This window comes from Colossoma macropomum, unplaced genomic scaffold, assembly GCF_904425465.1.
Source record: "Colossoma macropomum unplaced genomic scaffold, Colossoma_macropomum, whole genome shotgun sequence".
NCBI classification, from domain to species: Eukaryota; Metazoa; Chordata; class Actinopteri; order Characiformes; family Serrasalmidae; genus Colossoma; species Colossoma macropomum.
Genome location: NW_023496051.1, coordinates 3,414,440 through 3,486,528, shown reverse-complemented (window position 1 = coordinate 3,486,528; position 72,089 = coordinate 3,414,440). Strand labels below are relative to the sequence as shown.

The 72,089-nt window shown below is 40.2% G+C and overlaps 3 protein-coding genes across 4 annotated transcripts; 2 read left to right on the top strand and 1 right to left on the bottom strand.

Annotated features, from left to right (window-relative positions):
* The first annotated feature begins 18,804 nt into the window (after positions 1–18,804).
* LOC118804645 (GTPase IMAP family member 8-like) lies at positions 18,805–21,727 on the top strand. 2 transcript variants are annotated; one of them, XM_036565210.1, is made up of 4 exons: positions 18,805–18,931; positions 20,032–20,077; positions 20,177–20,486; positions 20,570–21,727. In XM_036565210.1, the coding sequence occupies exons 1-4, from the start codon at positions 18,896–18,898 to the stop codon at positions 20,685–20,687; spliced, it is 510 nt and encodes a 169-aa protein (XP_036421103.1). In that variant the 5' UTR covers positions 18,805–18,895; the 3' UTR covers positions 20,688–21,727. The 2 variants fall into 2 exon arrangements, with proteins under 2 accessions (XP_036421103.1, XP_036421102.1); XM_036565209.1 differs by having other exon boundaries at positions 20,177–21,725.
* Positions 21,728–23,920: 2,193 nt separating this feature from the next.
* On the top strand, positions 23,921–30,026 carry LOC118804574 (GTPase IMAP family member 4-like). The gene is made up of 4 exons (XM_036565074.1): positions 23,921–24,093; positions 26,880–26,925; positions 28,908–29,177; positions 29,269–30,026. The coding sequence occupies exons 1-4, from the start codon at positions 24,061–24,063 to the stop codon at positions 30,024–30,026; spliced, it is 1,107 nt and encodes a 368-aa protein (XP_036420967.1). The 5' UTR covers positions 23,921–24,060.
* A 1,656-nt stretch (positions 30,027–31,682) lies between these two features.
* dnaja3b (DnaJ heat shock protein family (Hsp40) member A3b) lies at positions 31,683–50,444 on the bottom strand. The gene is made up of 12 exons (XM_036565222.1): positions 50,224–50,444; positions 48,542–48,675; positions 46,256–46,339; positions 44,666–44,866; positions 44,309–44,461; positions 41,490–41,637; positions 40,064–40,128; positions 39,423–39,551; positions 38,268–38,383; positions 36,421–36,518; positions 36,189–36,313; positions 31,683–33,602 (listed from the first exon to the last, which is right to left on the bottom strand). The coding sequence occupies exons 1-11, from the start codon at positions 50,423–50,425 to the stop codon at positions 36,201–36,203; spliced, it is 1,443 nt and encodes a 480-aa protein (XP_036421115.1). The 5' UTR covers positions 50,426–50,444; the 3' UTR covers positions 31,683–33,602; positions 36,189–36,200.
* Between the last annotated feature and the right edge of the window lie 21,645 nt (positions 50,445–72,089).

The window sequence follows — 72,089 nt, the reverse complement described above, 5'->3', positions numbered from 1 at the left end:
GAGACAGAGAGCGAGACGGCTAGAGAGAGAGAGAGAGAGAGAGAGAGAGAGAGAGAGAGAGAGAGAGAGAGAGAGAGAGAGAGAGAGAGAGAGAGAGAGATGCCAGTTGTTCAGATGTTACCCAACACTTATTTGAAGAGCCCATTGACACCTGCAACTGCTAACCTGGCTAACTCCTTTAGCAAGAGTGTTAATTCATTCACTGTTCGCGATTGTCCCAGGTTCAGTGAAAGATCAAATTTAAATGTTTGATGTCTGACGTTTGTAGAGGAGAGTGAATGAAGAGGTGATGTATCGTGTATATATATCACTGTTGTTGGATGAAAACCTCATATCTCCAAAATGGTAACTTTACAGGAGAAGGAAAAAATATACTTTTAATGTAAGTCAATGGAACCAGAATTTTTTCTAAGTCATTTTGGGCCGTTTCTTTTGGTCCATTCGTCATGAAATTTACATACAATGTAAAGGACAACGGGCAATTTTAAATTATGTCAAAAAGCGTCATAGCAGACGGGCAGTTGAACGAGTCTCTTGCAAAAATGGTTTGCTTATCTGAGCAAACCATTTTTGCAAGAGACTCGTTCAACTGCCCGTCTGCTATGATGCTTGACCGGGATAAAGCATGCTAACGGTACAGTCTGGCATGGCTTGGCTTTTGCCGCAATGCTTAGAATCCTCCTGAGTTGCATCATGTATTGCATCAAGACACCATTACAGAACACAACAATGAGCAAAACCGTGTTTGTGTGGCTTGAAGCGCCTTCATTCGTGTCCTTGCATAAAGTATGTTTCTGGCCTAAATGATCACATTAGCCCTTTCTTTGATAGATCGCGAATTTGATCAGCAGTGATGCCACAGCCATCCATGTCCGGGTGTCTGAGAGCACATGATTGGCCTTGTTCTCTTTGAACAGGTAGGATGGCCCACCCGCTCCCCCATCACTATGATGCTGGACAATGCAGATGTTGTAACAGAATTGGCAGTTAGCGTTCTCCGCCAAGCACGTTCAGCTTTCCAATGATGGAAATTGAAAAGATGCAGTAGTGCTTCACTTGCCTCAGAGAAAGCACGTATTAGCCTTCACCCTCCCAGCTTGGTAGCAGTATGTGACAGAGGACAGCTAGCAAACAGGTGGAACTGACCATGACCAAATTGGGAAGAAAACTGGGTAAAAAAATGAACAAAAGCAAAAAACAGAAGCATAAACTTTGACTGTCTGTACCTTTGTCCATGTTTATAGGTAACAGTGTGTCATACAGTGTCAGAAACCACATAAGCAAGGCTATTATGGATGCTTTCCTATATTGAGGCAGGTCTGTGATGATTGAGGCATGCAGCTTGCTAATATACACCGATCAGGCATAACATTATGACCACCTCCTTGTTTCTACACTCATTGTCCATTTTATCAGCTCCACTTACTATATAGGTGCACTTTGTAGTTCTACAGTTACAGACTGTAGTCCATCTGTTTCTCTGATACTTTGTTAGCCCCCTTTTACCCTGTTCTTCAGTGGTCAGGACCCCCATGGACCCTCACAGAGCAGATACTATTTGGGTGGTGGATCATTCTCAGCACTGCACTGATGTGGTGGTGGTGTGTTAGTGTGTGTTGCGCTGGTCTGAGTGGATCAGACACAGCAGTGCTGCTGGACTTTTTAAACACCTCAGGGTCACTGCTGGACTGAGAATAGTCCACCAACCAAAAATATCCAGCCAACAGCGTCCTGTGGGCAGCGTATCTGTGACCACTGGTGAAGGACTAGAGGATGACCAACACAAACTGTGCAGCAGCAGATGAGCTATCGTCTCTGACTTTACATCTACAAGGTGGACTGACAAGGTAGGAGTGTCTAATAGAGTGGACAGTGAGTGGACAGAGTGTTTAAAAACTCCACAACATGCACTAACACACCCCCACCACGTCAGTGTTACTGCAGTGCTGAGTAAAAGGGGGCTAACAAAGTATCAGAGAAACAGATGGACTACAGTCTGTAACTGTAGAACTACAAAGTGCACCTATATAGTAAGTGGAGCTGATAAAATGGACAATTTTGAGCAAACTGAAGAAAAGCTTTAACATGCTTTCAGAGCATCTCCCAACTGCACCAAAGTGGTATTTTTGAACAGGCACCAATAAAAACTGCTACTCTTCAGTTCCGTTTCCACAGATCCCACTTTGGCTGAGGTCACTGGGCTCACCTCCTGAAATCCACAGTTCCGAAACATCCTCCTTTGGCACTTTCTATAGGCAGACCAAATATTGCTGTGGTGAAATTACCATCGTTGTTAAGCATGGGGGAAAGTTCTTTGACAAAGAAAGGCTCAGGAAAAGCTAACACGCCTGCCTTCTGACTTAAACTTAATACGCCAGAATCTGCAGGCACACAAGTATCCTTAATGCAGACATGATGTCCTCAGATTTGAGATGACTTGCACATCAAAAGGGAGGAATGCGTGCGGAGGTATAGGGGAGTGACTGAGGATGAAAAAAGAGACAGATGGGAGATAGGGGCGAATTTATTCGCAGAGATAGATGACTTTAACAGGTGTGCAGGGGCAGGGGAAGAGCAACAGGCTTAAGGGGAAGAGAAGACTGCAGGTGTGTGTAGCTGAGATATGGCCTGATGTATGTGGGGTAGTGGAGAGGGGTGTGTGTTGGCTTAAGAGATGTGTGGGAAGGATGCAGTACCGCAGTCCAGTGCAGTTGTGACATGTGTCTGTAAGATTAGTAAGCAAGTAAATAAGTAAACTTTTTTATATTTATATAGCACTTTTCAATAGACTATACAAGATGATACAAATGTATGGATAATCCTCTCTGGGTCCTGAAAGGACAAAACATTTTAGCGGGATTTCTTAAGTGAAAAAAACAGGACTGGAGAAGTTTGTTGATATGCATCGAAAAAATGTTCCAAGAACCAAATATAATGCCCAGATTTCTAGGAAAATAGAGATACCTGCAAGATACACTTGCAAATCCCTAGGGATACTGTCAGGGCAACAACCAGAGCCTCCACTTTTTTTCTTTATTTAACTTTAACTTAACAACTTGATGTCACAAGACGGCCATTCCTCAACAGCAAAAGTGCTCTGTCACTGAGAGAGATATAGCTGAGAGTCATCTGCAAACTAGTGGAAAGAAATATTAAAACATTGAATTCAAAACCCAGAAGCATGTAAAGTAAATAAAACAGGGCCAAGAATGGACCCCTGGGGCACCCCACAGGTAAAATGAGCAATTGAGTAAAGCAAGGGGCGGCGGATTGGGCAATAAAATGGAGGTGAAAAAGAATGGATGAAAAGGGGTGGATGGGCAAGAGCACCTTGGGGCAATAGATCAGATAAATGAAGGGACAGAGGAGGAGCAATAGTGTGCAGAGTAGATTTGTGGACTTGAGGGCGGGTATGTAGTTTTGGCGTAGTTGCATAGAAGAGTGCACAGATGTGTGTTAAGTGGTAATAGAAGAAAGGGCACCGGGTACTTCAGAATAAGGGAACGTTTTTAAGGTGGGTTTCTATAAGGCTGGATAGCAGATGAGGTCTGAGTGTACTGGACTTTAGAGAGAGAAGAATACAATGAAGCAGAAGAGCATGTTTCGGTTCAGCCTGGCAACTTATCTTTGACCAGATGTGTGCCTGCGAGCAAAAACTGTCCCATCAACATCTCCACTATTCCTCCTCCCACTGCCCTTCATCTCATTTTCCTTTTCCTCAAAGTCTTTCAAATCTATCTTACTTAAAAATTATTATATGAGCATAATTATAATGTTACAGGTAAACGTAATATAAACACTTTTGGCTGTTTTGTTTGTTTTTAAGTCGTTTTTAAAATTCATTTTCCCAGCAGTTTTCTCTCCATGTCATTTATAACTGCTTCCTTTTGTGGTTATGAAAAAGTTGTGATTTCATTTGAGGCATCAGAATGAACTCTAGGACAAAAATGCAAACATGAATACAAAACACTTAGTCTTGGACAGAGACATTGGGCTACAGTTTTATTAAGTTTATTATTATGGACCCGTTTTAATCCCACAACAGGGAAATTTCACCTCTGCATTTAACCCATCCGTACAGTGAAACACCACATACACACTAGTGAATGCATACACACTATGGGGCACACTTGCCCGGAGCGGTGGGCAGCCCTATCCACGGTGCCCGGGGAGCAGTTGCTCAATGGCACTTCAGTCACTGTCAGCCCAGCGGATCAACCTTCCGGTCACAAGGCTGTCACAATCAATGTTGTTGGATTACAGTCTGCCTGGCACAGAATTTTTCAGGTTATAGTTGGGTTCAGACTGAATTTTGTTGAGCTGTAGTAAAGTTTAGATGGTATTTTGGTTTTGTCATTTAGTTTATACCATCTCATACCACAATTCTGTCTGAACCTCACTGTAATAAAAAAAATTATATCTAAAATCTGACTGTAGCTTGACAAAATGCTGCCTAAACTTGACTGTAATCCAACAAAATTCTGTCTAAAACCTGGCTGACAAAATTGTCTTAAACCTGACTGTAGCCTGACAAAATTCTGTCTAAAACCTGGCTGACAAAATTGTCCTAAACCTGACTGTAGTCTGATTAAATTCTGTCTAAAATCTGACTGTAACCTGACAAAATTCTGTCTAAAACCTGGCTGACAAAATTGTCTTAAACCTGACTGTAACCTGACAAAATTCTGTCTAAAATCTAACTGTAGCCCAATGAAATGTCTCTAAACCCAACTGTAGCCTGACAAATTTCCATCCCATGCCAATCATAACCCAAGAAAATATTTGACAAAATTCTGTTTTTACAATGCATTGTTTAATGTTGATCAGCACAAGTAACTTCAGTGTGCCAGATTAAAAATTCTTTAAGATAATAAAAATATTAAACAAAAATAGGTAGGAGAAAATACTAAAGCAGGGATAAATGCAGGCCAAACTCTACCAAAGATGGGGAAACCTTATTGTGACATTTGAGCCTGACCAGAGCAACAAATATTTGAGAAATGATGACTGAACATGAATAGTCAGACCCCAGTGGGTGTAGACAAACATTTCAGTGCTTCAAATATTTTACGTAGCACAAGATCAGAACTGTTAGGGTGAGTGTCCATTATGATTGACATCGAAGCATCTGGCCAGTGTGACCAAATACATAATTCATGTTTGTGTTTATACTTCACAATTACCACATTTCAGAGTGGTCTGCACTGGTTTTTAGATGCCAAATGTGCAGATTCCTAGATGTCATGAATGGGTTAAGGGGTCAATAATGAAGTCAAGATTTTCACGAAAGCAGCAAAAGTCTCAAAGTCTTATGAGCCTTGCTGAGGTCAGTGTACAGGTTCACACCCTGTTGATGTTCTTTATTTACATAACTTGTTTATTTCTGAGGTCTAGTGGATTGCTTGGACTTAATTATAAGGGAAAAAATCCCATCTAAATGCGCAGAAGACAGTATCTAGAGCAGGAACATTCCTCCGTGACCAGACCTTCAACCATATAAACCCATGAATCTGTGAAAGCTCTTAGTCTTGTGTGTGTGTATGTTGGTGGGTGGTCTGGCAAGGCCTCTCTCCTAGGTTTCTTCTGGCCTCAGTTGCCCCCTCCCTCTCCACTAGTTTAAGCAGTCATCAGGGAACCGCGGCCGCTCTAACATCCAGTTCGGATTTTATCATGCGATGTGAAAGCGTCCCCGGTGTAAAAGCTTGGCAAACCACAAAGGCCTGGCTTCTGACGATGTCTGAAAACACAGATCCTGTCTGAACGCTTTGAAGCGTCCATTCTCACAGCTCTGAAAGAGAGATGAAGGCAGGGTGAAGATGATGAGGAGATGAAAGGATGGAAAGGGTGGTTTTGTACGAGGGGGATCACATGCAAAGTTCATGTTTCGTAGTCAGTTGACAAAACCTCTGCCTGCATTCCTCTGCCTCGGCTCTGAAGAAGCCCCAGCGCTCAGAGATGTAGTGGAGGGTAAACAAACATAAACACCATTCATATACTTTACCCACATGGAACAAAAATATATGTACATATATTTTTTACATCCAAAAATATGTGCAATGTGTGCCAATATGTGTGATGTCTCAGCACCAAAATTCCAAATGTAGAAAAATGTATATGCAGATATGAAGCTTCACATCCAAAATATATGTGCAATATATTCCAACGTATGTGATGCCTTAGCTCCAAAATTATACATGTAGAAAAATATATGTACATATATCTCTACACATCCAAAATATATATGCTGCATGTACCAATGCATAAGTTGTCTTAGCACCATATTTAGAAAAATATATGTAGATATATTTCTTCACATCCAAAATAATTCTAAATGTAGAAAAACATATGTAAATGTATTTTTTCTCATTGAAAATATATGTGCAATAATTCACAATATATATATATATATATAAACACAACTGCTTTTAAATGAGCAGGTAAACCATTACTAACAGGGAGTCTACTAACAGATAGATAGACCAAATAACGTAATGGTTTGGCAGAAAATCTAATTCACGCAATTTTCCTCTTTCGCCAATATCAGCTGGGACATGCATGGTGTTTGATGTTTGCTCCTTTGGTTTTGCACTGGAGCTACAAGGCTAATGTGATGGAAGTTATACCATACCAGTTACACAAGTTAGCATTCTCAAAACTGCATTACTAAAATAATCACACATTTGCTTAGCTGTTGTAATCTTGAATCGGCTTTATAGAGTGCGAATTCAGGAGTTCAGACCATGCCTTCAAAATAAAGTCCCTGCTGGAACACAATCTTGTATCTCCTTTTTTGTTGTTTTTTTTTTAACATAATTTAATAATGTCAGTCTTTTATATTGTATAAAACGATCCTGAGGAATGGACCAATAGAAAGTGTTCAAAATGGTCCAGATTGCTTGGAATAAGATCTCTTTACATTAATTTACACTATTTGGCCAAAAGTATGTGAACACCTGGCCGTCACACCTATATGACCTTTTTGGACATTCCATTCAAAAACCATGGACATTAGCATTAGAATTGGCAGCTGTAAAAGCCACCACTCTTCTGGGAAGCTTTCCACAAGATTTTGGAGAGTGTCTGTGGGAATTTGTTGTTCATATAGTCATTAGAGTATTTGTGAGATCAGACATTGATCTTGGCTGAGAAGACCTGGCTTACAATCAACATTCCAATTTATCCCAAAGGTGTTCAGTGGGGTTGAGGTCAGGGGTCTGTACAGGCCTATGGAGTCCCTCCACACTAAACTCTAAATTCCACACTAAACCATGTCTTTATGGAGCTCTCTTTGTGCACTGGCGCTCAGTCATGCTGGAACAGGAAAGGGTGTTCCCCAAACTGCTGCCACAAAGATGGAAGCTTAGAATTGTCTAAAATGTCTTTGTATGCTGTAGCATTAACATCACCCTTCACTGGAACTAAGGGGCCCAAACCCTGAAAAACAGCCACAGCCCATTATCCCTCCTCCACCAAACTCTAGTGTTGACACTGTCTGTTCCCCTACATAGGGTTTTCCTGGTATCTGCCAAAACCAGATTCATCTATTGGACTACCAGCATGATTCATCACTCCAGAGAACATGTTTCCAGTGCTCCACATTCCAGTGGCGGCGCTTTACACCACTCTATGACGCTTGGCATTTTGCCTAGTGATCTTAGGCTGGCGTGCAGGTGCTTGACCATGAAACCCATTTCATGAGGCTTTAAGGAACAGTTTCTTGTGCTGATGTTGCTTCCAACAAGCAGTTTGGCACTCTGTAATGAGTAATGACAGGTGATTATTACACGCTATGTGCTTCAGCCCCTCCCTAGAGCTGTTGTTGCTCCTAGATGCTTCCATTTCATTATAACAGCACTTACAGTTGGCAGGGGACAGACTTAGCCGATCTAGATATTTCACAAACTGACTTGTAGCAATGTTGGCATTCTACAGGGAGATTCACTCGAAAGAGGCCCCAAATATTCTGCTGTAACTGTCGTTAGGATGAAGCAATCTGACCCAAAAAATACACTACATACCTTGATGTATGTGTAATTGATTGCATTACATGTGATGCTGGAAGTGATCTTCGTTTTCTGCCAGACACATGAAGGGGTACAGGGGTCTGCACCCGGAAGTTGCAAACAGAGGTTAAACGTCATGGCGGCTGTCCGGCGCCTACCTCATCGCTCCAAACACTGAGGAGCACGTTGCACGTTGTTTTGTTCAGATTGCTTCATCCTAGAGAGAATTATTACAGAATATCCGGGGCCTCTTTCGAGTGAATCTCCCTGTATAACAGTGCCATATCACTGAGCTCTTCAGTACGCCCCATTCTACTGCCAGTGTTTTTCTATGGAGACTACAATGGTTGATGGTTGGAATGCTTGATTTTACACACAATGAGTGTGGCTGAAACAGTTGAAAAACAATAATATGGAGGTGTGTCCACATACTTTTGGCCATACAGTGTACAATAAAAGTGTCCAAAAGTGGTTGTAGTATGATTCTGTGACTATAGTAGAGGAGAGAACTATGAGATCTTGGGCTGAATTATGTTCCTGTACAGAACGCAGGACCCCTCCTCGGTAAACAGAGATAGGACTGAGAGATAGAGGGGGTGTGAAAACTTTGTCACAGAAACCTGAAGGTAAAACTGGAGATTTATAGGAAGTTAGATAGGAAGTAGGAGGACCTTTAGGCATGGTCCTCCTCCCAAGCCTTAGTTACTTCATAACTCTATTTGGATCTTCCACTGAACCATCGCTTCAACCATCATTAGATTCATCCATCCGTCCGGCCATCAATCCGTCAGACTGTACTCTGGTTCTGCAGATTCTCTCAGCGTCTGTGAGTATATTTTACAGTAGAGCTGGTCAGAAGGCTTGTGTTAGTTTATTCTGAGTCATTGCAGTGAATGGCGGGCGGGATTGCTCCGGGGCTGGGCTGGTACGTGCATCTCCAGCATATACAGCCCTGTCTTAAAGGCTTATGTTTTTACGGCCAGCCGTTAAACCGGGGGTTACCCGGGGGTCACCCGCCCGTCGAATACCTGGCCTCTGCTGCTAATCTCGCTCACCTGCACTGCTGGGACTCTGGGGTTCGAAGAATTTGGCTAGTTGCTGAGGTGTACACCTGTAACTCAGAGCAAGGGCAAGAGGTGAGGATCTCTATTCAAGTGCACACAATACTGTTAAAGCCTGAGTGGTTATTCACACACAGTGCTGTGGAAGGCAGGGCCTTTTTTCAGATACCTGAGCCCAAACTCTGAGGGATCAGTACAAGCTAGAGAACCGAAATGTGATCCAAACTACCCTTTGAGGCCTTGATACACCTCTCAATAGATTTAATTTATATTTAACATATATTTATATTATTTCACTTGTAGTTCATTCGAACAAAGAGAAGTTCTGTTGTTATTAGAAGTGTAAACATGCAATCCGTACCACATCTGTGTTTAGAAGTACACGAAGAGATATTTTATGATTTGGAGCGCTGATTTTGTCACATTTTGACATCAATTTTTCGACATCAGAATTTTAGACTTCAAAGAAAATAATTTTGTAACTATATAACTACATATCTACAGGAAAATGATAGTAATAACTCTGGACTTCATTGATTTCAGAAGTCTAATTCAAATGATGCTCCAAATCTACCAGTATTATACATAGTAAGCTTTGCTGGAACGGTTAGAGTTATTATTTGTTTGTTAAAAGATGCTACTATATCGCACTGCATATGATAATAATAACAATAATAATAATGATAAGTTTAATAATAATAATAATAACTTTCTCAAACTCACGATTTACAATAGTACCAAAATACACAATAAATCATAATCAAAGCAACCCACAGCACACAGTTCCACAGCTGGCATGGGAGGCCTCGCAGCTACGATGTAGCATGGATCCAGTGGCCAGCCCAGGTAGCCTCACAGCTACGGTGTAGCATAGCTACAATGGCCAGCCCAGGTAGCCTCACAGCTACGGTGTAGCATAGCTCCAGTGCCTAAGCGACCAATGCAGGAAGGCTTGTAGCCTCAGCCAATCAATGCAACAGAAAAAGTCACAACTTCAGACTTGAACCTGTCAAAAAAGACTGTAAATTGAGTATAAATTAAATAATAATGTAACTATGTGATGGTAATAAGTCTAGACTAGCAGTTTGATCCATATGATGATGCTACTATACTATATACCATTGATGAAATATTCCGTGCTGGAACTGTTACAGCTGTAATTTGCTTGTTACAAGACGTTACTGTACCTGTGGCCCTGCTTTGTATTTACCACAGTCATTACTACTGGCAGTGCATGCTGGACAATTGCACTCGGCCCCGTTGTGGCCCATAACATCTTAGAATTCATTGAATATTTAAATATATGCCATTATATGCACATGTATGTCAATATATTTAAATACATGCATATAGATGATATATATAGGGTAATTTTTTGTATGGAAGTATATTACAGATCTCAAATCTAAAAACGTTGCGACAGGAGCAATTTAAGACTAGGAACATTGTAAAATGTTTGAAAACATCTTAAACAAGTTATGCAATCATGCTTGGGTATAAAAGGAGCTCCAAGAAAAGGCCTAATCCTTTATGAGCAAAGATGGGTGAAGGCTCGTCACTTTGTAATGGACGTATGGGCGAAAGAGGTAAAAGCCCATCCAGACTGTTACCAGCATAAAGTGCAAAATCATGGCATGGAGGTGTATAAGTGGGTAACTTGCACATCTGTGAATGCACCATTTACACTGAACACATTTTGGAGCAACATATCACTGCTTGTCATTTTTCAGTTTTTGACATAATTTGAAAGTACCCGTTGTCCTTTACATTGTTTGTACATTTCATGATGAATTGACCAAAAGAGACGGCCCAAAATTACTTGGAAAAAGTCTGGCTCCAATTGACTTACATTAAGAGTATGTTTTTTCCTTCTCCTGTAAAGTTGTCATTTTGAAGATACAATGTTTTGCTCCGACAACAGTGCTATGCTGCCTTCTAGATGACGTCTTTTTCAACGCCATGAAACATGCATGTGTAACAATAGCATGGCTGTATAATCAGAGAGTATGCGTGCTAGACTAGCCTGTCTGTAGAGCCAGTCCTGTCTCCCAATGAAAACATGTGCTACAACAAAGGACCTGTACCGCTGAGCAGTTGAAGATTTGTATAATAGAAGAATGGCAAAACATTCTGCTTTCGAAATTCGATTTGTGTCTTCAGTCCCTGAACGATGTGTTGTTAAAAGAAAAGGTGATGCAACGCAGCAGTAAACCTTTTTGTTCCAGGCATCATATTTGGCATGAGTGCATATTTACAAACAACAATAATACTCATAAAGTATAATGTAAAATATTCTGTTTTTGAACCATTTTCGTTAGCTACAGGTCAAACAGAATTCAATAATCACTGCTTTCTGTTTTTATTAGCATTTCACATACTGTCCCAACTTTCTGGGAGCTGGGTTTGGGAGCATATTTTGAAAATGTTATGAATTTAGTAACCATGGTTACCATTAGTTTACATTTAGTTTGCATTAGTTAAAAAAAGTGAAGAATTTTTTTTTCCATGATAAAGCTTTTCAAAACCAAGAAAAAACAAATCGATCACCACGAATCCAGATCATTCATACATTTCATGATGAATGAACTGATGAAACGATGCGCAATTGTGAGTCTTTCGGTTTGTCTCATGCTTTCGCGCTCCACCCTTGACTAACACCACCACCACCACACTTGGGCCTGTTTCTAAGAAGACGCTAATTTGCAGCACTCTTGTGAAAAGCTCCTCCTGACCTTCTTGCTAAAAGACCCTCAAACAAGAGGAACCTGAAGGCCGAGAATGAACTTAATCATTTACTTCAAATTGACTGTTTTTTTTTTTATGAAATAAATACTCAGTCGCTCTTTTCTACTGTGAAAAAACATCTTTTATGAGCTTTTCCTTTATGCTTGGACCTCTTAAGCCATGGTGTTTGGAACAAGCTCAAATTTGAGTTGGCAAACCTTTTTATGTCTTGCTCTCTCTCTCTCACACACACACACACACGTCTGGTTGGTGGGAACGACGGTGGGGCGGTAATTTGTTGCCTTGATCAGAGTCCTGTGGTTCCTGTGGAAAACCTGTCATTAGGCAGGGGAGAGATATATATCAGACTCTGTGAGTGCCGTGCTGCCTTGGGCGACAGCCAAGGAGGAACCACTGCATTACCCACCCTAACACACCCAAAAAGCCAAACGCCTCAGCTACACACACACACCCACCACTCATTTCCACTGTAATGAACCATCAGCGGTGATTCTGTAGATTATCTGACGTAATAAAGCCGCACAAAGGAGTCTTTCTCTCCCAAAAGTCCACGAGGCACGTACGCTGCGTCTGAAAATTATTAAAGCCCGCCTAATGACATCAATATAAACCATGAGGTTATGACGCAAAGGCCAAACGCAGGACATGTAGGGGAAAAAAAACATATAGAAATCCTTAAGACAGTATATAAGCGCTGTTCTGCCGTTTGTGGTAGACGTTGAGGTTGCTCCTCTGAAAGCGATTGTCTAAATCATCCATTTTTCTCTATGTTGCTTGTTGTCAGAGAACAGGGATTTGCAGGCTGACTCGAGTTCACCAATCCGCCGGTTGGTGTCAGTAACTTTAGTTGAATCTTGAATCCTGGTAATTTTGACATTGAGGGTTTCATTAGTACATAATTCAGTGACCTGAGCAAAGAAATCTCTTCACGAATGGTCATCGTCAGGACCTCTCTCAATAATGCAGACATTAGCTCACCGCTAGCCACTGCTGGTTTGGAACATGCTATGCTACACACTTCAAAATGATAGTTCTTCAAGGGTTCTTTAGTAAAGAAAATGGTTCTATAAAGAACCATGAACACTCAAAGAACCATTTGCATGATTAAAGAGTTCTTTGCATCATGAAAGTGTTCTTCAGATTGATGGGGAATGAGGTGAACGTATAGTTCTGTATAGACCCTGTTAGCAAGAGGAAAGTGGACCGTTGTCGGCCCACTGATGGCAGAGCTGGCGGTCCACTGCCGTTTTGCTCACCGTTTTCTGGGCGGCCCACCAGCTGTTAAGCATTTTCCACTCTCAGTCCAGTTTACTGATTTTTCCTTCCCTGCTTTCTTTAGTTTTACTTTGTAAATTAGTTTAGTAAATCATTTTAATCCAGCACAGCTTTAGCAACAACATCGTCTATAAAATCATTTTATATCAGGCCTAGTCATTATTTTTTTTCCTCATATTTGTCTATAAGTTTATTTTCTAAAATAAAAGTCTCTTTGCATTTAAAATCTGTTTGAGGAGATTAAACCTTAGTTGAAGTGTGTATGGAGGACAGTAATCTGGGTGGTCCGAGGGTGGACCAGCAGTGGCAAACAGTCAGCGGGGTACCGACCTTTTCAAACCAGCGGACCGATATATGCTCGCTATCTGGGGAACCTTTTTGAAAATGGTTCTATATGCATCATGTCAAGCAAAATGTTCTTTGAGTGAACATTCTTTGAGTGTTTATGGTTCTCTATAAAACCATTTTCTTTATCAAAGAACATTTGAAGAACCATCATTTTTAAGTGCGTAGCTTTGCCCTTGTTAGCCTCATCGAATTCAGGCAGTCCGGCCAGGTTGCACTTAACTGTTGGGATGGCAGATGTTGTAGTAGCGTATGGAATCTTAAAGAAGAAAAACTATATTGATTTGTGGCGAAAGACCAGAGCAAAACAGAAAAAGTGATGGGGCGACTCTGGAGAATGTCTTACTCCTCTTGAGTAATACTGGAAGTCTGATATTCCATTGTTTTCAATGGAGCAACACTGACCAGCTGCAATGGCAGCATACCACAGCGGTCAGCATAGGGTCAGCATAGCATTCTGTCAAGAATTGATTTTTCACCAATGGCATTGAAATAAACTGGACGTTCATTTTTTTGGAAGATGTTTTGTACCCGGATTAAAAAGAATACCTAGCTGGTTAGCTTAGTAGCCAAGCAGATACATGTTAGTGCATATAACATAATAGCGTTAGCTGGGACACCCATTTTAGCCTCAAGCCATTTTCTGATGTCCTTTTCTTTACATTTTGACTACTTTGCCACACATTTGATGTTTCCGGTGTAGACACCCTGAAGGCTTGGTGATGGGACGATACTACATTTGAACGCTCGCTCAGTGTTAGGACATGGTGTGAGGCATGGAACGTTTTTTTCAGTTCCAACAGGTAAACATAGCATAATAGCCACCAAACACAGTAGATATTAGTTGCGTTTTAAAGCGATAGCACATCAAAGAAAATCAGCTTACCCCAAATGCAGTCCGTTATCCATGTGTTACTCATGTTGGTGCTAAGCGGTCAGATATTTCATCGTTTTCAACAGAGCAGCATTGAAAAATCGGCAATGGCTGATCCCATCAAGAGTTCCATTTTCCCAGCTTTTGCCATTTACGGACACCAAATGTCTCATCGTTGAAGGTGCACCCAGAATACAACAACCAATAGCAATGTTTACATGGCTGCACCAGTCGCATACACAGTGAAGCACGGACCCACATGTGGTCAGTGCTAACATGTAAATGTAGCATAGTATTCACTCAACACAGTGGATATAAGTTGCATTTATATAGCGAAAAAAATCCAATTTATTGAATTTTCCTCTTAACCCAAAGAGCTTGAACAGCCCAGACATATTTGGTGTTGAGCTGTCTAGTTTTGCGCTGGGGCTACAAGGCTAATGTTGCTAACAAGTAATAGAAATGAACACTTACATGATGCTAATTGCCGCAATGGTAAGCTTTCATTCGGGGTGGCACCACACCTCAAAAGGTGTAACATTCAAAATGTACTGGTTCTTAAAACAACAACTCTTGGCTAAAGCATGCTAGTGGAACAGCACATGACTGACTTTGCTAGTTTACGTCTCTGAAGAACATCAATTGCTAGCAGGGTAGCACTATGACATTTGCTGCCTTCAAGTCGTGTCGAAAATATCATATTTACGAGATGGAGGAACATGAACGGCACCACAATGTTACAAAAATTTAATAATGGGAAACTTGGATTTTTCAATGAGCCCCAACTTTCCGAGTTGTAGGGCATGTCAACAAAAAACCAATGATAGCCGCTGATAAACTGAGCGTACCACAGCGGTCAGCATAACATTCTGTCAAGAATTGTTTTTTCACCAATGGCAGTGAAATAAACTGGACGTTCATTTTTTTGGATGATGTTTTGTGTCCTGGATTAAAAAGAATACCTAGCTGGTTAGCTTAGTAGCTAAGCAGAAACAAGTTAGCTGCATATAACATAATAGCGTTAGCTGGGACACCCATTTTAGCCTAAAGCCATTTTCTAATGTCCTTTTCTTTACATTTGAATGTTACCACTTCTGAAGTGAACTTTCCGAGTTGGGGGCGTGTCAACAAAAAACCAATGATAGCCGCTGGTAACATTCCAACATTAACACTGCAGGCTGAAACCGTCCACACAGGGAAAAACAGATATACTGTATATACACAGACTCTCTTTAATAACACAAAAATAAAAGTAAACCAAAACCACTTGAGGACAAACCAAGTCGTACTTATGACCTCCGAAGTCGTAAGTAGGAACTTCGAGGACGACTTGAAGGCAGCAATATTCCAGCTGATAATAATTATCCATTATTTACCCTCTCGGTCTCAGACACCACTCCATCCTGTAGGTTCAGACTATTAATAGATGCGTGCATTGGAGTGACCTACATTCTACAGGTTTATACATTATCCTAGCACTCTGTAGAGTGGCCTGTTTAGCCAGCAGTTTAAAAGCGTACTGCTTTACTTAAGGCCATGTTGGTGTGTTCATGTGTATATAGCTACTGTGCCTTGCTAACTTCAGATTTTATATAATCTGAAGGCTACGTTATCGTGAGATTCAGTGGGGAGAGTTTACATTATGAGGCTCTGAAGCTAAAGCTAATGCCTCATTCACGGAGAAACTCACCATTCATTCACACATTCTTTCTCTCTCTGGCCTGCTCTGCCTCTTAGCTGAGCTGCTGTATGTCTGGACCTCAGCCAGTTACAGTTAGACAGCTTTAGATTCAAGGCAGATGCCTCCAGACCTGCCGCTGCTGCTGAGTTGCTGCTTCTGTTTTGGAGACGAGCTCAGAACTCCTCAAAGTCTCGCAGCTCGCAGTCTCATGCACCAACGCATTGATTTATCACGGGGCTATGAGAGTTTACCTGAATCACATGACCATTGATGTGAAGTGGTCCATTGCTGAGACCCTGAGTTCTTTTCAGTGGTGGTGATGGGAACCAGGGGTCGCCATGTCTGGAATTGGCTTAATGGTTAAAAGAGTTTTTAATTACTTTGTCTACTCACTGTCCAGTCTATTAGACCTTGTCAGTCCACCTTGTAGATGTAAAGTCAGAGACGACAGCTCAGCTGCGCTGGTCAACTTCTAGGCCTTTATCAGTGGTCACAGGACGCTGTTGGCTGGATATTTTTTGAACTCAGTCCAGCAGAGACACTGAGGTGTTTCAAAACTCTGTGAGCACTGCTGTCTGATCCACTTGCACCAGCGCAACACACCCTAACACATCACCACCATGTTAGTGTCACTGCAGGGCTGAGAATGATCCAGCACCCACATAATACTTGCTCTGTGGTGGTCCTGTAGGGGTCCTGACCATTGAAGAACAGGGTAAAAGGGTCTACAGACTACAGTCTGTAACTGTAGATCTACAAAGTGCACCTATTTGGTCAGTGGAGGTGATAAAATGGACAATGAGTGCAGAAACAAGTAGGTGGTCATAATGTTATAGCTGATCAGTGTATAATGGATTGAATCGTTTCCTGAAGTATTGTGATTGTGAGATGGGGTCAGAGATTTACAAGCCTGCTGATTTAACTGTGGCTAAATCACAGAATGACCTGCTCGGTCGTTTGTTTGTTCTCCTGAGTTCTCCATTTCTTTTTTCAATCACTTTCATGCTCTTTAATCTCACTCGTTTCTTGGCCTTGACTTTATAGCCTTGACTTTACTTTAAGACCCTTCAGTTTCTTTCTCAATGTGAGCATGCTAGTCTTTATCACAAACGCAAGGGCTCCACCTAGTGGAGAGGAGAAACAATGACAAAGTAAGAGGCTGATCTAGGATCATATTCCTCTCTTATTTACAATGACCTGACAGATATGAGTATCTTTAGTAAAAGTAAAAGTACCTTATCCAAAAATCTACAGAAATGTCCATTTTTGTGTCCCTAGTGTTTACAGATATATTACACTTGGAAAAACATGTTAGAGTTACAATTTATTCATATTTTAAAATAAAACAATAAGTTATTTTAACAATTACACCTTATTGAGCCGTCAGTTTAGCAATATTGGTTTATAAATCAATCATATAGAATTCCAAGCACCACAGAAGAGCTCGTCCTCACAGTCATTTGTAAAGGCTGAGGCCATATTTTGAAGAAAAAAAATCTTTTTCTGCAATTTTAATTACAATAATCTATACATGACTATGGAATATATGAATTAAATGACATAAAGAAAACAAATGCCAAATAAATATTCTAAAATATATAATGAAAGTTGTTGTCCCCAGGAGTCGTGTCACTGGTGTTACTGCGTAACAAAAAATCTCTTTTTTTGAAATAAAAATCACACTGATGACATCATTTGACTTCCTTTTACCTGTTTTCTGAGGATCTATGAAGAAAAGCACATGGTGAGTCCACTGTGTCTTTCAATTATCAGAGATTCTCTCATTTAGCTCATGATTTCATATGAAGCTTTTAGCTGAAGTCACTGGTTTGACCGACTTTATTCTGAGGTAATTGTGAAAAAACAGAATACAAATGGACTAAATTACATATTTTAGTGAATGTTTCATGATTGACAACATGTGGTTTGATGCTCTGTAGCAGTTATTTTGTAAAATGTATTTTTCATTAAAAATGTCTCTGGTGTTACCTTTCTTATGTGTAACACCAAAGAGGGCTGGTAACATGCCCTTCTATATGGAGAGATAGAAAAGTGGACGTTTCTGTAGAATGACCCAAATCGTATGCTTCGATATGCATGTGTGACATGCATGCATGCGAAGGGGTGTCGGATTCTGAAGGGGAGACAGATTTCAGAACAACACCTATCTTTGATGGCTGCAGGCAGAGTTCAGCTACAAGGTCAAGTTCTGTTCATTTTTATTGTTTACAGTAAGTCATCCTGTGCACTGAACCATATGAACAAATAAAAAAACGATCGTAAACGATTGTAAAAATGTGTGATTGTAATGAAGAGCTGGATGTGGTTCGAAGTTTGGGTGACTACTGACTTCTATTGCTTCTTAGCTACATTCGCCTCATAGCTCCAGTGCAAAACTGGAGAAGCAAAGTTCGGATACCAAACAAGCCATTCATTTAAAGCATGGAGGGATGGGGGGTGGGGTCTTGCAAGGCTGTCTGGGGGTCCCTGAGGACCAGCTTGAGATCCACTGTCCTAAACCCTTGATACAATGCTTCTACTCATGCTAATCAACCATGCTGACTCATAACCCTGCTCTATTACATTTGAAATTACTTTTAATATTACAAAAAACTTCCTGCTATGTGGATCTTCTAAGTAAGTTCTATGCAGATTCTAATTAACACCTTATTTCACAGGACACAACAACAAGCTTGCACCACAGTGGGGCAAGAACAGTCTACATTCTGAATTACAAACAGACTGTACTGAACTGAATCTGGGGCAACTAGCTGATACTGATACTAATACTGAGGTTTTATGACTGACTGGCAAAGTATGTCAAGGAACAAAGAGCAGTATTTCCAAGAAAAGGAAGTGGCTTCTGTCTGGAAGTGCTTGAAAACGGCCCGGCACTAAATATCCTTCAAACATGGGACAAGCAGAGGCAAAACCCGAACCCGGTCTGGTAAGAATCTTTTCTATTAATGCACCTTTACACACTTTATTACACTTGTTTCTGGAATTGTATTCATGTTGGTCCTTTACATGCATTGATCGTTGTATCTGGGTCACATTTTTGGTCATAGTTTCATAGGTCGGCTCAGAAGTGGTTGTATTAGGTCTCCTTTTTTCTCCTATTGTTTGTACCTCTGTTGTTATTTCCTTTAGACTATGCCCTTTTTTGATTCTAATGCTAGTTAAGCTACACTATTCATGTTTTGGGGTCTCTGGAAATGTGTAATTGCACACATTGAATATAAGTTTAACCTAAATTTAAAGTTTATCTATTTAAACTGTTTGCAGGTCACATACATCAAATAAAAAACTGAGCAAATAAAAGCTTACTAACTAGATAAATAGCTTTTGAATCTAATATTCTCAGGTGCCTAAAACTTTTGCACAGTACTGTATTTATATTTTGTTCAAGAATTTTAGAGAAATCAACAAGATTGTTTTGTTTTTCCTCAGTTTTACTTATAATACTCTTTCATAAATAGAAGCAGTTGAGTTATTAATTTTAATAACTGACAAAATTAACCCAAAGTCTTGTCAGTGGATCCAGCATATTGGAATTTCATATGAATTTGACCTGAAGCCAGTGAAAAATGTACCCAGAAAAAATCTATATGAATCTGTAATGTTAAAGAAATGAAGGTTAATCAGTGGATACTTAGACAATATGGAAAGGTGATATGAAAACATCCTTACTGCATCTCAAAGATAGATCATAGTTCATAATGCAAGTCTGGAAGACCATTTTGTAACGTAGGTTGTGCTTTGGACCCCTTTAGGGTGTTATATGTTATGTTTTCATCATATCATCATCAGGATAATGTTGATTTTGCATTTGAGGCCAAACCATCGAGCTAGTCCTTCGTTTTGAGCCTGTGCATATGACGTTAATATGTTAATATGCATGGTCTGAAAACTTCGCTGAAATCTGATCCAACACATCTAACTCCAGGTCACAACAAACCATCTACAAGCAATGCTTAGGAGTCATAGGCCAACATTTATTAGGATTAAAAAAAATGAAATCCCAAACATGGTCTGTATGTTTTACAGCTGTCAAGAGGACGGCTCCGGAAAAGGATAAAAGAGCACCTTCGAGGTCTGTAGAATTGTATTTATTTTCTAAATATTACATCTTTAAACCGTTTAACCACTATCAACGAGTGACAGCACTGTGATCAACAACATGTGTGTGCAGGTAAGAGTGCTGGACGGAGTGGAGCACTGCAGCTTGTTCTAGTCGGTCCAAAAGGCTCTGGGAAGAGTTCGGCAGGAAACAGCATCCTGGGTAAAAAGGCATTTAAAACGGGAACAGCAATACTTACCTGCCAGACCGAGAAATGTGAGATAGGGGGCCGTGCTGTGACACTAGTGGACACACCTGGCCTGACCGGCAAAGAAACCTCCGACCTGGAGGTGATGGGGATCATCAGGAAAGCATGTCAAGATCTTCTAGAATTGCCGGTCGTATTCCTGTTGGTGCTGCCTTTAGAGTGGAACATGAAAAGGTCAGAGGACGGTCAACACATGCTCAGACATGCACTTGGCAAAGTTTCAGTGGACCATTTGATGGTCCTTGTCACCCACACAGATCAGGTCGAGCAGGACGGGTCAGAGGAGGAAAGCGTCCTACGGAAGGGAGGATCTTTGCAGTTGACCGTGAGGCAATGCGGCGGATGGTTCCACCTGTTCAGCATTGCCAAGAGTGATGGTACCCAAGTCTTAGAGCTGGTGGACAAACTTGACAGGATGATGCGGGAGGGCAGAAAGACCCAAAAGCTTTATGCCAGTTCAGAAGAACAAACTGCAGAATCCTCAAAAGCATCAGACCAATTCAAGGTTACACACCAAGAAGCTCAGAAAAAGAAGAAAACGCCAAAGCCAGAACCTCACTCACTTGAGGAAGATAAAAGAATGGGTACAGAGAGAGCAGGAGGGATGTACTCAGTCAGAAAGAACCTACAACAACTGGAAGATCAGATGAAGAGTAAGAGAGAGGAGGAAGAGGAGCTGATGAGGGGCCGAAATTCAGAGTACAAAGCGCAGCTGCAGAAAATAAGAGAGAAAATAGTAACATTAAAGGCATGATTAATTGAGCATTGATATCTTTCAATCATATCATTCAATCAATGTCTGAGAACAGGACCAAGAAATGTTTTTGTCAGCTGGATCTATACAATTGTTTGAACAGGCCCAGGCAAATGACATTGTTTGTTGATTTTCTAAGTGAAAATAAGTTAACACATCCTTTACAGGGATTACATGTAAATATGAAATTTTTGTGCTAATTTTAGGGTACACTTTACACTTTTTATTTATTTGTTGAGTTTGACATATTGTAAAAAATAAACATAAAATATAACTTTTGCACAGGCCACATTTTATGCATTTTTCCCCCCAGTATGCTAAATTCAGTAAATCATGCATCAAAATGGGCAGAAGTGTGTTCTCTGTAGAGGATGTGTACTTATATTCACTTAAAAAATCAATGCAATTTGAGCAAGGATGCCCAAATTTTGAGTATGACTGTACATACAAGGAGACATTTTAACTTGTTTAAAGGAATCAGTTTTAGCATTTTATGAAATTGAAATTTCAGCTGTGTATGAATTGGAAATTTATCCAAATATCCTGTATGTTCTGAAAAATATTTTCTAAATCATGAAGCCATATATTTCATTTAAATGCTAACACATTTGTACAGTTTAAACAGATCAAATGAAATGTTGTTGTTTTTATATGTGAAAATTAGTTAACGCACCTTCTACAGAGAACAGATTACTGTTTTTTTACTGAATTTAACATACAAGGAAAAAATAAACTATAAATATTAAATAAAATGTGGCCTGTGTAACAGTTATGGCACATTTTAAATTGTATTTTTTTCCCAATATGTTAAATGTTACACTGCAAATAATGTTTATGTTCATTGTAGAGGACGAGCTAGCATGTTCTTTAATTTGAAATATATGCCAAAAAATATGAAATAAATAGAGTGAGTAAGATATTAAGATATATACAGAGCTGTGAAGAAGTTGATTTAAACCCATTTATCTTTGCAGACCACATATATCAAATAAAAACTGAACAAATAAAAGCTTACTAACTAGATAAATAGCTTTTAAATCTAATTTTTTTAGGTGCCTGAAACTTTGCACAGTACTGTATTTATATTTTGTTCGAGAATTTTAGAGAAAACAACAGGTTTGTTTTGTTTTTCCTCAGTTTCACTTACCATATTCTTTTATAAATAGAATCAGTTAAGTTATTAATTTTAATAACTGATGAAATTAACCCAATGTCTTGTCAGTGGATCCATAATTTTGTATGAATTTGACCTGAAGCCAGTGAAAAATGTACCCAAAATAAATGTATATGAATCGGTAATGTTAAAAAAAATGAAGGTTGATCAGTGGATACTTAGACAATATGGAAAGGTGATATGAAAACATCCTTACTGCATCTCAAAGAGAGATCATAGTTCATTTTTGCAGCTTTTATGTGAAGCACTAAGCTGTTAATAAAAGCGTTTCAGAGTGATTTCTGTTGTTTGTTTGACTTGACTGGTTCAATTAAACATTTTTTATACCAAAGTAGGCCCGTCACTATTACTACGTATATCACCAAACCGCAATTATTTAAGCTGAAAGACAAGCAAACTGTGAACTGGCTGCACCAGTTGTGCAGTTGAGTTGTGGCAAAAAAAACATATCACTGCTATCAGTAAAAAACCTTGATTCTCCATTTTTGTTGATTTTCAGTTTTTTACATAATTTAAAAACAATAATTAATAACTTAGACCTTGTATGCAGGACAGTAATCTGGGTGGTCCAATCCGTCAGCGGGGTGCCCGGCCTTATCAAGCCAGCGGGTCGATATGTGTTTGCTATCTGGGTGGTTTACATCTATTAAAATACAAACCTAAAGAGGCCAGACTGGCTGATTAGCCATCTTACTAGCTAGATATGTTTATTTAGTAGCTAACACTGGTTGTACTGCTGAATCAATACTGCACAGAGTTATATACAACATAGACCAGCATGGCTGCTCACCAGCAAAACCAGCATGTGTTGTGTTTTGGACAGGGGTGTAAAGAGTACTGAAAATCCCTACTCAAGTACAAGTACTGTTACTGTAGTGATAATTTACTCAGGTACAAGTAAAAGTATTAGTAAATAAAATTACTCGAGTAAAAGTAAATGAGTAGTTCATTAAAAAACTAACTTAGTTACTTTTTAGAACGTCCTCTGTCACAACCTGAACATATTTCTGAGCTACTCGGCTACATCACTGGAAATAATCTGTACAGAAAAACACTGAAGCTAAAGTTCTGGTGGGCCATCTGGAAAACATTGAGCAAAAAGCCAGTGGGCCGCCAGCTTTGCCGTCAGTGGCCCAACAGTGGCGTGCTATCCTGTTGCTATGTGGTAAAGAGTACAAAACACTACAGAAAACAAGAGAGAAAATAATAACATTAAAGGCAAAATTTTAATCAAATCTTTAAATAAAAGTCTGAGAACAGAACTAAGAAATGTTTTCGTCAGCTGGACTTATACAGTTGTGCATCTTCGACAGGGATCAAACCTAAATAAGACATTTTTCTGCTAATTTTAGTGCACAATTTTTATTTATTTGCTGAATTTAACAATGTGCCATAACTTTTGCACAGGCCACAATCTTAAGTTCAGTAAGTTGTGCATTAAAATACACAGAAGTGTGTTCTCTGTAGAGGATATGTACTTATATTCGCTTAGAAAATCAATGTAATTTGACTGGGGGTGGCCAAATTTTGGCATGTGACAAATCGATCATCACAATTATTTACATGACAATTTATCATCAGCTGAGATTTCACGCTCGTGACAGCCCTTCACCAAAGCGCTGGTACTCTTAGATAAACACATGATCCACATACAGCAGGAAGAAGCTTTAATGAGTTGACTAGCCTGGCTAAATCTGTGGTTTTATGGCTGATTGTGAGATAAGGCCAAAGGTCAAAGGCTGTCGTTTCCAAGAAACGGCACGGGCTTCCGTTCAAACAGGTTTGCAAGCGGTCCAGCAAGCAAACATCTTAATTCCAGCATGGGACAAGCAGAGGCTAAATCCGATCCTCTGGTAAGAGTTCTTTCTAATTAAATCTCATTATCTAATCAGATAATAATGTCCACCACCTTTTATAAACAGCGAGCTGAATCATGTTTCAAGCCGCTTCTTGAATCTACTGAGTTTTTATTCGAGCTGTTGATATTCTGGTAATTTTGTCTGTGGCTACTTTCTGTTTTGCATTTTTTCATACGTTGGTTGTGATAGTGGTGAAGATTTTGTGCTAGAAAATAAAACTGAGGTCACAATAACCTTCTATCATTGCTTTACAGTCGCTGGCCGTATTTCTACAGCTCCTGTTATTTTTAAAATGTTGAAAAATGCAGCACAAAGTGCTTCACAATACGAGGTACACAACAACAGAGGAAGAAATCAAAATAGCAAAAAAGGGGATATATTAATAAAATGCACAAGATAAAGGTATAAATAAAAATAAATATACAATTAATAAGAAAGTAAAAGTAATATTCCAGTAAAAAACAGGAAAAACAATAAAAAAAAGCTCATTAGCTTAATGCTAAATAAAGAAATATGTTTTTAACTCACTGACAGAAGGAGGCTGACGGATGTTTATTGGTAATGTGTTCCAGATCTTGCATAAAAACAGAACCTCTCCTCTCTTTTTAAGTTCTTACAACACAATTAGTAACAAAATCTACACTATGTGGACAAAAGTATTGGGACACCTACACATCACACCTACAGGAGCTTTTATGAATCCCATTCTAAATCCATGGGCATTAATATGGAGTTGGTCCCCCTTTGCAGCTGTAACAGCTTCCACTATTCTGGGAAGCTTTCTACAGGATTTTTGAGAGTGTCTGTGGGAATTGTTGTATTAATATTTATATTAAAAGCCAAAAAAATGAAAGCAAGCAGTTTTTTTTTTAAGTTTCAAAAATATTCAACAATTAAGCTAAAAACCACAGTAGTTCTTCTAAAATATTTTATTGGTTGCACTGGCTTTTATGATAATGTGTTACAGCCTTTTATGGTCTTTGTTGATAACAGTGGCCAGCTTTTTTTTTTCTTTTTTTTCCCCAATTTTCTTGCCAATTTAGTTGTTTCCAGTTCCACCCCCCAGTTAGGACTCCCTCAGTGACACGATACCACCAGTGCTAGGAGGGCGAAGGCTAACACAGGCTTCCTCTGAGTCCTGTGAAGCACCACTGCCTCTTTTCAAACTGCCGCTCATGTGACATTATTGGTCAGCTGAATGCGCTCAGAGGAAAGTACCAACCGCCACTTTGGGGGGGGGGAATCGATGCTTAGATGCATCGCGATACGGACGTGAACGATTCTGAATCAAGTCAAAAATCGATTTTCTAAATATTTAATTTATAACGTAATGTTGACGGAACGCAAAAGGCGGAACTTGGAAGTGCGGAAGTGCAGCGCCCGGACAGTCTGTGGCATAACAAAAACACAACTGGATGAGTGACAAATCCGACTGGTGCCCTCTGCATTAAAAGCCAGGTCAGGTCAGGAGTCACAGCACAAATGTTAAGAAGAGACATTTTGTCCTTTCAACAAAAATCAAACCAGCTTGGGAGCCACAACATTTACTGTCCAGTATGTGTTAATGTCCTAGTATAGACTAAACAATATAAATGAAAAGGCAGATTTACTTTGCTCTGCTTTAAGCTTTAATAGCCGCTTTCCTCCCATCTCCACCTGAAAACTTTCCCTCAGAAGTTGATCAGTTAAATGTCTCTCAACAACTGTTTTATGAGGCTTTCGCGCTATGTTGCACACGCCCCGTCTCAAAGATACTTTACTGACACAGCGATATGATGAATGACTTGAATATGTTACTAATTGTGTTACACAGGTTACACTGTATTCTGTAGTGCTGCATCATAGTGTTGTATCCCTCAGCCTCATTGCTTTGACAGAATACAATGTACAAAGAAGAACAGATGGAACTACTGGGAATCCCTATTGTATCAACATGAAATTTCTATAAGAGTCATCTCCCCATAGTGTCTTCCAGGTTGGTCAGATGCTTGAGATGTTCCTGAGCAAGTCCAAAATGAATGGTATAAAGAACAGTATAAAGTATTTCAATACTATTTTTGAGCATTTTTGAAGACATTAGCAGACGTTCTAATTATGCAGAATATGGAATGCATCATTCTGCTTTCCAAAAATTAAAGGACATCCCTGCATAAATGCTATTAGAACAATGTTTATTTTTTTGGTTTATAGCTGTTTCGCACCATTTACCTCCATCCATTGAGGTACTGAAACTATCCTCTACTAGTTTCAGTCATTTTTTGATATAATGGGAGAAATAGGAAGCAGTCAAGCTCGCTTATACTGGCTCTGGTGTCAGCCAATCCTGCCTGCTAGCTTATCCACCTTGCCACTGATCTATAGGCAAATAAATACAACCATGCTAGCATTAGAGTAACTCTTACCTCTGATTTTTGAGCAACATATAAAAACAGCAAATCAAACAGTCAATTATGGTCCACAAGATTATTGTAATTTAGAACATGGATTCTAAATTCATCTTGCGAACAGGAAAAGAACCATAATTGGGATGCATGTTTATCAGCCCTTTTCTAGAGCTTAGATTTCTTAGAGCTGAAAAACATCAAACTGTACTGTGCACTGCAGAAGAGAAGCTGAGACATGCCACCCTTCACCCTTAGCAAAACTGCATTCAGTAAGACCAGACTGAACACCAAATGTCAAAGGCATCCCTTACTTTGAACACAGTATTACTTTTGCATGCACATTCTTACAAAACCTTTCACGGTTGCTTCATGTTAACTTTGGTCTGCATGTTACAGGACACAAGAAAACGGCTCAAGCAATGGATAAAAGGTCATGCTCAAGGTTTGTGAGTATAACACATACATACACACCGATCAGACATTACATTATGACCACCTCCTTGTTTCTACGCTCATTGTCCATTTTATCAGCTCCACTTACTATATAGGTGCACTTTGTAGTTCTACAGTTACAGACTGTAGTCCATCTGTTTCTCTGATACTTTGTTAGCCCCCTTTTACCATGTTCTTCAGTGGTCAGGACCCCCATGGACCCTCACAGAGCAGTGACACTGATGTGGTGGTGGTGTGTTAGTGCTGTCTCAGCTGCAGTAACACTGATGTGGATCGCACAGCAGTGCTGCTGGAGTTTTTAAACACCTCGGTGTCACTGCTGGACTGAGAATAGTCCACCAACCAAAAATATCCAGCCAACAGTCCTGTGGGCAGCATCCTGTGACCACTGATGAAGAACTAGAGGATGACCAACATAAACTATGCTGACACACATGAGCTGCTGTCTCTGACTTTACATCTACAAGGTGGACTGACAAGGTAGGGGTGTCTAATAAAGTGGACAGTGAGTGGACACAAAACTCCCGCAGCACTGCTGTGTCTGATCCACTCAGACCAGCGCAACACACACTAACACACCACCACCACGTCAGTGTCACTGCAGTGCTGAGAATGATCCACCACCCAAATAGTGCCTGCTCTGTGAGGGTCCATGGGGGTCCTGACCACTGAAAGAACAGGGTAAAAGGGGGCTAACAAAGTATCAGAGAAACAGATGGACTACAGTCTGTAACTGTAGAACTACAAAGTGCACCTATATAGTAAGTGGAGCTGATAAAATGGACAATGAGCGTAGAAACGAGGAGGTGGTCAGAATGTTATGCCTGATTGATGTACAATCCTCACATTCAACCAGGGCACTATAGTACCCGCACGTGTCATTAACACATAGGTACAAGTTTGTGTATTAGTTATTTGTTGATGTGTCTCTCAACATAAATGTAATTTTGTTATTGGTTTGGAACTTGATAAGTAGTGGGATTTTCAAAACAACAGACCCACTACTAATGAAATTGTATACAACCGACAAAATCCAGATAGTTGTGGGCAGCTTAGGGTGCAAAAGATATGGTCTGTGGACATCTGCTGACGGAGCATCTAACCCTGCATTTACATTAGCAGGCGACAGAGCGACAGTCGACCAGTCACTCCCAATGGAAGTAGGCGATTTGTAGCTGCAATTTAGTGACAAGTGGTAAGCAAGATGGGCAACAGGTCGACGAGCGACAAATTGTGCAAATTCAGTTTAGGCAAAAAATTAAATATGATGCAATGAAGCGATACTCTATGCAATTGGCTCTTACAAATTACTAATTTCTTGGACCAGTCACAGACACAGGGGATCTGAGGTCCAGAGCCAAATCCATGGAACCAGAACAATGTCTGATTTTATCGCCAAACAATATACAATCAGGCCCTTATTTAAAACAAGCAGTGTATTTTAACACTTTATTTTTGAAGGGGGTATTTGTGGTTGTTGGGATTACGCAAACATACTTAAAAGCATCTGCTTTAGTTAATATCCAGAAATTTGGTTTTCACTTTAAATTTGAAGATGTTATGCAAATGTATAAGTCTGAAAAAACAGGGACACTAGAATTTTGAGTTGAGAAAGGCTGTTTTGTGTGAGACAACCTTTCCTATAAGCGATCATGAAGGTATTTAATACAGTCTAGCATTAGTAAATCAAGGCTACTTAATCTTTCATGGGCAGGTGCAGATCATGGCCACAGATTTTTGAATGTATAGAGACCACAATGCGGAAGAATCTTAATCAGCATCTAAAAATAGGTTACGTATCACCGTTAGGTATCTGATGACCGGCAAGCTAAAGAAAGCTCTGTTGTCCAGATATGCAAAATCACACTGTTCTATGCCTATTACGAAGAAAGTGTAGTGATTTGTAACGGAAAAGCTGCAGAATGCAATGTGGCAGTATTTTAATCCTAGAATGTATATGTATGGCTGCAGGTAGAATTGCTGGAAAGAGTGGAGCGCTGCAGCTGGTTCTGGTTGGTCCAAAGGGCTCTGGGAAGAGTTCTGCAGGAAACTGCATCCTGGGCAGGGTGGCATTTAAAACAGGAACTGGAACACTTTCTTGCCAGACTGAGAGCTGCAAGATAGGGGTCTGTGCCGTGACTCTAGTGGACACACCTGGCCTGACCGGCGAAGAAACCTTGGACCTGGAGGTGATGAAGGCCATCAAGAAAGCATGTCAAGATCTCTTAGAAACTGCCGGTGGTATTCCTGTTGGTGGTACCAATGGGATGGAACACAAAAAAGTTCCAGCATGGTCAGCACCCACTCAGACACGCACTTGGCAAAATTTCAGTGGACGATTTGATGGTCCTTATCACCCACACGGATCAGGACAAACAAGACGGTTACGAGGAGGACAGGGTCCTACGGAAGGAAGGACTTCTGCAGTTGACCGTAAGTCAATGTGGCGGATGGTTCCACCTGTTTAACATTGTAGAGTCTGACCATACCCAGATCTCAAAGTTGCTGGAGAAGGTGGACAGGATGATTCTGGAAGGCAAAAAGCCTCAAGAGCTTGAAGCCAGTCTGGAAGAACAGCCCAGAAAGATGGAGATGGCAGCGAAGTCAGATACAGACCAAAGGACACAGGAGGAAGGCTTGGACTACAGAGCAGAAATCTCGCATCAGAAAAAGAGAGTGCAAAAACGGGTTGAATTAATAAAAAACAGTGAGAAAATTGTAGCGGAGAACAAAGAGCTGCTCAGGGAGCTGAGGGATGAAATAGACGCCTTGAACGAAGAACTTAACGTGACTGTCGCAGCGAACAAGAAGCAAGCTCTGACAGAGAGAATCCAGGAAAAAGCAGTGGACATACAGGCCAAGGAGGAAAAAATTTCGCTTCACATAGGAATACTGCAGACTTTGCAGCAGCAGATGCAGGAAAAACAGAAGCACATCCGTGAAATGGAGAAGGAGTTGAGGGAGAAGGAGAAGGAGCATGCGAGGATGAAGACCCACCATCCAAGAACAAAGGATGGAACCAGAGACAAAGGATCAGAAGCTTGTAGCCCAACAGTGAATATGATAAAAGACTGGGGACAGAGGGAGTGATGGACATGACAGAGGGAGGCGTGTGCTCCTTCAGAAAGAACTTACAAACACTGGAGAACCAAATAAGGAGCAAGACAGAGGAGGAAGAAAAACTGGCAAGAGAAAGAAATTCAGAATACAAAGCACAGCTACAGAAAATCAGAGCGAATAGGGGAACATACTGAAGGCATAAGGAATGACCAAGGTTACTCTGCTCCATAGACCTGTGACGTCCTGCCTTTATTTTGTAGTGGGTGCCAGATCCCAAATAAGGAACCCCAGGTATTGGCTGGTTTTCACTGTGGGCAAAAATTTCTACAATTATTGCTGTCACAATCTGTGGTCAATAATAATAATAATAATAATAATAATAATTTTTAATTTATATAGCACTTCTCATGCCGGTGGCAGCTCAAAGTGCTTTACAGACAGGTGATAAAACATAGTTATACAAGAAATCATAATCATAATCAAGTAAACAGCGTTCCAAAGTCTTTTTGTCCTGTATATATGTCATCCCCCTTGATATTACTGGATCTCCAGAGTTATGAATTGTTTTACAGACAAAATACATTTCTACCATAATCAAAAATGGCTCTGACCCAGAGTTCCTTATTTTGGCATGATGCACAACTTAAGTAGGTTATTTTTGTACCACCTCCTGTGATTATATAAAATAACCCTGCTACATAGTACAGTAGGAAGTGTGACATTGTTTGTCAGTTATCGAATATCAAATTTTATTTAGTTGATACAATTTATTCAAGAACACATTTTTTAAAATTATGAATTTTTTTGTTCAGATGTTTAAGAAATCCTCTGTAACTGATACATAGATTACCGTTCAAAAGTTCCAATCGTGTCAAATATTAATTGTTTACAAAAATAAATGCAAAATAACAAAATGTAAACTGCCGGTTTAATTTAAATTTAAGTGACAATGAATGTTTTTTGCAATGGTATTAAAAAATAAACTACAATTATTGCCTTACATAACACGTGTGTATATGTATATTTATCTATTTGATCAGCAAAATATCATGGGTTTTCTTATGAGGCATTCTGAATATTAATTTTTTGTAAGTTTATTCTCAAAGCTTTAATTTTCTCAGTTAAAATGAAATTTTATGAAATCTTCCTACAAATAGTGAAAAATGTGAAACCTACAGAATATCAGCGTTACATTAGAATCATTTAATGCATGTGTCTGCATTGTATTACAAAATTTTATATCATGGTTTCATATTGTTGTGAACAGCAACACCAAACTGTTGAATAATCGTGCACATCTGATTATTCTGTTGTCATAATGTGTAGTATTTTAAAACTGTGAAGCCATATATTTTATTCAAACAGTAAATGCTATATTCCGGGTAGTTTTTGTCTCTAACTAATAAAATATCTCAAATTATATTCTCAAAAAATATGGCATCATTTTTCAAATTTTGAAAGTATGGCATTAAAAGTAGACATTATTAATGTTTATCAGTATTAGCTACTGATGTCTCAGTATTTTGTATGTCCACTGTTTACCTCAATCACTATTGAGTTAGTATCAATTAATATATGCCATAACATTTTTTAAATAATGAAACAAATGATGGGTAGCTATGATATTTAGATACGTTTTAATTTCAGAGAATTAAAATTAAAACTGAGTAAAATTTGTTTGGCTGATTAGCTTAAACTATTTCTTGGTAGACTCATTCGGGTCTCACTGCATGTGCTCAATTCTTCATAGATCATGTTTCAAAATATGTTCAGAACAATCAAATCTTCCAGAATTTGCTTTGAGAGTCGTGAGAAATATATTCCAAAATGAATCTACTGCATAAAAATATTTGTCAAGGCTCGATGTAAGTAATCCCAAGTATGAAACCATATCCCATAGTTCATTTTGATGGCTGATCACCAAGTTTCTAAGCCTCTATTGCACACATTATGAGAGCAATGTTTTTAAATAAATGATTAATTAATTTGACTTGCAGAAAATGGGCCTGATGACATAAAAAAAAATAATAATAAATAATAGTACATGTAGGAATCCTTTTGCGGTACTTTGCCTTAAGGCAACATTGTGCAACAATGGAAAGAAATAGGCCTATAGCAAACTGAATTTTTGAATGAAACTAATTACAGTTCACAGATTTTAAATAAACTTTAAATACTATGAATGCTTAAAAAATGAGAATAATTCTATTTCATGATTTCTTTCAAAGAAACCATGTTTACATGATACACCCTTCAGGACTAATACTCAATTTCTTGAACACCAATTATTTAAAACCACAAATAAGACTTAAAACTGTGCTAAAACATAATGAAACATTTACAAATAATGAGAATTGCTGTTCGTTTTCTGAACAGAAGTAATGATACTAGTAAAACATAAAGGATGCTGACTGATACCCGACGAGGAGGACTTGGAAGGAGCTTCTAGCCTCTAAAATTTAATACATGTTAAATACAATTATACTTTAAATGACTCTAAAAAAACAACTCTAAATGAAAAACAACAGTTTTCTAATGTGGCTGCATAAGTGACACTTGCCACTGACTAAATCTGGTTCACTGTTGCTCAGTGTTGCCTTAAGGCAACATACATATTTCAGCAATTTCTCATAACATAGATGATTTAAATGATACTGAATATTTCAAAAATGAACTTCACACTAACAGACATGAACCATATTTATGGGCAGATAAAAAATGGAAAAATACTTGTTTTTCTAAGGGACACTGTCTGGTGCAGTAAAGTGCATCATCCACAAGCTTCACCGTGCCAAAATGGTTAAAAATGGCCACCAGGAGATGAGGAAATAGAAGGTTTTTTTTTTTGGGTTTGTATAAACTCCTCCCTACATTATTAACCCTTTCATCATCAGTAAATATGTATCATGCCATTGTAAAGTGAGGAAAATGGTTTTGTTAACCTGAGGCAACACCATGAAATAGAGGGTTAATCTAAGTATGTTTCAGAATGTGTACCGTTTTAACGGGAGAATTCAATTCATGATCAATCAATCATGAAACACAGGCACTCTGGTAGAAAAACATCACACAGCATAGAGGACAGAGTGAACCGACATTAATAATAAATCACTTTTTACTGAAGAAATAAATTACATTAATATTATGACATAGCCTTTGACCTGGTCTGTTTAATGGTGACTCCATTGAGCAGTCTGGGCCGTATCACACTCAAATATCTATCGGGGTGTGACAGATTAGTTAAACATGTAAATGGGTAAACCTCAGCACAGTATGTAATGATTTATCTGCAGCATAACTCCATTACTGCAGTCCTTCAATAGACAGAAAACAGTAGGTAGCAGAATCTCCTGATCTCCTGCCGTCTGTCCTTGTAGAGTTTTTGGCTGGACAGGTTTGAGCTCCATGGCATGATGGGCAACAGTAGGAGCTCTTTGGGATTCTGTCGGATGCCGTTCTTCTCCCACTCTGGTTTCCTTCGCCAACAGCCGAGTTGGGAGAAGAGCATCAAGAGTCATTAATGGCTTGCAAGACTCTCCCCTAGAGTCAGAGGTTCTCGGCATCAGATAATGAGGAGATGTCAAAGGTCAGGAAGCACCCAAACATCTGTTAAGACACTTAATGTTAGACTGATCTCATCATTAACATTCTGTATTAGCCCAGTGGTTCTAGAACTGGTCAGCAGGGTCCAACAGATGGGCCATATTTTTTCTCTGTCCCTATGTGAGGTGAATTGGGTTGGCTCAAAAATGTGCAGGACCCTGAGGACCAGTCTGAGAACTACTGTATTAGTCCTAATGTTAGCCTAGACACTTGGAAAGCCGCCATCTTAAATACAAAATTAAGCTTTTATCTTGTAGATTTGGCCAATTCCCTGTATTAACCCTTTAAAAGTAATTACATAACATATATAACATAGTAATTACATTCGCAGTAATTTTATACATTTCAGAGCTGGACAATATGACGGTATTTATCATAGTCATGATAAATTACATCACAATATGCTTTTCTGGGCATATCGTGGATATCGTCAGTACTTAAAAACACTTCCCAACTACATGTTTGACTAAAGGGAGCATTGGATTTAATGTTTAACTGGATTTAGTGTAGCACAGTGTGAAACGTTGTCGAAATATGATACACGTTGTGTATCTTAAAAAAAAAACTTCATATAATATTGTGATATTACAATTTGTGCTACTGACCACCTCTAATTTATTGCAGAGTTAGTTCTATTCTGTCGATTTGCATTCTGCGCTCTCAGGTTCAGGTATGACCCCCAGCACCGCACACTTTTAGCTATTCCTCGACTCAACATACCTGATCCAGCTCATCAAATGATTATCGAGCCTTTCGTGAGCTCGATCAGGTGTGCTGAGACAGCAAAACATGAAACTCTGCAGTGCTCTGTCGCCAGGAGCAGGATTAAGAAACTCTTGCCATTAACATGCATCCTGGGTGACCTGATCAGGAGTGGACAGTGCTAAGTACAGGAGTGAATGAGGTGCAACGTTTCCAGAGACACTTTCTGATCCTATCACTCAAACCACCATTGGAGGTGGCAAGAGATGCATATGACCAAATGATATCTGTAGTGTGAACGATAAAGCGTCTTGCTGCGTTCAAGACCACCTCATTCAACTGTGTTACCACAGCAGAGACGAAACCAGCTGTCTCCTCTCAAGAAGAGTCTCCTGTTTACAAGTTGCATTAGTAATCCATGCGATCTAAACCAGGGGTTCTCAACCTTTTTCAGCCCGAGGCCCACCTGTGTACAACTTCAAAGCATAGCGGCTCACAGGAAAACTAAAACCAACTTTTTTAAAAAGAACTTTATTTTTCTTTTCTTAAATGCTGACTGATTAGATCTTAAAAAAGATCAGATTGGCCATTCTGGTTGTCAGCAGGTTTGCAAAACTTGCAGGCATGTTAAAAAACATAAAACACATTAAAAAACCAACTTGGTTGGATGACAAAAAGGGGGAAAAAGGAACAAAAATATTAAATGCCCAAGGTAGATGTGATTTGGAGCTGCAGTCCATGCAGTTTGGCCTCGATGTCTCTAGTTTTGAGGGTATTTGTGATTAATTTGAAATAAACCTCACTCCACTCACCGGGTTTTTGGATTATCATCGTCACAATCAACAATAATGATAAATCTTGCTTGATACCGGCTTCTTCATTAGTTTATCAGTTTGAGTTTAAACACTCAGGTCGCTGATGCTCGACCAAAAGGCGCTCCATGATCCATGAGCTGAAATCAAACTCCTCTCTCTCTGTTATTTTATGGCTCATCGTTGTTTTTAACGGCAGCTTGTGCTCAGTGTCTAAAGAGTCAGACGTTAAAACAGTCGTTATGCTGACTGTTTGGCGCCGATGTGCTGCTACAGGAGAAGGAAAGCCAGGTCTGCTGATGAATTCCCTCATTTGACCACAGAGCACGTTTCCTTTAGCAGTGAACTGAACAGGGTTCGGTTGAAGTGGACCGAGACCCGCGGGTTTATGCCGGACTGGTTCAGCGGTTTGTTGCGGACTCTAATACGGGTGGAGTGTTCACACGCGTCAAAACGAAGCGAACTAAAGGAAAAAGTTGTGATAAGTGCTCACCAAACAAAGTGCCCTGAGAAACTTCTCCATCTCTGGCTCGCTGTCTGCATCATGAGCTTGTGGCTGCACTGTCTCAGACTGATGACCTTTAATTAGCCACTACTGTGACACTTTTATTTGTACGTCTCTATTAATATTTATATTGGTTATACTGTGAAAACGTTTAATTCTTACATTTTTAATTGTTTCATTTTTAATCATTTTTCCACTAACGTTCTTCATGACTTACAATGATGCTCCTGGCCCGAATTACTGCCTCTCTCTGAGTACAGGACCACAGACCACTAGAGGGAGCTTTACAGTCCACTGGTGGTCTGCGGCCCACAGGTCGAGCTGATCTAAACCATTCTAGTAGCCTGACGTTTGTTCAAACTTTGACAATAAATGCAGCAAGACACTGTAGCGTACAGGTGACCATCCCTAGTCACGAAATGCGATCACACATCTTGCTGTGCATTTGTGATCAGACCACTCGAGACAGATGTTAATACCAGGTGTGAACAGGCCTCTAAGATCTTTCCCCTTATAAAAAACACACGAACAGAACTTCAGCTTGTTCCTGACAGTGTTTAGAGCTCCTACCTGCTGATCCCATCAGGAGAACATCTTCTTCAGCTTGGAGAAAAATCCTCCCTCCTCCTTCTCTGGCTGCTCTTCTTCTTTCCTCTGCTCTTCTTCAGAAGCCTTAGCTTCATGCTGAGAACGCCCTACACACATATACAAACACATGGTGTTCTGTTTGGAGCTCTCCTGCCCTCCACATCCTTAAGCCAGGCTTACACTACAAGATTTTTTTTGCCTGATGTTAACGTACCTGCTGCTGCTCTGCTGACCCCAGTGACTGTCCCCTCCACGTCCGTCTCCTCCTCAGCGTAGCTCAGCATCAGCTCCTGCTGCCTACGATTCAACTTCCTTTCAAAGCAACCCAGCAAACACAAGATAAAAACTTTAACATAGTTTAGGTAAAGCTGATTCGTTTGTAGGACGGATATTCTAGACCAAATCACATTTAAGTGCTTCAACATACCCATTTAAACCCACTAAGGCTTGTTAATGAGCTAATTACTTGGACCAGGTGTGGGAGAAGGAAAAACATTGAACCTGTACAGGTCAGTGTGCCTCCAGGACCAGGGTTGGGAAACATTGCTCTAAACCATTCTGGCCCTGGAGTACCGCTGCCCTTCACATGTTAAGGCAATGCAAGTTTATTTATATAGCACCTTTCATACACTGCGGTCATTCAGAGTGCTTTACAAACGATGAAATACAAATGAAAAATCAATTTAAATATTAAATTAAAATAATAACACGTGCCAAGATTTCTTATCCTCGTGGGTATACTTTGGTTTGTCCATCTTAATTTACATGCCCAAATCGTAAGGCAAATTATTCAGTAGCTGCATGAAATAAATGTAAAGTTTTTTTTTGGTAAAATTTCAAATTAACAGAAAACGTGTTATGATGATAAACATAACGCCATATGCTTACAATTTACTGCTGAAAGCCAAAAATCTTAGACGCTCTTTGTATTTTTTATAAAAGTAATTTTTACAGAGCAGATCACTGAAGAGACGCCATCTGAGATCCAGTTTGTAGCTCAGATTTGTGGAAAAATGGGTCGACTTTCAGTAGAAAAAAATTTGTGAGTTCAGCTTCTTTTATTATAAGGGTTTAAAATTACATCACCCATCTATTTGACTGGAAGAAGACAGTTACAGCTCTCATATGACCCCCACCTTTTAGAATGTAGCTTATAAAACATGCAAGTTATGAAGTAAAGAATATGATGAAGTGTGTTTTGGAACCACCAGTGGTTTCAAGGAGTTAAAAAGGTTAAAAGTGTCCAGTGTAGGGCTCTTCTAATGCTCTGGCTCCATTTAAAAGCAGATTAGTAGCCAAATGCTGCTCCTCCATGTTTAGTCTTTACCTTGTGCAGGACTAACTGACCAGTTCCTAATGATCTGAGAGTTGTGCTTGGTCCATATCGCTGCAGTAGATCAGATCAATACACTGGGCCTACACCATTAGTCATAGAACCTTGACATCTATTCTGGAACAGACTGGTACCCAGTGTAAGGATTTAAGAAAGGGGGGGGTGACGTGTTCCTTCTTTTACTCCTAGTGAGAACTCATGGCAGCTGCATTGTGAGTCAACTGAAGCTGTTTGATTGTCTTTTTTGGAGAGTCCAGTTAGGAGACCATTACAGTGATCAATCCTGCTAGATCTAAAGGCGTGGATGAGTTTCTCCAGGTCTGCTTTAGTCAAAAAATCTCTGACCTTGTTGATGTTCTTAAGGTGGTAAAATGCTGATTTAGTAACTGTTTTGACACGACAGCTAAAAGATCAAACTCTATTAGTACACCAAGGTTACGTACTAGTTTTTTTAGATTTTTTAGGGCTCTCAAGTACAAAAAGGCGCAGGTTTGTGCCTCTCATTGCTATTGCACCCCCAAAAAATAATCTGTTTTATCTTTGAATGACTTTCCTATTATTCAAAAAGCGCATACGTTATATAAACATCGCCCAGATAAGACTACATTTCAGTTTGATTTTACAGGGAACACTCTTTTAAGACCCACATGCAGCAGACAGAAGAGAGAGAAGCGTTCTTGTCAGTCGCAGTGTAAATGCAGTGTAAATGCAGTGTTCAAGTTGCTTACTTAGGAACTTTAATTTTGATGTGAACGTAGTGGTCTCCATAGCCGTAGCTGTTCAAGCGGGCGATTCCTTTACTGGCCAGCCGGATCTTCTGGTCTGTCTGGATTCCAGGAGGGATCTGCAGGAAGCAGCGGGAAAATATAGTAATGTTATAACGGCAGATGGAGAATGGGGCCCTGAGGAACCGTCTCTTCTTCTCTTTGCATTAATGATGACCATTTAGAGTAGTCCAGACTAAAATCGAATAACTGATTACTTCAAAATGATAAATGTGCAGACGCCTCACACAAGCTGAACATTTAGGTCTCATTTTGCATTTCTGCACTGTATGTGGCATGTTTAGCATTTTTAAAACAGCCTAAAATGTTAAGTATTGTTAAAAAGCTAGATGGTAAATGGTCATCAGTAGTGCAGTTACAACACTGAGCCTTTCCAGGCAAGATATCACTGCTGGACTGAAAAAACATTATGAAGTTCATAGCATCCCATTATTATAATTAACTTTATTGTTTACTTTCCAGTGGCCACTGAGCTGTTATATACTTTATTTCATGCAAGTCTGTTCATTTATAGGTTTCTCTGGCTACTTTGTGATACTTTGTTAGCCCCGTTTTGTCCTGTTCTTCAATGGTCAGGACCCTCACAGAGCAGGTACTATATGGGTGGTGGATCATTCTCAGCACTGCAGTAACACTGACGTGGTGGTGGTGTGTTAGTGTGTGTTGCGCTGGTCTGAGTGGATCAGACACCTCAGTGTCACTGCTGGACTGAGAATAGTCCACCAACCAAAAATATCCAGCCAACAGCGTCCTGGGACCGCTGATGAAGGACTAGAGGATGACCAACACAAACTGTGCAGCAGCAGATGAGCTATCGTCTCTGACTTTACATCTACAAGGTGATCTGACAAGGTAGGAGTGTCTAATAGAGTGGACAGTGAGTGGACACAGTGTTTAAAAACTCCAGCAGCATTGCTGTGTCTGATCCACTCAGACCAGCACAACACACACTAACACACCACCACCACGTCAGTGTTACTGCAGTTTCTCTCCCTCATATTCTCCATCTCTAGGTCTCTCTCTAGGCCTCTCTCTAGGCCTCTCTCTAGGTCTCTCTCTAGGTCTCTCTCTAGGTCTCTCTCTAGGCCTCTCTCTCACCGGAATGTCGATGGTTCCATAGAGGCCCTGGGCTCGAGCCGTTCCTCCCAGAATAGCCTGAGCCACTGAGATCATCACATCAGAGTGGATATCTGGTCCGTCCCGCCGGAACACTGGACTCTTCTGGACCTGAGAAACACACATAAAAACACAAAATCAATATAACTACACATTATATAGTCCAAATGTGTCTAAACCACGTAGCATTTTGATCATGCAGTCAAATATCAGTGGATCACACAACATATTCTGAGACTTTAATCAAGCAAGATATTCACTATCAACTTCATTAAAAACTCCTGCTTCTTTAACCACTCACTGGCCACTTTATGACCTCCACTGACCTTACAGATCCACTAAACACAGTCGCATGCAAAAGTTCGGACACTCCTGGCCAAATTACGTTTTGTTGATTTTCTAAGTAAGAATAAGTTAACATATCACTGTTGTCTGAAGAAAACCTCGTATTTCCAAAATGATAACTTTGCAGGAGAAGGAAAAAACATACTGTACGAGGTTTTGTTCCGACAGCAGTGATATCCTCTGCAAGGAAGAAATGAAATATGGAATTTTGTTGTGCACATTTTGTGCACAAATTCTTTAAGATATTGGAGGAGAAAAATTACAAAATGTTAACTTACTCTGAATGTGACATAAATCTGCTTCTTTCCCACCGGCATCCGCACCGTCTGACCATCCTCCACTCCTAAAAGACACCAACACAGTCAGGACACAAAGGGGAACATCTACACACAGCAGTGTGTTAAAGTCAGAGACCAGAGATGTAATTTACAGTCAAAACAGTCACTGAATACAAGTTATTCTTTTTTTAGCGCCAGGAAAAAAACAAACAATTAAAAGAAAAGTATAGAGAAGCCTCAACAACTAAATATAACAACATTTTTTCAGTGTTCACTGTGTCCACTCATGGCCTTTATTAGCTTCCATTCTTTTCAGGAGTTTCGCTTTCAGTTTTTCAAAGAAATCTGCAGGGATGTTTTTTCCACACCTCCAAAGTTCAGTCTTAGAAACTGGTTGATCATTTTCTGAAGTAATCAAACACATTCAGTGGTGTTGAGGTCTGGACTCTGGGGTGGTCAGTCCATTGTTCAGCTCTTTTGTTTGATGTGTCCGTCTCCTTTTCTCAGTGAGGTTCTTCTTGACACCTACACATCCTTTCAGACCCACAGCGTTGAGTCGTCTTCTCACAGTGGAAGGATGGACAGAAACACATAGATTTTATTTTAGATCTAAAGCAAGAGTGGAGCTTGATTTTCTCAAAGATGAAAGCTTTAGGGTCTAGCAGGTCTTGCAGGTGGTTGTTAGGAAGCCCATTTTCTCTGTAGCTTTCAACATTTTTCTTCTCTACTTTTCTTTGACTTTCTCCTTCCTTAAGCAAGTGGATTATGTTGCATCATGGCTGTGCTGACTGGAAATAAAATAAACGAAGGGTGGTCTCTGCACAGTACGCTATTACAAAGAATCAAAATATTTTTTTCTTAATATGTTTTTGTGTTGCTTTTTTACTGCATTGTTCACTGTAATACTGGTATTAGTTTTGCAGAAAGTGCTCAAAAACAATCATCAGTCATCATGACACTTATGTCAAACCTTCAGTCCAGATTCGGACACAGTTTTAATGCATAAGTTTCTCTTCTAGAGCAGCGTTTCTCAACCACTGGGCACCCATTGGTGGTCCTCAGGCCTATACTGAGGGGTCCTGTGGTCCATAGTGGGCTTTTCTGTATTCCACTTAATATGCCACTATTCTGACTGATTTAGGGTATAAAACAAGCTTACGTCAGCCTAATCTGTTGATCTTTTATGTCCACTGATATGCGTCATAGCTGTGCTAAAAATGTCCCAAAAACGATATTTCTAAGCAAAAAAAGTTTACGGTTTTGTTTTCCTGTGGGCCTTCATGCTTTCTAGTAGTAGATTAGTGAGCCTTGAGGAGTAAAAGGTTGAGAACCCCCTGTTGAGCACGACAAAACAGTTTCTCTTTTATTGTTATTACTGGAAGCAATCCCTTTGACAAAAGCTTTTAGATTATTACAGATCGCTGACCTGCAGGAACAGGAACAGTGACTGTGTGCCTCTGTTTGGTTTGGCCTGTTCCTCTGCACATCACACATGGCGTGATCATGATGGAGCCCCGTCCACCACAGCGCCGACAGGTGGAGCGCATCATAAACGGGCCAGTGTTTATCGACTCCTACACACACAGACAGAGACAGATATCAGGGGTGTAGAAATGAATTATTCATTGTGATTCATCGACCTGAAGGTGTCAATTCAACATCATCAGGTTCGGAACATTAGAATCAAATTATTGTAGTTATACAGGGTGATTCGAAAAGATTCATCCGATTTCAAAATGATTTATTTTACTTGTAAATCATTACAGAACATTGCAGTGAACTGTAAATGGTTTAAATGAGCATAAAGATTAATATGTAATTGTACAAGTGCTCAGTATGAACCTCCTCCAGCTGTACAGACGACATCAACGCCACAGTCAGATTCATCCCATACTGGATTGATCATGTCGGGTGTCGCTGCACTCACGGCTCCTTCAGCGCGATTTCGGAGATCATCCAGTGTTTTGGAACCAACGACGAACGCTCTGAGCTGTTGGAGCTTCACTGCCCATGAAAATCACTCTGCACAGTTATGATGGATTCACTCTTGTTGAAAAGGAGAACACAGAACGCTTTCTGCTCAGGGGTCTCATCTCCTCTCAGACTGAAGGGGGCCAGCTTCCGGTGAGAGCCAGAAACTCTATGACCCCCTCTTACAATTGGATTGTGATTGGTTCCTAGGCGCCTCACGGTTGTACAAATATGGCGCTTTGAAATCGGATGAATCTTTTTGAATCACCCTGTACTATAATAACAAGTTTAACCTCTCATACAGAGTAAACTTACCTTGCTAACTTCAGACCTAAAAATCCCTTTAAAAAGCTTGACGTTTTGTTTTTATTGTTGACACTGATGAGCCAAAACATTATGACAAGCTGCCTAATATGCTGTTGCTCCTCAACGTGCTAACAAAACAGCTTCAACCCACCAAGGCATGGATTCAACAAGACCTCTGACGGTGCCCTATAGTATCTGGGACCAAGACTTGAGCAGCAGAGCCTATAAGTCCTGTAAGAAGTGTGGATCGGACTTCTTGTTCCGGGACATCCCACAGATGCTGGATCAGATTGAGGTCTGGGGTATATAGAGGTCAGGGCAACATCCTTAACTCTTCATCATGTTCCTCAAACCGTTCCCAAGCAATTGCCCATATTCGCTATGCTTCTTAAAGTAAGAGGGCATAATGGAGGGCATTACCCTGCCGAAAGAGGCCACCGTCCACTGCCATAAAAGGATGTACCTAATCCACAAAAACATTTTGGTACATGGCACATGTCCAACTGATATCCACATGAATGCCAAGGACCCAGGGTTTCCAAGGAGAACATTGCTAAGAGCATCACACTGCATCGATTTGTCTTCTTCCCACAGTGCACCCTGGTGCCATCACTTCCCCTGGTAATCAGTGCACACGTACCTGGCTGTCCACATGATGTAAAAGAAAACAGGACTCATTTGACCAGGTGACCTTGGTCCATCACTCCAAGGTTCTTGTGTGTCCACTGTAGGTGCTTTCGATGGTGGACAGGGGTTAGCATGAGCGATCTGAAGGCTACAAAGCCTCATATGTAGTAGGGTGCACTGTGTGTTGACACGTTCCTCCCGTAACCATCATCAAAGATTTCCGTGACGTGTGCCACATAATCATTTCTGTTGGTTCAGATCAAATAGGATAGCCTTCGTTGCCATGGTGCATGGTGCCCTGTGTGACCAACACCCTGTCACCAATTTATGGTTTGTCCCTCCTTGGATCACTGTCAGTAGGTGCTCACAACTGCTGACCGGGAGAACCCCACAAGCCTTGCTGTTTCAGAGATGCTCCAATACATTCGACTGACCATTACAATCTGACTCTTGTCAAAGCCATTCAGGTCTTCATGCCTGCATTCCACCAACTCCGACATGTCACCTACAAAAACGAGTGTTCACCTACCGTCTAATCTATCCCAGACCTTGTTCCAAGACAATCAACGTTATTAGTGTCATCGGTCGAAATGTTTCGGCTCATCAGTGTATATTCCACTACTGTGTAAATCCCCTTGACATATTTGTATGTTGAGTGTATTTTTCAAAAATAATTCTGAAATCATACCAAAAGAACCAAATCACATCAAACTGTGGTGAAATTGTAGATTTCAATACACCACATAGTTTCCTAAAGAGGCATCATCAAGTTGAACTGTTGGGGCTCAAAGACTTCCAGGCTTTTCAAATAGCAAGCTACAATCAAGAGTCCCACGTTTATTTTCAACAAGAGTCAGGTGGTCAGGCAAACCGACATAGGCAGAGCGGCAGGCAACAGTCGAGCTCAACCATTGCACGTCTCCAAGACCAGCGCATGCCTGTAGCCTCAGAGATGTTTGCTCTGGTGTCAACCAAAGAAGTTTTAGGGGAGGGAAAACTGAGGAGGGCCTCATCCTTACCTCGGTGCCTCTTGACATTACAAGACTTTTATTTCTGATTTTTGACGTTCAACATGATTCTTATTTTTGAGTTTGAAGACGAGTGCTTGACAAGTGCTAGACGAGTGTTAGCTGTGCTAACGTTGCAGTCGCCATGGTTACCATGCAAGACACACCTGGTGTTTGAAAAGGGCTGAGCGATTTGTCAGTTGCCATGTGAAAAGCCCTACGTATGCTTGATGTAGAACAAGCTGAAAGTCAACACACTGAAAGTTGCGTACATCACTCAGAACGTCAAGACAGCAAATAACCTCCACTGAGACGGCTGCTACAGTGTTCTCACCATGCCAGTGCCGTTGCAGTAATGGCAATGTGTGACCTTGGTGCCAGGCTCATGACCTTTGCCGTCACAACGTGGACAGCTGTCCTCTAAGTTCACCGTGATCTCCTTGTTCACTCCCTTTGCTGCCTGAGTGAACGTCAACTCCATCACATACTGCGCAGAGATATAAGAGGGATGACAATGCAAGTACATTAGAACTGCAGTTCAAAAACAGTTACAGTTCATTACGGTACACAGCTCCTATGAAACAACTGGGGCTTCTTTAATAAAACATTTACGTGCACAGATTTGATTTTAAAACGACAGTGTTTCAGGCTGAGGAGAAGACAGATCTAAAGCTCTTTGGCTAAAGCTGACCTCTGGTGGTTGGTCAAAAATGGAAGTAAAATCTCCAAAGCCTCGGCCTCCGGCAAACTCTCCAAAGATCTTCCTGAAGAGCTCCTCTGGATTCACAGTGGCTCCGCCCCTCCAGTACTGCTGCTGTCCTGCTGCGCCGGCGCTCGGCCCCGCCGAACCGTACGTATCGTACTGCTTCCTCTTCACCTCGTCGCTCAGAACCTGCACACATGCAGAAAGACAGCACCCATAAATTTAACATAAAAACTTGCTATACAGGAGAAAACAATGGCTCTTATTCATCAAGGTTGCGTAAAAAAAGAGTGCAAATCTGACCACCTTCAATGATTCTGCATCTGATTTGACTTTCATATGACGTGGAAACAAGTGGAGATCTGAGAGCAAATGAATCAGCTTCAGTGCGTGAAATCAAGTGCCAGCCTACCAGCACCTTATTTACATATCATTTACATGAATCATGCCCTAGTTTATGCAAATATTTTTGTAGGGGGCCAATAAAACCACAGCATTCAGCGACTGGAAAGAATAAAGTGTGAAGTCAGTTAAACGTCTTTTATTGTGACTGTGTAGGGTAAAGTAGCATATTTTAACCCTGCATTATTGCAGTGTATGAGATGCTTCTGCACCAGCTGTGGTTTGTATTGTTTAATTTTGGTAGCATAACACAAACACAGTGTAAAATGTCTTTAAATGTACTTCTGCACTGGATTGCCCTATTCACAAATTATTAGTGTTGTTGTTATTAATATTGTTAGTATTATTATATTATTATGCTAATACTACTGATATTTCTATTATTGGCATTACACTATATTTTATCATTTCAGTTTATTAACTGCAAAACATTTTTTCAGGTTGTTAAGCATTTATGATCAAATTTACACACGCTTACCAGATGTGAGTTTGATCGTACTGATACGCCAAAGATGAAGATAACAAATAATAAAACTATCGGCGAAACGTGAATGCACCAATTTTCAAATCTTATTTAATTAGATTAAATGCTCAAAGACAATTTGCTTTCCTTATCCACTAAGATTTACTGGCTGTTTTCAGTAGTCTTTGCTGAAAAGAGTTCTGGCCAAAAAAATGACCATATTAATTTTTTTAAAAGCAGAACTATACAGGGAGATTCACTTGAAAGAGGCCCCGAATATTCTGCTGTAACTCCCATTAGGAAGAAGCAATCTGAGCCAAAAAATCCGCTACATACCTTGACGTGTGCGTAATCGGTGCATTACATGTGATGCTGGAAGTGATCTCTGTTTTCTGTCAGACACATGAAGGGGTACGGGGGGTCTGCACACGGAAGTTGCAAACGGAGGTTAAACGTCGAAACGGCTGTCTGGCATCTACCTCATCGCTCCGACGCAGGGGCATCCCGGCTTGTTCGAAGCTCCATATACTGAGGAGCTCATTGCACGTTGTTTCGGTCAGATTGCTTCGTCCTAGCAAGAGTTATTACAGAATATTCGGGGCCTCCTTCGAGTGAATCTCCCTGTATAACTATATAGAATATTTTGTAATGCCACTTCTGAAAGTGTAGCTCAATAAACTAGACAAATGCTAGGATTAACACTAGAGTCAAACCTCATATGCTTCTGCCAGCTTGGCGAACTTCTCTTTAGCCTGCGGATCATCTGGGTTGGTGTCAGGATGGTATTTCTTGGCCATCTGAGGAAACAACAAAAAACACATGTTAAAACATCTTTGTCATATTTCTGTAAATTTGTACTATAACATCACAGCAAAGGTTACAGTGGTAGTAGTAAGTGTGGGAACCCACTGGACCCGATAATACGGACAGCAGGCCACTGCTGGCTCCCTGCCCGCCCACTGGCTTTTGCTCAGCGTGTGCTGGGCTGAGCCTAAAACTCTGCTTTCAATCAATTAATTAATTAACCTTTATTTAAACTACATTGAGGGAGACCCTATTTACAATGTAGCCAAGCAAAACAGAAATCAGGGATTGAGAATTTGGGTAGTAAAAAGAAACCAAATGTTATAATAAAATAATAAAAAATCATAAGAGTAAACTTTAATAATAAGGTACAAATAAACTATTACATCAATAAATCATTGCAATATAGTAACTTAACAAGTAACAGTAGATAACGATAAAATAAACATAAATTAATAAAATAAAAGAAATAGAAAATGTAAGACAATATATTGACAATAAGAAAATAAATAAAAAGAATAAAATAAATAAAAAGAATAATAATAAAAAGCATAACGACAGCTAAGACATAGCTAAACATACCAAAAAATCCTATTAAAAGTTAAGTAAAATCAAAAAGCAGTTGCAGGCTTTACCACCAGTTAAAACAAATCACCACTCTTCACCACTCATTTTCCCCTTACAGTCCATTTTACTTATTTATCCTTCATTTTTTCTTTAATTTTTTATCACAAATAAATAACTTCACCAGTAATATCACAAATAAAGCACATTACACAGCTAACCAATCGAGCACAGTATCAGCAACATTTTTCAAAAAAATCTGTATTATTTGTCTTAGTTTACTTTCCAAAAATATGGCTATGTGTACTAAAATCTTAAAAACTAGTTAGACTAACAGCCTCACAGAATAACATTATGACCACCTCCTTGTTTCTACGCTCACTGTCCATTTTATCAGCTCCACTTACTATATAGGTGCACTTTGTAGTTCTACAGTTACAGACTGTAGTCCATCTGTTTCTCTGATACTTTGTTAGCCCCCTTTTACCCTGTTCTTCAGTGGTCAAGACCCCATAGGACCCCCCCAAAACATGTATTATTTGGGTGGTGGATCATTCTCAGCACTGCAGTAACACTGACGTGGTGGTGGTGTGTTAGTGTGTGTTGCGCTGGTCTGAGTGGATCAGACACAGCAGTGCTGCTGGAGTTTTTAAACACCTCAGTGTCACTGCTGGACTGAGAATAGTCCACCAACCAAAAATATCCAGCCAACAGCGTCCTGTGGGCAGCGTCCTGTGACCACTGATGAAGGACTAGAGGATGACCAACACAAACTGTGCAGCAGCAGATGAGCTATCGTCTCTGACTTTACATCTACAAGGTGGACTGACAAGGTAGGAGTGTCTAATAGAGTGGACAGTGAGTGGACACAGTGTTTAAAAACTCCAGCAGCACTGCTGTGTCTGATCCACCCAAATAGTACCTGCTCTGTGAGGGTCCATGGGGAGTCAAGAAAAATATAGATGCCTTTGAACTTTTAAGTAAGGAAAACTTTTAAGAGTACCTTGAACAGCAAAGAAAACAAACAAATGATTCCTGATAATAAGACTACTACTAATACTACTACTACTATCACTACTACTGATAATAATAATAATAATAATAATAATATTGTTTTACATATACTCGTCTCATGTATACGTCTCTTAATCTATGAGCATCAGACGCTGCTGGAATTTAGTAAATATTACATGCTGTTCACACTATCAGTTTTCGCTGATAAGTTGAGGAGTCTCTCGGCTTGTAGGCCAAGACCGTGCCATCACCTGAAGCAGCTGGAGTGAGCAGCGCCATTAGCGGCGGTGCACATGAATAGCCGGCCAGTTTCCATACTTGGCTGATGGCTAACACATAACCCCAAGAGACTGGCTTTTCCTTCCACTCTCTTTTCCCCCATTTAACTCATGAACCACTTATAATCTGATGTCTGCTGCTTTGACAATAAACTGGACTAACTGACCTCAGGCTGCAGCTCACTACACAAGAGGTGAAGTAATCAGTGTGTTTAACACTGTTTGAACGCTGCGTTTGGTTGCATAGTGGTATAACAGTAATGATAAAACCAATAAAAAGAATTTCAACCAGGATACCGGATGATCTGGTATATCGTCCATCACTGCTCTGTAGTTTACCTGATAGTAGGCCTTTTTAATCTCCTTCTGCGTAGCGGTGCGTGGAATGCCCAGCACGCTGTAGTAATCCTCCGCATGCCGCACTGAACTGCTATGGAAGGCATGTGAGCTGCTAACACTGAAGCCCTTCAACCCTGGAACAACATACACACACAATGTAAGACCAAGAGGTTAGAGCATATACAAAAATCTGTCATAAAAAATAATCCAGTCACAATACAATACAATGATTTCTGTTCAGTTAACTAAGAATTTCTCTTGTAGAGGTATTAAAGGGGAATTCCACTGATTTTTCCAAATTTCTAACGGATTAAAGGGTTAAGACATAAACAAAAGCATTCTGAGTGGTTTGGTGTGAAACGCTCCATTCTAGGGAAACCTATAGAGCCAGAATTGTTCACAGTGGTGGTGATAGGAACCAGACGACTGAAGAGTTTAATGCCTCTAAAAGCTTCCTCACATTAAGTTATTACACTATACATATAACTGTATTACAAAAGACTCTTCATGGTGCCTCAGATTTTATGATAGTTTTACAATATAGTTTTGCCCAACATGCCAGAGATGTACATGAAAAGGCACTATGAGGCAAAACTGTCCCCAAAGAAAACATACTTTTTCAGATTTATCACAATTTTACCATCATCAATATAACATATAGACTCTCAGAAGACATTTGTAGGTACACTGGTGGTTTTGGATAGTGAATAAATTTGCTATTCTCTATAATGCACCACTTCCCATCTCATCACTCGGAATAACTTGGTTTAAACCTCATCGACTGAATCGAGTATGTGCAGTTTAATGATATATAAATAAACACATATATCCTTTGTCACTCTATTGTGATTCTATATGAATGTGGCGTGTAAGAGAACTGATTGGTTTCCTCTGTTTTAGGCCAAAAACATATTGCAAGACTATCACAGAACAATGTCTCAGGCATCAACCAGCACATTCCTAACAATGTAACAACTTTCTCTGAGAGAGCTTTTAGAAGTGGACGTCTGGTTCCTAACACCACCACTGTGATCAATTCTGACTCTAAGGTTTCTTTAGAGCGGAGCATTTCACACCAAACCACTCTGACTGGCTTTGTTTACATCTTAATCACATAAATAAGTTTTTTTTTTTTTTAAATATTGGTGGAGTTCCCCTTTAACGACCCAGTTCGGTCAATAAATCGCCTGCACTTTGAGAGCTGCTTCGCACTTTTTGAGTTGTAGTTTTAACAGCGAGGCATTCCATTGTAATTTGGCACAAGGAGGCGTGGCACAAAACTACAATACCCACAATGCGACGCGTGCACAACTCCCACGCGTTGCTATATTTTCAGTCTAAATCTCGCTGGAGTCTCTCTTTGTTGCTCCGTTTTCTTTTTATGGACATTACAGTCATACATTAATGCTATTTTGCTTTAACTACAACTTCCCAAAACCGAAAAATAAATAATAAATAAATTAATTAAACGCTCAGCACTGAAAACTGTATGTGAGTTACATCATCCTTGCTTTTTAGGCTTAGTGACTAAAATTATATTTTATTTTACATTCTTCCAGATTGAAAACACGACCCAGCTGAAGCACACAATCAAAACAGGCCGTGCAGGAGGTACTTTAAGCGATTTTAAGCTCAGACAGTTTTAAAAAGACACACTAAGGCTCCTCTCCCTTACAGCTCACCTGCCAAGCCCCCCAATGTCACCCCGCTCTCTTCTCTCCTGCGATGTGTACTGAGCCCAACCACATAATAACGACCCCCAGTGACCGTCAGGCCGGAGGTATGTCCGTGTGTGAGGGCGCTAAAAGGCCCACAAGTCGTGTTGAGTCGAGGTAAAGCCTTAAACATCCAGCGTGTAGAACGGCGGACTGTGGAGGCGGCCATGTTTACGCTGGTATGAACAGACCGGCTTGTGTTCGCGCATGCGCAGAAGGGAATGTCTGCAATCAAGTTGCCTTATCCTACAGCGCCAACAGATGTCGCTGTATACTCACAATCTGTGTCCCACCTTACAGCAGCGTTCCGTCCGCGAGTCACAGCGGTAAACGCATGAGAATTGGAGATGCAATACATTGTGGGTATTGTAGTTCTGTGCCACACCCCTGACACTTAAGTGCTTTCTCTGTCTGACTAATAAAATCTGAACCCATCTTTCCGCCTGTCTTGGAGGTCAGCTGAACTATGCATCTTTATTTCTTTAGTAACAGTGATGGATTCTGTTTTAATAGAAATGTCGTGTTCATAGATGAAGTCAGCTTTTATAAAAGTGTTTTTAGTATGGTTAAGTTCATTTTTTACTGTGTGCAGGTAAAGGCTTTGTTCTTTTGCTGCCTTCAAGTGGTACCGGAAACTGGGAATTACAGAATTTCTCACTTGTAAATTGCACTCAAAGTCATATTAAGAAGTGGAAAACTGGATTAATTGAGTTAAATTGTTCAGATTGTCTGTATAATTACTCAGTGAAGATGTAACCCAAGACATTTAGAGAGATTTGTTTTGGATAGTGAATAAAATGTCTATACTTCTCTCATAGACATTGTGACTCCTGGTTCCTGTCACCACCACTGTGAAGAAATCTGACTCTGCAAGTTGCTCTACGATGAGCCAGTTCACATCAAACCACTCGGAATTACTTTGTTTACATCTCAACAACTGAATGATGCAGACATTTTTAAAAATATGTGGAATTACAACAAGTTTAAACAAGAACTATCTGATGATAGATGAATGCTGGCTAAATGCCAGTATTTGTCATTTAACTGACAATTTGTGGAAACTTGGTGAGCAGGTTTGGGAAATACTGGACTACTTGAACATGGTTTCTGATGAATTAGCAACACCTCAGCAATCATCTTTAATACCATGGCACTGGCCTAGCAACACCTTACCAACCACCTAGGATAACATAGCACTGGCCTAGCAACACCTTACCAGCCACCTAGGATAACATAGCACTGGCCTAGCAACACCTTACCAGCCACCTAGGATAACATAGCACTGGCCTAGCAACACCTTACCAGCCACCTAGGATAACATAGCACTGGCCTAGCAACACCTTACCAACCACCTGGGATACCATAGCACTGGCCTAGCAACACCTTACCAACCACCTAGGATAATATAGCAACGCTCTAGCAACACCTTATCAACCACCTAGGATAATATAGCAACGGTCTAGCAACACCTTAGCAACCACCTGGGATACCGTGGCCCTGGCCTAGCAACACCTTACCAACCACCTAAGATACCATGGCACTGGCCTAGCAACACCTTACCAACCACCTAGGATAATATAGCAACAGTCTAGCAACACCTTATCAACCACCTAGGATAATATAGCAACGGTCTAGCAACACCTTAGCAACCACCTGGGATACCGTGGCCCTGGCCTAGCAACACCTTACCAACCACCTGGGATACCATAGCACTGGCCTAACAACACCAACCACCTAGGATACCATAGCACTGGCCTAGCAACACCTTACCAACCACCTAGGATACCATAGCACTGGCCTAGCAACACCTTACCAACCACCTAGGATACCATAGCACTGGCCTAGCAACACCTTAGCAACCGCCTGGAATACTATAGCACTGGCCTAGCAACACCTTACCAACCACCTGGGATACCATAGCACTGGCCTAGCAACACCTTACCAACCACCTAGGATACTGTAGCACTGGACTAGGAACACCTTACCAACCACCTAGGATACCGTAGCACTGGCCTAGCAACACCTTAGCAACCGCCTGGGATACCATAGCACTGGCCTAACATCTCCTGCTTTCTTTCATTCTTTATATTTTTGCTAGACTTTACCAGTGAGCTTTCGTATCGTCTCAAACTTTCTTTGCATTTTCTCATGTTTCTCTCTCTTTCTCTTCAGCAGCCTCGGACCAGACCGACTGGAGGGCTTTCCAGTCACTGAGGTCTAAAAATGCACTGTTTTTATAGAAGAATTGCCGGACTTTCACAGTTGTTTCCATCCTCAGGAAGATCAGCACTAGACTATTTCTGTGCATGTCAATTTGCGGTGAAGTGGCGCCTCCATGTGGCCACCGGGGTTTGGGCAGCACTCCGGCCACATACACGGTTATCATTATGAGTGTGGCTGATGGCAAGATGAGTCTGGTTTCTGGTTGGACACAGAGTCAGCGTGTGGTGAGTTTAACGGCCGCGTGTGTTGGGACTGCAGAAAGAGAGACGCTGAACATGCTTTCTGTGGACAGACACAAACATACTTCTTCATCAAGTTGTGTTCAAATCTGATCTTTAGGGAAGCGACTGTCTGTCCACTTATTCAGCCTGCAGCAGTTTAGCCCCACCCATATATAATGAGTGTTTCAGCCTGAACTGCTTTTTGAATGAGGCACACTACAGGGCCTCCTTTGTGCTTACATGATAATACTGGGTGCTCACCAAATAGTATCTAAAGCTCAGCTGATCAGAATGGAGCTCATTTACATATATAAGTGTTTAAGGTAAAGTAACAAGGGCTTTTTTCTTTATTGTCTCTCTATTTCTGTAATAATAGAGTTAACAGAGGCATTAAACCTTTCAGACAGTAAAGACACAGCAAATTTTAGTAGAATGGAGCATTTCAGGGCAAACCACTCTGAATGACTTATGGAGGCCCCTGAAGGGACAATAAGGTGTATTTTTTAGGTAACCATCTAGTGAGCACCAGATACTAAGTGGTGCACACACAATATGATCAGGTGAGCACCCAATACTATGTGGTAAGCACCCAATACTATGATGTTCGCACTAGATACTATGTGGTGAGCACCAATACTATTAGGCAAGCACTCAATACTATGTGGTGAGCACCAGATACTATGAGGTGCGCACTAGATACTATGTGGTGAGCACCCAATACTATATTATGGACACCAGATACTATGCAGTGAGCACCAGATACTATGTGGTGCACACCAGATACTATGTGGCGCACACCCAGTACTATATGATGAACACCAGATACTATGTGCTGCACACCCAATACTATATGATGAACACCAGACACTATGCGGTGTACACCCAATACTATATGATGAACACCAGGTACTATGTGGTGCACACCAGATACTATGTAGCGCACACCCAATACTACATGATGAACACCAGATACTATGTGGTGCACACCAGATACTATGTGCCGCACACCCAATACTACATGATGAACACCAGATACTATGTGGTGTGCACCAGATACTATGTGGTGCACACCAGATACTATGTGGTGCACACCCAATACTATATGATGAACACCCGATACTATATGATGAACACCAGATACTATGTGGTGCACACCCAATACTATATGATGAACACCCGCTACTATATGATGAACACCAGATACTATGTGGCGCACACCCAATACTATATGATGAACACGAGATACTATGTGGCGCACACCCAAACTATGTGATGAACACCAGATACTATGTGGTGCACACCAGATGCTATGTGGCGCACACCCAGTACTATATGATGAACACCAGATACTATGTGCTGCACACCCAGTACTATATGATGAACACCAGATACTATGTGCTGCACACCCAATACTATATGATGAACACCAGATACTATGTGGCGCACACCCAATACTATATGATGAACACCAGATACTATGTGGTGCACACCCAATACTATATGATGAACACGAGATACTATGTGGTGCACACCAGAGGCCATGTGGTGCACACCAGATACTATGTGGTGCACACCAGATACTATGTGGTGCACACCAGACACTAAGTGAAAAGTACCCAATACTATATATGGAACACCAGACACTATGCAGTGAGCACCCAATAACATCAGGCAAGCACTCAATACTATGTGGTGCGCAAAGAAATTTTTTCAAATATCTGGTGCTCACTACATAGTATTTGGTGCACAACTGATAGTATTTTGTGCTTGCATGATAATACTGGATGCTAAGCTGATAGTATCTGACACACACTTGATAGTATGTGGTGCTCATCACATAGTATCTGGTGCTCACCTGATAAAATCTGGTGCTTACCAGATTTTTACCTATAAAAAACACCAGATGTCCATTCAGGGGCTCCATAATGACTTTGTGCACATGTTGCTAATTTAATTATGCAGAAATTTAGAAAAATTTCACCTTTAAATTAACTTTAATATTAGGCCTGGCACTACATATACTGATGATGATGATGTACACATATAGGTACACATATTCTTTACTTTTTCTTTTTTTTTACTATCAAATACACATTCAGCTTTCTTAAAACAGGTATATGAAATGTACTAGTTATTGTTTATTTTATTTTTATGTAAAAAGCCAGTCAAGTAAAAAAATAAATGTGAAAACTTTGTTTAAATTCTTGAATTGACTATCCATCAAAGACAAGAATGAGTAATACAACGCATGCAGTGATACAAGGTGACTGACAGTCGGCTAAAGTGATCTGAGGATATGAAAGATGATCCGTCAACAGCATCTCTATGTGGCGAGTGCAAGAACTAGCCCATGACCTTTTGACCTGTCATTAAATCGAAGTCAGAAAACTCATTAAAGTCGGGCATGTTTGATTATACAGCTGTTCTCTGTGTATTCATGCTAAACGTGAATGAACATGCGCCGGTGTCGTTATAGCAGTGGTGGACACAGACAGTGAATGTGTGCCGAGAGCCAAAATAGTGTTTGCTAACTGCAATATTAAGGACTGGCTTTAGTTTGAGTTTGGTTTAGTTGCTGTTTGTCTGCTTTTCTGCTGGTTTGTTACGTCTGCTGTCTGGGTTCTCTGTGTTTGTAGGGAGTTGCTATGAGGTTTGGTTGTATTTGAACTCTCAGTGCTTTTGGATTCTCGCATGTTTCCATGGAGTCTGAATCATCAGAGGGGGAGGGGGGGGTGTTCAGGAACTAGTGAGTTATCAGTGGATACGGTGGCTGTCAGACTTTGCTGTTACACACAGTGAAGCCAGAATACTGTATAATCTACAGTAAGCAGAAAACAGTTATTTTATATCTATAGGCCCAGTCCCATTTCTTCTTTTTACCCCTACCCCTTGTTTTCGAGTGTCACCCTAACCCCTTGGAATTGAGTTACAGGGGGTAGTGGTTGAAATCTTCCCCTATGAAATGGGACCCTCAAATAAAACCAAAAAGAAAAAAAAACATTGCTTCATTAACAGCTACTAGCGCTGCTCTGTTGGCGACCCTGCCAGTCTGCAGTGACAGCAGAGGAGGGTAAAGTTCAGCTCCTCACTGCTGGGCTTTAGTTACATTTAGGGCATCATATCAAAGAGGGGGGCAATTATTTATTATCACCCACCCCTACCGAGACATTAGCATGCAATTTTTTATGCTTGTTATGAAGAAAACAACCATAATACACTGAAACGACATTAAACTAAGATAATACAGTGTTTATTGTGATTTTTAACAGAGTAAATTCTCACATTTGTGGGTTTCTCTGGTCTCTTGTTCAGCCATCTTGCCGGTTTTTCTTTTTTTCTCATGACACTCCATTTGGAGGTTGCCTCTGACAAACCTCTGTTTGGAGGGCCGTGTAGCCCTAACACTTCGCCCTACCCCTCTATCTCAACAAGAATTGGGACACCCTACCCCTAGACATGAATGCGCAAAACAGAGGGCTAAGGGCAAAAAAGTGGTAGGGGCGAGGGGTGAAATGGGATTGGGCCTTTGTGTTCATCTTTTGCCTTTATTACAGCTTCCATTCTTTTCAAGAGACTTGCTTTCAGTTTTCAAAGAAAGTCCAGTCAGCAAAGTTGTATTTTCTGCTTCTCACTATCCAAGTAATCCCAAACACATTCAGCGATGTTGAGGTTTGGACTCCAGGGTGGCCAGCCCTTTGCAGATCCTGTCCTTTTGGAGAGCCTCGCTTTCAGCTTTTCAAAGAAATCTGCAGAGATTTTTTTCTCAGTTCAGTCTTAGAAGTTGGTTGCATTTTCTCCTCACATTCCAAGAAATCCCAGTTGCAAATTTAGACTCATCAGTGCTTTAAATCTCCAAAAAGTCCTAAAAGAGTGTTAATGGAAATTGGATGCATCTCATCTGGATGTCATCAGGAAATGAGACGCGTGAACTGGATAGGTAGGCTCTTAGATATGCAAGCCTAATGCTAAGAAAGCCATACTGTGAGGCTTTCATGTTACCCCAAACCTACTAAGTGAAGGCCCACCTTGACAATTCCATATGATAAATAACAAAATATAACCTTATATGTAAAAAATGTTCAAATTCACCACACTAGACCTTTACATGACCTCAGAGAAAGAGCAGGGGTTGTTTGCCACTGACAGGGATGTGATCCAATGCCTAGAGAACCACGATGTGACTAAAAGCCTCCAATCTTCTCTATAGGCCTCACACAGCATGCTAATCATAAACACCCAGCTAAACAACAGATTCCACAACACCGTAAGTTGAGTTTTCACCCCGGCCAGGTGGCTCGCTCAAGCTGTGTGGGCGTAGGCGTAGTCATTATTCGTTTTTCTGAAGCTAACATCTACAAGACCATAAAAGTATTTGCGTTCATGTGTGTGTTCTCTTCAATCTGCTTTCCATTACCCCCCACCTCCCTCCCTCCGCTATCATAGTTGCTGCACTGTGATTGGCTCTGATCGCAGCCACATGCAGGTCACCGGGGCAGAACCGAGCGGGGTTGGGGGTCAGAGGTTGGGAGGATGTCGCTCATTTTAAAGAATTAACCTCCATTCAGCAAACTGTTTAACTCTTCACATTGCGTGCTGTTTATAGAGTGGCGTCTGGTTTTGACTGTCTCACGTTGGCCTACAGGCTGGAGAATTTCAAAGCAAAATGATGCACTGTCTGCTAGCGTATGGCTCTGACCTGGTGGCATTTCTGGTCGTAAAATATATAGGTTGGTTTGTGCTCAGCCGTTAGCTAGCCTGAGGACAGGGTGTTTGAAGCGGTTGGATTTACTGCTGCGGAATGTGGAGGCTAATTAAGGAATCTCTCCAAGACCATCCATTATGCCATAAAGTGAGATTTCACATTTTGCCTAATAGCCTTTTTTTTTCCAAGGTTTTCTCAGTGCTAGTAAGAGTGCTAACCCCTGTCTAAATGACCTTAAAGATACCCTCCGCTGGCTAGCACAGAGTCTAGTCTTGATGCCAAAGTCAACAGAAGAGGTAAGAAATGTTCCTGGAAGGTAGTCTTGAGGTTTCTGGTGATAGAGAAGTCCATGCATTTACAAATGTATTACAGAAGAATGACTATCTACCTAAGTGCACTAATGAATCATCTCTTAGCAGTTTGGCTAAGTGGCTATGCATCTGTCTGACATAAGTGTTAGAATAACCACTGGCTGGCACGACAGACCTAATAGTGACCAAAAAGTGACCAAGCTAACCTGCTATCTATGCAGCTTATCTAACAAAAAAACTCAAACCTTTAGCTAAAACTAGAAAAACATTTCTTGAGGAAAAAGCAATGTGATTGTACAGCTTAAGCAATTTCTAAGTGGTTGCCAAACCATTATTGTTTCTGTTAACGTCACGTTAGGTTGTTTGCTAGAGTGTTATGCTTGGTAGATGCAGTGGTATCCCAGGTGGTTGCTAGGGTGTTGCCAAACCATTATTGTTTCTGTTAACGTCATGTTAGGTTGTTTGCTAGAGTGTTATGCTTGGTAGATGCAGTGGTATCCCAGGTGGTTGCTAGGGTGTTGCCAAACCGTTATTGTTTCTGTTAATGTCGTGTTAGGTTGTTTGCTAGAGTGTTATGCTTGGTAGATGCAGTGGTATCCCAGGTGGTTGCTAGGGTGTTGCCAAACCGTTATTGTTTCTGTTAACGTCGTGTTAGGTTGTTTGCTAGAGTGTTATGCTTGGTAGATGCAGTGGTATCCCAGGTGGTTGCTAGGGTGTTGCCAAACCGTTATTGTTTATGTTAATGTTGTGTTAGGTTGTTTGCTAGAGTGTTATGCTTGGTAGATGCAGTGGTATCCCAGGTGGTTGCTAGGGTGTTGCCAAACCGTTATTGTTTCTGTTAACGTCGTGTTAGGTTGTTTGCTAGAGTGTTATGCTTGGTAGATGCAGTGGTATCCCAGGTGGTTGCTAGGGTGTTGCCAAACCGTTATTGTTTCTGTTAATGTTGTGTTAGGTTGTTTGCTAGAGTGTTATGCTTGGTAGATGCAGTGGTATCCCAGGTGGTTGCTAGGGTGTTGCCAAACCGTTATTGTTTCTGTTAATGTTGTGTTAGGTTGTTTGCTAGAGTGTTATGTTTGGTAGATGCAGTGGTATCCCAGGTGGTTGCTAGGGTGTTGCCAAACTGTTATTGTTTCTGTTAATGTTGTGTTAGGTTGTTTGCTAGAGTGTTATGCTTGGTAGATGCAGTGGTATCCCAGGTGGTTGCTAGGGTGTTGCCAAACCAGTATTGTTTCTGTTAATGTTATGCTAGGTTGTTTGTTAGGGTGTTATGCTTGGTAGATGCAATGGTACCCCAGGTGGTTGCTAGAGTGCTAATAGGTGGTGTTGCAAGGTGGTTGCTGTAGTTGAAGAGCTTTACGCCAGCTCTACAAGTTCTGGAGTCGTATAGTTTCTTTTTCCAGGCATTTCTCAGATGTTTGAGTGGGATTCAAAAATTTATGGAAAAGGCTTTTAGTTTTTCATAGCAGTGTTAAGTAAACACATTTGTTGAAAAGACTGACAGTGCCTTCCAAATACTTATCTGCAAATTCTCAAGGAATGGTAACATACTCAGAAGATTATTATTAATGGCATATTGGTTAAATGCTGTATTATTTAGTATTACCACTGAAATGACCTTACATGTTTTGATGTGCACTTTTTTGGGCTGTTTTTCATGCATTTTGGCAGGTTTTGAACATTTTTTGGCTGGAGACTGTAGAATTAATCTGGCAACTCCTGACAGTGGGGAAAAGCATTTTTTATGTGGAGCATTATTACATAAAGATTGTAAGGGGCCATTTTGGTGACCGATACCATCTACTAGGCCATAAAACCAGCCTGCCAACAATACCAAACTCTTTTTTTTAAGGTAAATGCCCTTGGGTCTTGGTATCCAAATTCCTGGAAAACTGGAAAACACATACACATAACCACACTCGTAAGGAGTGATAGTGTAATTAACGTAGCATAAGTCTAATGCAACACTGAAACAAACCACTGCCTGGACACCTAAATCTACTATTGGCTCTCCTGCTGGGTGGGCTCAGGTTGCGTTTGGTTCATGTCAGCGTTGGATGTTCTGCAGTGGGACGCCCTTCAGTAAATCACACAGCTCAGCTTAGACGCAACGCCAAAACTAGCCTTCACCTCAGATTCTAGACAGAAACAAGTCTGCGGGGTGGAGTACACTGGATCTGATTTATTAACAACCACCCGCCAGAAGTATTTTATTCCTCTCGAGTTTGGGAACAAAATCCACGGCAGACTAATCAGCTGCCTAAGCGGACTGGATCAGGACCGTGGCTGTTGGAGCAGCCCCAGGTGTGAGCTTGGTCACGTCCCCGCAGAGTGTTGATTACACACTTGCTGACTGGAGCAAACTGATGTCCATGTTGGAGAAATCTGTATTAAGAAAATTGTTCTTTCTTAAAACAGCTTCGTTTGTTTTGCAAGAGTATAAAAGATGGAAAGATAATTGAATACATGAACCCCCCGCCCCCAACCAGAGTTAACAAGACCCTTGGCACATGCAGAACTGATTCCCAGACACAGATTAGGCGTAATTCTTTGATTTCTACATTGGGAACGGTACTAATCTGCAAAGAAAGACTGAAGAATGCTGAATATAAATTCAAAACCCCATGTCTCTGGGTACCACGACAAGTCTTTTGTAGGCCTGTTACTGATCTTGGCACATGTATAATTTGCGCATTGGAACTTGGACACCGAAAGAACAAACAAATGCTATTTCCATTGCTCCTTCTATTTGCGAGCTTTCCTTTTGCACTTTCCTTTGGGATCCCAAACCCCATGGCGAATTACAATTGTAGGCCCTCCAATGGCTTAAAACTACAATGGGTTTCGGATTCAGTAGAATTGGGCTCATCTTAAACATGTAATTACGTTCAGACGCAGCCGCACGGGGGTCAAAGCCAGGGCCGTAATTACACTCAGGGGTAAAATTAGCTGCCCTTTGTGCCGTCTGGTTAGTCTTAGTTTAAGGTGATGGATGCTAAATCTCTGCATCCCGTGTGAACTTTTGCTCGGTTTCTCTTTCTCTCTCATGCCTGCCCAATCTTCAGCAAGCTTGGAAACGTAAATGGTCACGGTTGCCAGATTTACTGAGCTTTTAAAGCTTAGATTAGATGTACAGAAACAGCACCATGGCCTCCACAGCCCTTTACTTACAGAAATCACATTATGCAGCTATGTTTTATATTGATAAAGCTATATATATATATGGTGGTGTGTTGTTAAAGCTTGCAGATGCCAAGATGGACGCATACATAACATTGAAAATCTGACCAATAACACCAAAAATGTCCTTTTTAAGGAAGTGTCTTGGTTATTTTGTACGTTTTGAATAACAACCGAACATAATGTCAGCACTAAGTAATAATAATTAATAACAACTCGCTAAACTGAACTTTTCATTATAATTAACCAGATTAATATGAGGCAATGTGAACCTGGTAAAGAGACCTGCTTATAGAAAGTTAACTTAACTACTTGTAGTAGTTAGACAGTGTAGTGGATAACTTAACAGCCTGGTACAATGGAGATAGTGGTAGAGTTCCCTTTCTTAGCCAAAAAGTTAACTTATTACGCCACTTTGTTTGGAGAGCTTGTTCTAAAACAATAATAAGAATGTCTGCAATATACTGTAAATTAAATTAAATTTGAATTCAGATTGCCATTTGTGCTGAGATATTCTGGATTTTAAACCCTATGTTTAATTGAAAATAGTACAAGGGCAACATATCAAATGTTGAAACTGAGAAATTTTATTGTTTTTTGAAAATGCCCATTTTGAATTTGATGCCAACAACACCTTCCAAAAAAGTTGGGGCGGGCAACAAAAGGCTGATAAAGATGTGTAATGCTAAAAAAAAACACCTGGTGGTTGATTGGCAACAGGTGAAGACTGCACGATCAAATAGTGCAACAATTCAAAAATAAAATTTCTCAACATAAAATAGCAAAGAACTTCTGCTTTTCATCATCTACGGTACATAATAACATTAAAAGATTCAGAGAATCCAGAGAAATTTCTGTACGAAGGGACAAGGCCAAAAACTAGTATTTGCTGGCCGTGATCTTTGGACCCTCAGGCAGCACTGCATTAAAAACAGACAGATTCTGTCATGGAAATCGCTGCATGGGCTCAGGAACACTTCTGAAAACCACTGTCTGTGAACACAGTTTGTCGCTGCATCCACAAATGCAAGTTAAAACTCTAAAACGCAAAGAAGAAACCACATATAAACAGGATCCAGAAATGCTGCCACCTTCTCTGGGCCTGAGCTCATTTAAAATGGACTGAGAGGAAGTGGAAAAATGTCCTGTGGTCCAACAAATCAATATTTAAAATTCTTTTTGGAAATCATAGATGCTGTGTCCTTCGGCTAAAGACCACTCAGCTTCTTATCAGTACACAGTTCAAAGGTCAGTGTTCATGATGGTATAGGGGTGCATTAGTGTGCATGGCATGGGTGACTGGCACATCTGTGAAGGCACCATTAATGCTGAACGATATATACATGTTTTGGCAACAGATGCTGCCATCCAGACGACGTCTTTTTCAGGGAAGGTCTTGCTTATTTTAACAAGACAATATCAAACTACATTCTGCATGTATCACAACAGCATTGCTCCATATTAAAAGAGTCCTGGTGCTAAACTGACCTGCCTGCAGTCCAGACCTGTCACCACTGACAACACAATTTGGTGCATTATGAAATGAAAAATATGACAAATGAGACCCTGAACTGTTGAGCAGCTGAAATCCTGTATCAAACAAGAACAGGAAAACATTTCACTTTCTAAACTACAGCAGTGTCTCCTCAGTTCTCAAACGCTTACAGAGTGTTGTTAAAGAAGAGGTGATGAAACACAGTGGTAAACAGGCCCCTAAACAGGCTCCTAAACAAGAGCGTTAACAAAGGACTATTATTGGATAAGAAGTGTGGAGAAGTAACAGTCCACCTTAGTTAGCTTGGTGCTAATGTTATTATACTTTATTATACTTACGGCATTTAAAATGCAAGTATGGCGCTTAGCTGAAAACAGTAGTAGCAGCCATCTTGAGGTCTACATTTTTATCTTAACTCCATCCATTTGTGTCAGATGCGGTTTTTGGCAACTGTGTAATGATTTAAAGTATGTGCGGACTGCAAACTGCAAAATGCTAATTAGATGCTAGAAGCTTCCATTACTCGTTAGCTAAATTAGCCGTGTAGCTCCAGTGCAAAATAAAAGAAGCAAACTTCAGGCACCAAACATGTTTATGAAGATTTAGCTGCAATAAACTGGTTTATAGATAGTTTACAGATTTATTACACTTGAAATTACAATTTATTTATGTTTTAAATAAATTGTAAATAAATTGTTTTAACAATCACACCTTCTTGCCTCAATTTAGCAATATTGGTTTTTAAATCAATCGTATAGCATTCTAAGCACCACAGAAGAGCTCGTCCTCACAGTCATATATAAAGAGTTGGTGCCATATTTTGAGGTAAAAAAAACTGCAATTTTTTTTTGTTGCAATAATCTATACATGACTATGAAATATATGATTTAAATGACATAAAGAAAACAAATGGCAAATAAATATTATAAAATCTATAATGAAAGCTGTTGTCCCCAGGAGTCGTGTCACTGGTGTTACTGCGTAACAAAAAATCTCTTATTTTGAAATAAAAGTCACATTGATGACATCACTTGACTTCCTTTTACCTATTTTCTGAGGATCTATGAAGAAAAGCTCATGGTGAGTCCACTGTGTCTTTCAGTTATCAGAGATTTTCTCATTTAGCTCATGATTTCATATGAAGCGTTTAGCTGAAGTCACTGGTGTGACCGACTTTATTCTGAGGAAATTGTGCAAAAAACAGAATACAAATGGACTAAATTACATATTGTAGTGGATGTTCCATGATTGACCACATGTGGTTTGATGCTCTGTAGCAGTTATTTTGTAAAATGCATTGTTCATTAAAAATGTCTCTGGTGTTCCCTTTATTATGTGTAACACCAATGAGGATCGGTAACACCAGTGACTCCTATGGAGAGATAAAAAAGTGGACGCTTCTGTAGAATGACCCACAACTTAATTATCTACACATAGCATCCCCTGGCAAAGTGGTTCAACCTTCATATCTTCCTTTATCCCCTCAGTCATGAACGCTTTGTAGGGTCCTTTTTTTGGAAACAACATTGTCCAACTATAGAACCACAGTTCCTGAGTACCAAGACAGGGTTGGTTGCACTCAAAACTGGTTATCTCAAAGTCATGCCTTTTCCCATGTAGAAGGAAGCAAGGAAAGTGGGAGGGACCTTGAACTGGAATGGACCACTGAGAATCCCCAAGGCTGGGTATGGAAGGCTGTTCTCTTCCTATCTTTGTTCCTGTCTGATCTCGGGTCAGTCCGTGATAGAATCTCTCAATTCTCAGCACTGGAATGAACCATAAAACCGCAAACCAGCTCGGTGATTTCACGTCCATGCACCGAAGCAGCATCTGATACTTTAATGCCTGTTTACACACGTTCAGTTTAGCCTTGGAAGATGTTATGTGTAAATACCAAACTGACAAGTCTCATAGCAGGGAGGTGAAGAGGTCACAGAGGATGGTTTACAAGAAGGAAGAGATTTAGCTCAGGTTTTAAAGCGTCTTTTTTTTTTAACATTCTTTTCTTTTCATATTAAACACTATTTAAAGCTCCAGACTGAATGTATTTATGGGTCATTCAACAGAAACGTCCACTTTTCTATCTCTCCATAGGAGTCACTGGTGTTACTGAACGTCATTTGTGTTACACGTACGAAAGGTCACACATTGGTCACACAGTGACTTCAGCTAAAAGCTTCATATGAAATCATGAGCTAAATGAGAAAATCTCTGATAACTGAAAGACACAGTGGACTCACCATGAGCTTTTCTTCATAGATCCTCAGAAAACAGGTAAAAGGAAGTCAAGTGATGTCATCAGTGTGATTTTTATTTCAAAATAAGAGATTTTTTGTTACGCGGTAACACCAGTGACACGACTCCTGGGGACAACTTTCATTATATGTTTTATAATATATATTTGGCATTTGTTTTTCTTATGTCATTCAAGTCATATACATCACAGTCATGTATAGATTATTGCAGTTAAAATTGCAGAAAAATGTGTTTTTTTTCTTCAAAATATGGCCTCAGCCTTCACACATGACTGTGAGGACGAGCTCTTCTGTGGTGTTTGGAATTCTAGATAATTGATTTAAAAACTAATATTTCTAAATTGATGTCTGAAGAAGGTGTAGTTGTTAAAATAACTTATCGTTTTATTTAAAAATATAAATAATTTATAACCCTAACATGTTTTTCAAGTTTAATATATCTGTAAACGCTCGGGACACAAAAATGGACGTTTCTGTAGAATGACTCTTATATGTAAATCCACTATATGGCCAAAAGTATGTGGACACCTCACATCACACCTACGTGAAGGATATCATATTACGAAAACAATAGGCTTTTTGATTTGGAGTGTGTCTGTGGGAATTTGTGCCCAATCAGTCAAAAGAGCATTTGTGAGGTCAGACACTGATGTTAAATGAGAGGGCCTGGCTCGCAATTCATCCCAAAGGTGTTCATTGGGATTGAGGTCAGGCCACAGTGTGTAGGCCACAGCAAGCTGGTCAAACCACATCTTTATAGAGCTCGCTTTGTGCACTGGGGCTCAGTCATGTTGGAACAGGAAAGGGTCTTCCCAAAACTGTTCCCACAAAATTGGAATCATATAATTGCCTAAACTGTCTTTGTATGCTAAGTAAAACTCAGCCCATTATCCCTCCTCCACCAAACATTGGAAAATGTTGATCTTTATGGTTTTCAACCTTTGTTCCTACAAACAAATGTCCTTAACGCAACATTACAATAACATTCATTTAATATGTTTTCCCTTTTTAAATTTCTATAATACTTAAATACGTTAAAATTGACTTTCATCTAACTTTTTTGCATCACTGTAAATACTGATATAAAAAATAAAATAAATAGGGGATTTCATGGTTTTCTCCATGCCGTATTGCTTTTTATGACAGATACTGCAATTCTAATGCGTAAATGATGTCTGCTTAAGTGTTAATATAGTTTTGCAAACAAAAAACAACTAAAATAAAGCATTGCTGCAGTGATGACATCTTGTGTCGGTAAGTACATAATGCTAATAGTTAATGTTAATAATGTAACCTTATGAATAGGCTACTAAAGAACAGTAACAGACAAAAAACAAAAGGTATTACCTGTGTCAAAAAAAAGTAGAGGTACTGCAGTAAAGAATAAGTCATATAAATGATAAGTAATGAAAAAATGGGATATGATATAAAATAATTTTAATATTAAACAATATCCTTTTAAATAATGTTATACTGTAATTGAATTAGCTCTTTTTACGTATCTCAACATTGAGACCACAGTTGTGGGACTATAAAATGCTTCAAAACTTTTATTAAATCACCTTGTTAGTTAATACTTTATGTCAAGATGTATAAAAACATGGTGTAAATATTTGTCAAGCCACATATGACAAACTTTTAACCCTTAAAAGACCCTTAAAAGTTTTATTACACACTTCTATAACCTCAGAATAGCTCAACCAGTTCACACTGAAGTCCCGGCAGTTACTGAATAATAACCTTAGTATGTAATAAGACTATTTAAGTGGTTAAATATATCTAAAATTTCACTGCTGGGCCTTAAAAGTGCCTGTAACTGCAGAAACACCTGTAAATTCTTTATTGAAAGCTCTAAAGTTCCTGACAGTTCACTTCATTCATGTCTGACCAGAATCTAAAACTGAGGCCTAAGATTTGTCCAGAAGCTTTTACAGCATTTTCATTCTCACGCTGGAAATATTCTCCAGCTTGTATAAAACTATTTCTCAAGCACACTGTTCCTGACCTCTATGCCCACTGTCATGTCCCCAGTGGGGCTGCGCAGGCCAAAGGGTCAGGCTTCCTCGTGGGAATCTGCAAGGGTGAATCCTGGGTACATCTGGCACCAAAACAAGCAAGCAGCTGAAGAAAAACTAGACACAGTGACCTCACATGACCGTTTTCTAACCCAGATTAGGACTTGAATCAGTGCTACACTGACCACACATTCAACGACTAAACCCCAGCAGTGTTAGTTTAGCACAGTGGTTTAGTTAGTGATGTGCTTGTTATGCTTTTTATGACTTTTATTTAATGACATTTTTATAAAAATGAACAAGTATTCAGGTAGTATTTTCAGCAAAACCCATGATGAGGTAACACATACCTTTAGGCTGTATTAACATGGTGCCAAAGTTGGAACCATCTCTGCTTTGTTAAACAGCCAGTCTTCAATCAACATATAAAATAAAACATATAAAATAGATAAGATGGCTTGTTGGAATAATGATGGGTCATTGTTGGGTATGGAAATGTCCATTTTTGTGTCCGTAGCATTTACAGATATATTACACTTGAAAAACATGTTAGGGTTACAATTTATTTAGATTTTTAAAATAAAACAATAAGTTATTTTAACAATTTCACCTTCTTGATGCGTCGATTTAGCAATATTGGTTTATAAATCAATTATATAGAATTCCAAGCACCACAGAAGAGCTCGTCCTCACAGTCGTGTGTAAAGGCTGAGGCTATATTTCAAGGTAAAAAACAATTTTCTGCAATTTTAACTACAATAATCTATACATGACTATGGAATATATGAATTCAATGACATAAGGAAAACAAATAGCAAATAAATATTATAAAATATATAATGAAAGTTGTTGTCCCCAGGAGTCGTGTCACTGGTGTTACTGCGTAACAAAAAATCTCTTATTTTGACATAAAAATCGCACTGATGACATCACTTGACTTCCTTTTACCTGTTTTCTGAGGATCTATGAAGAAAAGCACATGGTGAGTCCACTGTGTCTTTCAGTTATCAGAGATTTTCTCATTTAGCTCATGATTTCATATAAAGCTTTTAGCTGAAGTCACTGGTGTGACCGACTTTATTCTGAGGTCATTGTGAGAAAATAGAATACAAATGCATTAAATTACATATTTTAGTGGATTTTCCATGATTGACAACATGTGGTTTGATGCTCTGTAGCAGTCATTTAGTAAAATGCATTTTTCATTAAAATGTCACTGGAGTTACCTTTCTTATGCGTAACACTAATGAGGATCGGTAACACCAGTGACTCCTATGGAGAGATAGAAAAGTGGATGTAGTTCTGTAGAACGACCCTGTTGCATATTTGCTATTAACCATTTAGCTTAATTAGCTAGTTAGCTAGCTAGTTAACGTGACAGTTATTCAAATGTCTGCTTGTCCAGCATTTGTTTTGCTTTGTTAGCCTGCTGTATGCATTCATTTTGTGATTAATTTTCATTTCTCCTAATGTAGAAATGATACAAAGATGCTAAAGCAGGTTAAGTAAGGTTAAGTAACCCATCACATAAGACTTTACTTAGCCAGGATGACAAATATATGAAAAATACTAGCTATTAACCTTGCTAACTAGTGGTACAATCAGATGTATGGAAAACATTTTTTAATTGCTTTGCATAAGTGGCAAGTGATATTTTTTTTCTAGTTGCGTGAAAGTTTCACCATGTCAGTTAGCCTAGGTAGAGAAATAGTCATGGTCGGCATAGTTATAGCAGCTTTATCAATAGTGGGTGGTGCTAAATATATACATTATGCCATTAAGCTAGCCACAGTGGAGAATTTTTGGAAAGAAATAAAAATAAAAATGACTAACAACGAAGGCATTAGCAGTGTAGATTAACCCCTTAAATGGCCAGGGCCAACAGGCAGACCCAAAGTTTTATTACACACTTCTATAACCTATGAATAACTTTGCATTAAAGTCCCTTTAGTTGCTGAATAATAAGCCTTAGTATGTAACAAGCCTGGGATTTTAAGGGGCTAATAAAAATGCTATGATGAATAATGTCTGAAAATGGCTAGCAAATAAATACCCATTGTAGAGTGGACCAGGGGCACAACAATGGGGAGTGGAGAGGTGGCTGAGGGGGCCTAGGCCTTCCCACTTGAAAGCCAGCCCTCCAGATTGTAACCAATAGTTTTATGATGCCAGTGAAAATATTACAAAATGTTAAGTCAACATGGACAACTTTTTTTCACTGCTCTCCTTTGATCGTCAGCAAGTTTTGATAGATGCAATCACCATGGCAACGTTTATAAGGATGAATGGAGAACATTGCAGTCTTTAGCCATTCACCCTATGCATCTGTGCCTAGTGCTTTAAAAGGTAGGACTCTGGTTGATTAGCGTTTACCTGCCTTGGTTTGCTCTAAGCTGTTAGAGTAAATAATGTTAGCCAGTTAAATGTTAAGCAAACAATCCTGTTGTGTTGGCTAGCTGGTGGTCACCATTCTCACTAGAACGATGAATCTGGGCCTTAAAGCTTGCAAGCTGACCATGCCCCAAATAAAATTCCATCTCCGCCACTGACCACACTACTGGTTTGTACCAATTTGTCTCTAGAGGAGAAACCTCAAACTCAAAACAAGCTTAGTCAAGTGTATGTGAGGGAGTGCCTTTGACCTTCCTGCACTACATCACTAGTGACCACTCAGGGACTGAAATGAAGCCCATCAGAACCATTCAGAGCATCGAAAACATCTACGGTTCTCCAGCGACTCCACTCCCCTTCTCTTTTGGTGACTTTGATGAAGAGAAAGAATAACAACAGTGTGATTCAGAGTCATTCATCTCGCAAGCATTACTCTCTAGCTACATTTCAATCAGTGTAACCTCCACAAGTACACACTTCGAGCCGCAGAGGTCATTACCAGCGATGAGAATCCAGCAGAACAATGGAGAAACCTGCACTGCTAGCATATGAAAGTGATCACATAAAGAGCTGACTGTGTTTTTGTTGAGCTTCACTCCACAAGCCATTGCTCAAATCCAGAGAGGAAAAAAAATCCTACCCAGTCTGTCGCAACAGCACAAGAAGTTTTTCTTTCCATTCTTGAGGGAACGAGGTAGATTAAGATGGAAAGAGGAAATCCAAGAAACTTCAATTAATGAATAATAGTGGGTTTTGTGAATAGTAATGAACCTCAGTTGAACCTTTGAACTTTACTCAGAAACATATGTTCCAAGGAACATGAATAATGAAATGAATATTAATGAATATATTTTATTGTGGCGTTGGCGTAGAAAAAAAAGACGCAGGAAACATAAAGCTTTGAACGAGTGCTCTCTTACTAACCAAAAGCAGTGGAGCACTGCTGCCCAGCGCTAGCCATACAACTCCAGTCCAGGGTAGACACGCAGATCCATTGAACTTCTTCAACGTATTTATAAGATTTAAGTCTGTCACCATTGCCACAGTGGTACCTGTGGTGCTCCGCACTCGCCACTCCAAATGGCCACACCTCCCACATATCCACAGCCAAATGAGCCGGTAGTGGGACGCTACATTGCCCACTTCGTCCCAGCAACCCTATAAAGTCCGGGCAGAGTCCGAGTAAAAGGCCCTGGGCCTGCAGGGGCACTGGGCTCCCCCTTCGCAGTCACTGTGCAGAAGGGGTTACAGAGTGTCTACTGTTCCAGTATATACACACATTGTGTGTGCTGGAGCTCCTTGACTCTTCACACCACAGTTGTGCCTTGCTGTACCGCCTCTGGCCTCCAGTAGTACTGCGCTGGCTTCACTGTCAAGCCCCCTTGCACCAGCTTCACCACGCTGCCCCTCTTAAGTCCCAGGCTTCTCCAGCATTCCGCTGCTGGCTTCCCTGTTCTCCTCCAGGCCCTAGGGGGCGGACCCACATCTGACACCACTGTGGCATTGGCGTAGAAGAAGAAGATGTAGGAAACATAGTGCTTCGAACGAATTCTCTTTTATGTACATGCAACAGGGGAGACTTGCTGTGCCGTGTCATTGGGGAAGCAGGCAAGTCACCAACAGCCATACAACTCTAGTCTATGGTAGACACACAGACCCACCAAACTTCCCCACAGCCCAACACAACATAGCACAGAATGACACCAACAACATGTACACACTTTAAAACCAGCAACAACAACTTATTTACAAGATTTAAGTCTGTCACCACTGCCACGACCAAACAAACCGGAAGCAGGACACTACAGTATGTAGTCAAAGTATGTCAATCAAAACATTATGTATGTAATTTGACAATTGGCCATGAAGCATGGTGGTGGTAGTGTTATGGTGTGGGCATATATGGCTGCCAACGGAACTGATTGTATATGGCTATATTATCTTCTCAGATTCAGCCAAATGCTTCAACACTCATTGGATAGCGCTTCACAGTGCAGATGTACCATGACCCAAAGCATAGGGTGAAAGTAACCCAAGACTTTTTTAAGGCAAAGAAGTGGAAGCTGACCTCAATCCAACTGAGCATTCACTTAACCTACTGAAGGCAAAACTTATGGTAAAATGCCCCAAGAACTAGCAGGAACTGAAGACCACTGCAGGAAAGTCCTGGTCAAGCATCACCAGGGAAGAAACCAAGCGTCTGGTGATGTCAGCAGGTTTCGGACATTAGGCAGTGACTGACCAAGTATTAAAATGACTGTTTAATTTATAACTATGTTTGTTTATCCAAATACTTTTGATGTCATAGTATTATTTAACCCGAAGCCCACAATTTGCGGGCAAAACGGTAGGTAAAGTCTAGCCTTCATAAATTCAGAACGGTTTAAGGTACAGACATGATCCACATATCAGACGATTCAGCAGACTCGGCCCTAACTAGCTAACATGACATTGAGCTTTGATGTCAGCATCAGTGAGTAATTTAGCTTGGAAAATCACCCAAAATCTTGATATTATTGCTCTGTTGTTTGGCTTTCATAGTCCAAAAAAGGGTTAAAGCAGCGACATGATTCACACACAGATCACTCATCAGACTCTGCTTCACCATCCAGAGTGATTTTATCCACCTATGACCATCCATCAGCCAGCAATCCAGCTCCAAAATCACCCAAACCCCACTCGCTACTGTTATTTTACATCTCTGCTTTTGGTCTTCATATTATAAACAAAGGGCCAGAAATAGCGACATGATTCACACACCAGAACACTCAGAGGAACCTGCCATCACTAGCCAGAGTGAGAGAAACCAGCTCTAACATCACACAACCCAGAAATACAGCACAAACACACAGCCAGATCACTGTAAAACCTGCTATTAGCTCTCTGCTTTTGCCCTATGGCAACAAAAGGGTTCATTTCAACTCAAATATGCTGTGCTAGACAGCTACAACAACTACTTCGCGAACCTGAGTGTGTCTTAAATAATAAACACAATGAAAACTTGTGTCCCTTTGTTGTATTTTTAACTGTGACATACTTTTGA

Bases quoted from the DNA above. Each gene is read 5' to 3' on its own strand.
- dnaja3b (XM_036565222.1), bottom strand. From the start codon at position 50,425: ATGGCCGCCTCCACAGTCCGCCGTTCTACACGCTGGATGTTTAAGGCT. The intron at 40,129-41,489 runs GTCAGCGATCTG...GGTGTCTTTTAG, and splicing joins CACTGTTCCTGTTCCTGCAG to GAGTGGAGGATGGTCAGACG. The intron at 39,552-40,063 runs GTAAGTTAACAT...TGTGTTTCTCAG, and splicing joins AGATTTATGTCACATTCAGA to GTCCAGAAGAGTCCAGTGTT.
- LOC118804574 (XM_036565074.1), top strand. From the start codon at position 24,061: ATGGGACAAGCAGAGGCTAAATCCGATCCTCTG. The intron at 24,094-26,879 runs GTAAGAGTTCTT...TGCATGTTACAG, and splicing joins AGGCTAAATCCGATCCTCTG to GACACAAGAAAACGGCTCAA. The intron at 26,926-28,907 runs GTTTGTGAGTAT...GTATGGCTGCAG, and splicing joins GATAAAAGGTCATGCTCAAG to GTAGAATTGCTGGAAAGAGT.
- LOC118804645 (XM_036565209.1), top strand. From the start codon at position 18,896: ATGGGACAAGCAGAGGCAAAACCCGAACCCGGTCTG. The intron at 18,932-20,031 runs GTAAGAATCTTT...TATGTTTTACAG, and splicing joins CAAAACCCGAACCCGGTCTG to CTGTCAAGAGGACGGCTCCG. The intron at 20,078-20,176 runs GTCTGTAGAATT...ATGTGTGTGCAG, and splicing joins GATAAAAGAGCACCTTCGAG to GTAAGAGTGCTGGACGGAGT.